General features: G+C 37.8%; 4 protein-coding genes across 5 annotated transcripts; 2 read left to right on the top strand and 2 right to left on the bottom strand.

Annotated features, from left to right (window-relative positions):
• The first annotated feature begins 9,559 nt into the window (after positions 1-9,559).
• Positions 9,560-10,990, top strand: admb (adrenomedullin b). Its single transcript, XM_062420810.1, has 3 exons — positions 9,560-9,671; positions 10,313-10,447; positions 10,708-10,990. Exons 1-3 carry the CDS (start codon positions 9,568-9,570, stop codon positions 10,988-10,990), a joined length of 522 nt encoding a protein of 173 aa, XP_062276794.1. The 5' UTR covers positions 9,560-9,567.
• A 4,657-nt stretch (positions 10,991-15,647) lies between these two features.
• Positions 15,648-35,409, top strand: ampd3b (adenosine monophosphate deaminase 3b). The gene is made up of 16 exons (XM_062420357.1): positions 15,648-15,803; positions 20,157-20,230; positions 24,501-24,723; positions 24,866-25,046; positions 25,344-25,509; positions 27,663-27,882; positions 27,969-28,098; positions 28,249-28,443; positions 28,826-28,957; positions 29,767-29,930; positions 30,740-30,866; positions 31,743-31,906; positions 32,264-32,384; positions 32,916-33,089; positions 33,658-33,768; positions 34,598-35,409. Exons 2-16 carry the CDS (start codon positions 20,173-20,175, stop codon positions 34,772-34,774), a joined length of 2,343 nt encoding a protein of 780 aa, XP_062276341.1. The 5' UTR covers positions 15,648-15,803; positions 20,157-20,172; the 3' UTR covers positions 34,775-35,409.
• Positions 35,410-39,272: 3,863 nt separating this feature from the next.
• On the bottom strand, positions 39,273-47,096 carry rnf141 (ring finger protein 141). Of its 2 annotated transcripts, none has more exons than XM_062420370.1 (6): positions 47,017-47,096; positions 45,311-45,511; positions 44,084-44,192; positions 41,847-42,028; positions 40,566-40,673; positions 39,273-39,607 (listed from the first exon to the last, which is right to left on the bottom strand). In XM_062420370.1, the coding sequence occupies exons 2-6, from the start codon at positions 45,445-45,447 to the stop codon at positions 39,457-39,459; spliced, it is 687 nt and encodes a 228-aa protein (XP_062276354.1). In that variant the 5' UTR covers positions 45,448-45,511; positions 47,017-47,096; the 3' UTR covers positions 39,273-39,456. The 2 variants fall into 2 exon arrangements, with proteins under 2 accessions (XP_062276354.1, XP_062276353.1); XM_062420369.1 differs by having other exon boundaries at positions 47,034-47,053.
• Positions 47,097-52,504: 5,408 nt separating this feature from the next.
• LOC133982301 (alpha-1,3-mannosyl-glycoprotein 4-beta-N-acetylglucosaminyltransferase C-like) lies at positions 52,505-54,225 on the bottom strand. The gene is made up of 3 exons (XM_062421281.1): positions 54,088-54,225; positions 53,805-53,952; positions 52,505-53,673 (listed from the first exon to the last, which is right to left on the bottom strand). The coding sequence occupies exons 1-3, from the start codon at positions 54,214-54,216 to the stop codon at positions 52,505-52,507; spliced, it is 1,446 nt and encodes a 481-aa protein (XP_062277265.1). The 5' UTR covers positions 54,217-54,225.
• Positions 54,226-60,948: the final 6,723 nt, after the last annotated feature.

The following is a 60,948-nucleotide window of genomic DNA, read 5'->3' as shown; positions in this document are numbered from 1 at the left end:
GTCAGCCAAAAACAAACATCAAGCTTCAGCAACTTCTTTATTTCTCATATCCTCATGTCCTTTTATTCTTCATTAGCCACTACAGAGCTGCAGTGACGGGGGGAAAAGGATACAGCTGTGGTTCTTACAACATGCTATCCGCCCACGTCAGAAATCAGATGTGTTTATATCATCATTCTGAACGGCTTCACTCAAAAGCGACAGTCACAGAGAGGGGAGGGGGACGGGGAGACACGCTATCCTTCCACTATGGAGATAACAGAGCATATTTTAATAATACTGTTGTACTCAGTCAGTATTATGGGTCTCTCGTTTGTCATTTTGACGCCAGCTGTATGCTGGCTAGCTAAGTGGTGTGCTGCCAAAATGTACCAGATGGAAGTTGTGCTGTCGAATTATTGTTCCGCACGTTGTGGTAAAAGGATTATTCAACTATTTTGACAGTAATTGTTTGGGTCACGGCTCATACTGAACTGAGGAAAGTCACATACCGTACTAAACATCCTGTGCCGAGCGGTTCGGGACAGATACACATACACCAGCCTGTGTCATCCAATCTCAAGCTGCAATTTACACTGTGGTCAGTCAGCACAATATTTTGAGTCCGATTAGCAAATCTTACAGTCATGAATTCTTGTCTACACGTTGACCTCAACCAATCATAGCTTGCGGTCTTCCATGACTTGCATGATGTATAAAAGGTTATCAGGAAGGAGACGCCATTGACTGACTTTAATGAAGCTTAGTAAAACCTCAATCAAGGAAGACTTCTCTCTCGAAATCAGATTTTGCCACAACCTCTGTGAGACAATCATTTCTTACTGTCAAACCTCTAAAATAGTTCTTCTGTCTGCTGTAGTCAGCTGTCATTTCAGTATCAGATAGATAACCCTCCTCCTCCCCATTCAGCTCCAGTTTTCATCGGTTTCAGCTCCCAGGGGTCCTTCCACTGTGAGCTCATCAGAGTCATGCTCCACATTATACCACCCAGATCTTCAGCCATTGCCATCACCCCTTCTCCACCACCGCCATCTATTCCTGTACAATTCATAGCATGAACTCCACCTTAAGAGACTCCTCAAATATTTCTTTAACTGTCTCGACTCGCTTCAGCATGTTTATAGTTGTACGTTCTTCTGCATTATAGAAGTTTCCAAAACAGGCGGAAGAAGGGCGAAAAAAATCTGACATGCTACTCTTTTTCTAGAAAGATGAGATATGTGGGACAGGGTAATATAAGAGCTTTTAATAATTTGCAGCAACTAACGTTTCATAAAATGATTATTACCGTGTGCTTCAGACCTCTTTCCAGATCTTACGTCAGTTGTCCGGTCTGTTGAGGCACGGGCTTGAGCTTGAGTTAGCTGATGTGCCAAGGCCTACACCTTTATTATCCTGTTTTTGCTGGGATGTTGTGAGAAGTTTCACAAACTACACTGGGGAAGTTTAAAAACCCCAAGAAGGTAGATGAAGCCAGCAAATGTTCCCATGTCTGATGGCTTTATTCTCACCCATTGGTTGTCTTCCACCATGACATGCCAAAAAGGATAATCGCCCCCCCATGTTTCTTCCCAGTGACTCCAGTCTGTCAGGTCAAGCCATTATTGGGCTGAAATTGTGCAGTCTGAACTCACCATAACCCTTACTTAAGATACAAGGTAACACCATCACCCTGGGGAAGGTTTGAAAGTCCAAAGTTAGATGAAGCCAGCAATGTTTCCATGACTGATGTCTTTATTGACACCCAAAGCAAAATCCTGCTCTATCTTACATGCAATTGGTTTTCTCGCCACTTCGTACACTGGAAACACAGAATAATATAATAAACAAGACTAGACATAATGCAAGTTCCCATTAGAAAACTAGAAATACCACCTTACGATTGTATGCCTATGCCAACCAGTCAAGTTGCAGTTTACAACCATGTTTCTAAATCTTAATCATCCAGACTTATGTCTGTAGTAATCCAATCCAATCCACTTCATTTATATAGCACGATTTTAACAAACACAAGGTTTCCAAAGTGGAAAGATAAAACACAATAAATAGATAACACAATAGAAGCAGAATAACAAGATGAAGTAGACAATAGAACGATGAAAGCAATAAAATAAAATAAAGAATAAAATAAAATATAATAAAATGCACTTCCCGCACAAGATAAAAATATGCAAGTATACACATAAAATCCACACTCTACATGGGGTCAAAAGCCAAAAAAAAGAGGTGGGTTTTAAGAAGAGTTTTAAAATGAGACAGACTTTGAAGGAATGTAATAAAAAGGTATTAAGTGTATTTTCCTTGCGTGTGTCTGCATGCTTGGCCCATAAAGCCAATTCTGCTAGATCACAAAGTTGTAGCCATGACAGTAGACGATGCTTCAGATATGGATGCTGCTGCAAAGAAGCTACGTACTCTAAAACATGGATGCTTCACACACACACATCTTCAACCTGGCAGCACAGACGATCTAAACAATCACCACGGTTTCAAGATTGGAACTCAAGATCCGCTTCACCAATTCAGTGTCCGACCAAATGCGAACTATGATCACAATCTCTCCTTCCCTCCAATAGTTTAAATACAACTATTTAAAAAAAGAAAAAGAGAAATTACACAAATGTCTATACGTGTCATAATTAGTGTACGAATTCTTGAGTCACGGCCCAAAGCATCTTTATTTTAGTCACAGTAACCTTTGACTAACAAATTCAGTCATCCAATCAGTTCATCCATGAGTCCAAGTGGACGTTTACCAGATGTAATGAAATACTCTCCAGGTGTTCCTGAGATATCGCGTTCATGAGGTTACATGGACCTTGACCTTTGACCACCAAGATCTAATCAGTTCATCCTCAAATCCAAGTGAACGTTTGTGCCAAATCTGACGAAATTTCCTCGAGGTGCTCCTGAGATATCGGGTTCATGAGAACGGGACGGACGGACAAATGTAAAGACAGACGGATGACACAAAGACATAATGCCTCCGTCCACATCTGTCACCGGCGTGGAGACGTAAAAAAACACAAAGACACATGTTCAACTGGGTCATAGATGGAATCACGAAGACCCTGATGTCTGTGCCAAACTGAAATCTTTCTCCGACCTCTTACTCACAACGTTGCTGGCAGAAAAACTGGAATCTCCACACATCCATCACTTGACACAACATGCAGTTTATACTCTGACTAAAGGTTCTGCCCTGCCTCATCCAGCTCTGATGGACTAGTCTCTCAGGGCAGCTGTTGAGACATTGCATTCTGAGTTTATGTGCTGCAATTCCCATGGCAAACTTCTCAGGACTCACAGGTGTAAATCTGAAACTCGCAGTCATGAGACAGTCTCTCCCCGGGCAGGAACGGCAATATTTAGACGAGATCTTGAGAAAATCTTAAAATTAAATGTCAACTCTGTGCCTTGGGTATAAAAGATCCCTCAATATATCACTGACCAATACTACATACAGACTCCATAACATAGCCTGTGCCAGTAAGCCTAATGGAAACATCTTTGGCAAATTTGAAAAATGTCAGTATGTCATTTTGCTCTCCATTATTTCATGATTTATACAGTACCAGTCAAAGGTTTCTTACCATTCACTCGAATGAGAAACTGTCCAACCTTTGACTGGTGCTGTATTTTATGAAGAAGCTCCAGACTTAAAACTAATAATACATAGCAAAAAGGATAGTGAATTTTATTAGTTATTTTAGCTTTATTTATTTATATGGTGGTGGGGTAAATTTGCTAAAGTCCAAATGAAGCTGCTGTGGTAATCCAAACTGGTTAAAAATGTGTGTTACATTTGAACTACAATATAATATATATATCAATGTATTTTCTTTGTGTCATCTTTATGTATATTAATATATATATTATTCTCCTGCAGCTGTCAATTAGCTCTTAATGTGAACACACACATTTTTGGAAGTTGTTGGTTTACCAAACTGAAAAATGATCAGCATGATATCAATCAGCACAACAATTTTAATTGTCTAATGCCAGCACATGTGCTATAAGTGCTATATGCAATCTGATACTAACAGAAACTGAAGCTTGATATTGTGGCTGTGAACTAATGTTACAAAAATGTTTAATTTCTTATATTAATAATACAATAAAAGTATATAAACTAATCCTAATCCTGTTTTTTATGTTGTGGTATTGGTTTTGAGCTGAATGTTCAACTGTATGTGCTTATGTTTATGGTGTGTACCACTGGAGACTCTTTATTTCATTGTACATTGTGCAATGATGCTAGAAGAACTGAAATTGAAATATGGAGTATAGATGATGCAGATTAAAATAGAGATAAAGTCAAGCCTATTAAATAGTTCAGGTTGTTCCATCATTTCTCTCAAACCATTAACTTTCAGGAATATGTGGAACCTCATCCTTCCCTTGGGCAAATTGATGTTTTCCACCTGTAAATGGTAGATATCTGATCCTGTATTTTTCCGCTTAAAAAAAAAACTGACAGGGATTTTCCATTGTTTGGACAAGAACTAAGATGACTGTTTGCGCCTCACGTTTAGACTAAATAATTTCATTTACAGAGAGTATTATCTTTCAGACCCATGAGGGGCGAAGTGGTATTACATACCAGAGGAGCAGACTTAATAACATTGTTGCAATTCCTGCCTTTCTATCTCAGTAGTAATACAAGCACAGAATGAAATGCGGTGCTATAAATAGACACGAGCATCTAATAATATCTCATAATGGGTGCCGGCCAATGTTGAGCTCACATTGTGCTCTACTGACCCCTGACTGTGGAAATCAATCACAGCTTCATCCGTACCCTAACCAAACACCATATTGTTTTCATTTCTGTAATATGAAAAAGCTATTCCTGCAGCGACGACTCGAGACAACAAAAGATCTCGGCCAACTGATATGGATAGAAAAACAAAACAAAACAACTTTTATCAAACCCTTTTAAAATAGATTCTGATCACAACTATATCGAGTTTTGGAATAATAGAAACTCTGCAGCACGAGAGGCGCCGTCAGGATACAGGACAACTGGTTTAAGAACTGGAGGAGATCAAGTTAAAACATAGATCACTGATTTATCTTTTGGGCCTGGAAAAGTGCTCTTTTGTTGCCATGACAACATTGTACGCATCTATTTAAGGCTATCCATCCATGACGTCCCATGACTCATGTGCTTCTACAGATACACCAGATGTTTATGTGCTGTTGGGTTTTGTGAAGACACATCAAAACAATCATTGATAGGAACGTAGCTTATGGAAAGAATGACGATGATGATACTGGTGCTAGTTGTGGTTTAACATCCAAAAACTGCAACTTATTTTTTCTTTATTGTGCATTTGAGCCCTGACAATAAACCGTAAATATATTGCAGCAGAAACAGCTATGAGCTAAGTTGCATCTGTAGTCCCTGGGCAGGGGGTCACCAATGGCAAAATATATATCATAATAAAATTAACAATACATAAAATTACATCACCTAATTCCAATTTTTATCTGTCGACTGAGTGTGTACAGGACTGTCAACCAAGCTTTCAAAGATGATTTAAAGGCTTTAAAGGTACTGCAGCCTTTAATATAACATAAGTTGGAGGAGAAAAAAAAATTAACAAAAGGTGAAAGGACTAACATCACTTTTAATCAGTCAGTTGAGTTTATCAGAATGGTTTGTTGATTTGTCCGAATCATAAATTGTATCTTAAGAAAACTTCTGCAACCAGACAGTAAGAGCTAAGATCAAAGAAAAGAAAAAAAGCATTTAAACTCTTTTAGATGTATATTTTCTACATTAAAAATATAAAATAATAAAGAAATGTAAAAATGGCACTGAAGAGAGCTGAAACTCACTCATTCAACAGTAGAGATGCTGCCATAACTATGAGTTTTAGTCTCTCATTACTGACGATAACATTATCAATAAAAAATATGAAAGCATTAATAACTGAATGTAACTCGTGTGGGAGCATCTCTATTAAATGGACTTGTCAGGACTTGCAGTGGAAATTCATACTCACCTTTTCCAGAGGTAACGCAAGACTCTACTGAAAGGTGTGATTGCTTTGTGAGTTTTAAGACAGACAATCCAAGTTCACACTTCACTGTAAAAAAAAACAAAAAAAACCCTGACCGGTCCATGAAGAAAGTTGTGTAAATGATTTGATTTCCTCGATAAAAACCCATTAGCCTCCAGTCCAATACAAATAGTACACAGCCAAGAACAACTACAGTGGACATTCATTTTTTAAGGCAAAACAAAGTTGCGTTTTTAGGTTTAGTCCACCTGCTGGAGTAAAGTAAACAAACCAAAAATTGAACTTAACTATATTAGATATGTTGCCATGGAAACAACATTTTTCCAGTTTAGCCAACAAACACAATGGCTGTGTGTTTGCGAAATCACTCACTTATTCACTACTCCCTTTATAATAAGTGAGCAGCAAATCAAGATTTTAGACACTAACTTATCATCATAATTTTGTGTCGTCACCATCAGCTGTAGAGTTGCATGATGGTAGTTTTAACATCTTCAAAATGTGGAAGATAGTATTGTCGGATTGTGAGCAGAAAGTTATGTACATGCCGTGGACGCTACTTTTTTTGTTACATTTCGGAATATTTCAGGGTGTTATAATAGCATGCTCAGTATTTGGACACTTGAATAAAAATGGCAATGTAGGGTAAATGTAAGTGCGCTATATAGGAAACAGGAAGTGGTTTCCGACACAGCCAATAACAAACACTCGTGGTGGTCAGGCGACACAGGAGCGAATGTGCTTTGTCCAAAATCACTTGCTACTATATAGTGCACTCTATCTACTGTCCACCATTTTATTTGAGTGTCTGAATTCTGAATATGTAATTTATCCACTATATAGTGCTCGCAAAAATACTGCGATGACACAAAAAAAGTAGTGTCCATGGCTTGTACACTACTTTTTGCCAACAACCTCACAATGTGAGACAGATTGCTGTTGTATGACTCGAAAGCTGTTAGTAAGTGCCTGAAATCTCCATTTACTTCTCACTACTTAGTAAAGTATTGAATAGGCTTGTGTAGTATCAAGGTATAATGGTACACCAGGTTATTTAGAAATCCTGAAGGTATGATTTTCAACAGTACAGACTCTCCTCTTTCTGTTGAGCTGATACAGAGATGGTGTATTGAGGCGATGTATTGTAGTGTAAAGAGAAAGATGGCGGCTGAGAGTAGTCGGGACAATGTTACAAGTAGTAAAAAAAGGAAAATGCCTCTTCCCCCGTTTGTGAGTATTTTGGGTTCAGTCCTGAATGCCACATATAACCAAGCCTGTCACGATAACTACTTTTATTGGACGATATATTGTGTCAGAAATAATCGCGATAAACACTTATTATCGAAGGCCACTTATTTTCTATCTATTAATTATTCGGCCCTCAAGTATTTAAACCTAGCAAGTAAACTAATTATGTATTTGATATACAGCACTGTAGGCTAAATAATGTCATACATGCTACAATGACTTCTATCACTAACAGCTCAGCTTTTAAACAAATACTGTCATATACTGTATACCTCGGTGAAATGTCAGGAAGGTATGTAAAAATAAATACTGCCCAAGCCTTGTAATGAGGTAGTAATTCTGGATACAGTGTTGATGTTTTTAAAGGAAGAGTTCACTAAAATTTCAAGTTCAAGTTCCAAAAAAGGCTTTAAAAAAAGAAAAGTAGTAACTCCAAAGAACTCATAGAGCATCATTTTTTTAAGTGTTCTTGATCCAAAACAATACATTCATGAAGTGGAGCAATCAAAATGTGACCTTTATAGTGTCATCTTCAAAAAATATATAATTAAAATATTACAACAGAAAGAGAAGCACAACTACAGCCCAACTTCAACCCACCTATTTGCTTTTTGGCCCGAGGAAACATTCAGTTTACTTAATGATGCACGACTTTTGATTTAATGTTAGGAAGCATAATGTAGTCAGAATTTTATGAACAGTCAGAAACACATCATTTTCAATTAGGTGTCATCACACAACACATCATAAAGCATTTAAAAAAAAAAAAAAAGATGTAAAAAGGTCAACTGACACACCACCTCGCTACAGACGTTTCCACTTTACTTCCCGGACCGTGCACGCTCGCTCGCTGCAAAGCCCCACTTCCACATTCCTACAGTCAAATTTTAGGCATTCACACCTTGAAGTAGCTAACTTTGATTATCAATACATTTCCAAAAACAACTTTGCCTTTTGAACCATCTTCATCTGCAGCTAATGTGGAAAGCTTTAGTGCACGTTCACCTTCACACATGCACAACACGCTGCCCTCATTAAGGATTCTTGGATGACTACTGGAGTGTGTAAGTGCTTCTCAGTGATTGAACTGGTCATCTGGAGGTACACCAGCTCAGTATTAAGTACATGTTCCTTCCTTAAAATTTCCACGGTGCATGCAGTTACTATAGCAACGCAGCGCTGATTTGAATATACTCAGCATTTTGTAGCCATTCATAGCCAAAGATGGCTAACTCGGACTGCAACAGAGCTATCCAAAAACACATCTACATGAGAATTATTGCAGCTATTAGCGACAATTACACCGAACATAACTGCCTTAAAGCATGCATGGCCAATAAACTTAATCTTACACCCCCCCCCTGAACAAAACAAACTGACTAAACAAAGAGAAAAAAAAAGACTTAGTGCACCATTTGCACAGTCAGAAATAAAACCTCAGAGTAAAAAAACACAAGCACAAAAACACAATTTAGGTCAATTTTCAACTTGTGTTGCATTAAATCAGAATTAAGATCCACACAAACAAAAAAAGCATCAGTCATACTGCTTTTTTGGGAAATTGCTGCATCTTTTTTATTCTCTCTCTGCATGTTTTTGGTTTGACTGTCTACATGTGGGGTGGACGGGGTTGACATGAACTGTCCCACAGTCCCTCCCACTGGGTCTGGTATTCAGGTACAGCTCCCTCCCTCCTTCTATAAAGCCTCTCATGTTAGCAGTGTAAACTTCAGACTTCAACTCATGGTAAACTCTTTACAACCTGAAGGAAAAAAACAAACAAAACAAAAAAAACCCTACCAAACTCTGCTAAACTGTACACAACAAACTTGGATGTGCACCATAAATTCTCCTCATTACATTGCAAGCTAGAGCCTGAGGTAAGTGACTATTTCCATCCTTTTTAATTCAAGTTCAGACATTTTTTAAAGGTTACTTAACAATTTTCCAAGTTTAAAAGAATGTAAATTGATGTTTATGAGTTCCTGTTTGGGGTAAATTTGGGGTAAAAGCTTGAAGGACAAGGGATTGAGTCTGTGTGTTTTTCTAACCTATGATGTTGGGTTAGGGTTTATGTTGGATGGATTTTCAATAAATTAACTTTACAAATCCATCAATACTGATTTGTAATTGACTGATCAACAAATGCCACTCTGTTATGACGCTAAAAAAAGGTTTTAAATATGTTTAATACCAATTCAATCATGAGTCATGTCATGGCACAAGTCCAGTATTTTCACCTCCTCAGTTACAATCACTGTTTGTTTAACATTAACAGCTCCCAGCCAAAATGAAATTAGCCCTGCACACTGTCATCTGCTGCTGTGTTTTCACCACCGTCCTGCCACTGGTAAAAAGTGCCACAGGCGACTTCAACACCAGCCTGAAAAAAAGGTGAGCTGCCTGATAAACAAGCACTTGAGAACATTGTGTTCACTCTTAAAATAAAAGTCTATTTTTCTGTCTTTCTGTACACAAGTATTCAAAATATTAAATGTCTATTATAAAATGTATGAATCAATAAATTAAGTTAATTATTGAATTCACATAATGGATTTTTTAACAACAATATTTGAGAGCTTAAAAAATCTTGTAACTTTATAATCAACTAATTGTTTTTGTTGTTGTTCTTAATAAGAATCCAATAAATTTGGTTACTACAGAATTGTGGCCAAGATATGCTCTGAGCGGAAAGCTTTACGCTTGAAAGATGAAATTTTCAGTGTTCTCTGGTGCGCAAAGTGTAACAGAGACACTATTTCTAAATCACCTCACCTCTGTGTTGAAATAAGTAATTTCTTGTTACTATATTCGTGATAAACCTTTATTACCCAAAATATCGGCCTGGCAGATTTATCGGTCGGGCAGTTGCTTGCTTGTAAAGAATCAAATGCTCTCTGCAGCTTTTCATGATAATGCCAACTAAGCTAAGCTGGCCTCAAATGAAACCATGTCATTTTTTGAATTTGTAATGCTGTGTTATTCTCGGAGCATTAGTCAGTTCCTCTCATCACAGTTTCTGTTCTCTGTGGCAGGTTCAGAGTATGGCTGCACAGTCGTGTGAGGAGAGACCTGCGCAGCAGCTTGGACACAGCCAGTGACGAGTACTCTGACATCCACATCAAGCCACAGCAGGACGGAGATGCAGAACCTGTCTCAGTCTCATCAAGGTAAAAAGAGAGGCTGCGTTTATTATGCATTGTGAAAAGGTTTTCTATTAAAAAGTATTCAAAATTCCATTTTAAGGCAGGAAAGTCAAGATTTTGAATGATCTGCTGTCTTGTACTGAAACATCTACATGAATCTAGATTCACCTTGATGATAAATTGGATGTAAACCCTGTTGAAATAATAGATATGAGTGAAAAGATCACATTTAACAACCTTGGAAAGCATCAGCAATCTAAAAATAGAGCATCTTCTTCTTCCAGCTTGGGGTTGAATATCAGACCCAGGAGATCTACATCACCCAAATCCGGCTGCGTCCTATTCACATGCTCATACCACGACCTGATGTACCGACTGCACCAGATCAACAACCAGCAAAAAGAGCCCAACGCCCCTCCGAAAAAGATCAGCTCGAAGGGCTACGGGCGCCGACGCCGCTCGCTGGTGGACGTCGCCCGACTCGCCCTCCTGACGGGAAGACAGAGACGCAGCACCAAAGCTGGTCAGCGAGTCTACAGACGCAAACGCACAGGCACAGTGGCCTAAGACAGGCAATGGAAAGGCAGAGGAGAATCCTTGTTTGGGTGATTTGAACACAGCAGATGAAGATAAGTCCCCCCCTCAGAGGTTGTTTTCCACTGACTTACTGCTAGATATGCCGAAAACAACGGCTGCTATATCTGTACAGCCCATCAGAGGAAACTTTGCTCAGGTCACTCTGGGAGATTCCACTAATAGATACTCTGTGTGTGTGTGTGTGTGTGTGTGTGTGTGTGTGTGTGTGTGTGTGTGTGTGTGTGTGTGTGTGTGTGTGTGTGTGTGTGTGTGTGTGTGTGTGTGTGTGCATGCTTAGTTGCAGTTTTCAGTGTGTCTGAACAAGTGTGTGATTAATGGTTGAATTCAAGTAAGACCTGTGGGACTTGACAGGAATGTCTGTCTATTCTGCAGCTTCCAAAGTGAACTTGGCTGCTGAGACTGAAGACCATTCCTGAGGATCTTCTCTGAAATGCCCGTGAACTGAGGAAGAACTTTTTTTTTTCCCTCTCCTCAAGAAAACTGACAGTACTGGACCCCAAACTGTCACATGCAGGAGTCTCACCCCCCCCAAAAAAGGAACTGAATAGGATGAACTGCTCATGAAGAGTGCAATTTAGAAAGTATCTACTAAGCATATTCATACTTAAAAATGTAATTATCAGCTTGTATATAAGGAAATATAAAGCTACCTTATATTTAATCATATAATACAACTATATTTTTATACAGCCAATATACATATTAAAGTGCCTTTTTGTTATTTTTAACTTCAATGAAGTATCAGATGTATCTGTGTAAATAATCAAATTGTCCTGTATCCATTATGTGCATTAATGATCTTATCACTGAGTTATGTGTTATATAAACTGCCTTATTGTGCTGATTATATGTTATTGGAAGTTAATCATATTAGAGATATTTTAAGGTCATTTGTTTGGATGTTGAAACTCACACATGAAAATGTAAAAAAAAAAGAAAGGGTGGGGGGTGGTGGGGGTCAGTTAGTTTTTGGCTGGACTTTAAATGTCATGAAAAGTGACTAAGAGCTTTTTTTTCACTCTCTTTTTTTCTCCCCTGCTATGAAGGAGAAGAGCTGATGAAAGAGTTGTGCTGCCATCTAGCTTTACAGTAGGCCACATGTTAACAGATGTAGGCCAAGCTCTTTTGAAATCAACACGGCCTCAACAAAGCACTTAGTATGTTAAATGTTTCATCTTCAAAGTTTTGACATTTATCTGCCTCTTTATTTGAATGTAATAAATCCTAATTTACCCACAAATCATCGGAAATGACTTGAAATGGTATTAGGTAACATCATTTGTGTCTTGTTGTGGTGGAACGCAGCAGGAATTGTAATAGTTTTCAGCTGGTGGTGAAGTCCTTGTTTCAGAATTAAATAAATTAACTTAAAGCAACTTTGATGTCATTTTGGTGACCTAATACTAGTGATATTCTGTTTGTGCTTGTGTGCAGCAGTGTTAGTGTGTATTGTTATGTTGTACGTGCAGTAAAACACGAGTTTTTAAAAGTCCAAAAAGCTGTGCATACCAATCTAAAAATAAAAACGTCATCAGCTGAAATATCTCAAACACAAATTAGATTCAATTTGATTTGGGTCGACGTGTTCCTAAAAACTGTGTAATCACAGCGTATCAGCGAAATTAATTACAGCTTTGGCAAAAACAAAATCCAAGTTTTGATGAATGGACAGCAGCGTGTTCCTCAGCAGAACACTCTAACGAGGTTTAAAGAGAAATATTAATCACTATGGAATTTGACCTTCAGTGATAGTGCAGCAGAGTGACCACACTGTTCTGAAATTACGCACAATTTCATCATAAATCTGGTTATTTTCACTGAAACATCAAAACATCCCCTTTGGAAAACAGTAGATTATATCAATGGTTTACATGCATGTGACTTTGCAAATGTTTGTTTGCTAAGAAACTCAAAATAATTTGTTACTTCAATCATGAAAGTCTTATTTTAATATCTGTTTTATATGCTATGCACTGTGCAGCAGGGACAATCATGACATAATGAAATACATTTGACAACCCTGAAGCCCATCACTGTAGGCACTGACTGCAATATCTCAGCTTTCAGGAATGAATGTGAAGAAAAAAAACGAGAAAACTACTTCATCACTTGGCATGAAATTTGGTGCAGCCATTCATGACTCCAAGACCATCAGAACCATCTGGGACAACTTATACAATTAAACCTACATGTACACATATAATCCACAGGGTTCTCCATACATACATTCATTTATATGTGGTTGCTCGCTCCAATAAAACTTTGCCCGCCACAAATTGATTTTCCTATTTTTGGAGCCGTGTACCTCACTCTCACACACTCTCTCTATCTGTCTCTGATATCTACTCCAAAACAGATGCAGACGCACCTGCACCGACTCGTCCTCCCCCCCTCTGAGCTCTCTCTGCAGTAACATCACGTCATCATCTACACTCGAGAGGTGCGGACGTGCCATCTCCACTCAAATATGTAAACATTTAAATATTGATTGTGCATCTACGTCACTTTGTAAAGCTTCGACCGTAGACTGTAAATACAAGGGAGTTCATGGTGCATTCAAGTGCACCCTGTAAACTCAGAAATCTAAAATCAAATGGTCATGAAGGTTGTTTAGAAGATTCCAAAAAGTTTCAGTTTCCTTTACTAGATGATTTTTTGATAAGATGCTAAAATCGTAACAATATCTAATATCTAATTCTACATAGGCACATTAAAAAACATTTTATGCCTTGATTGATTGAAGAGCAATATTTCATATTACGTGGATGCATGCTACATCTATTATCATTAATCTGGTTGCATGAGACGTTGTACTGTATGTTTTTATGCACCAACCAGTATATTGATATACAGTAGAGGCTGACAGTGAAAATTAAGGCACGATTGTGTAACAGTACGTCAGAAACCCTCTTAACCCTTATCCACCCACAAACCCACCCAATTCAGGTCAGAACCAGACAGGGACTTTGTATTTCTTAAAGTTTTCTAAAAGTATATTTCTCGTGGAAAGCAGCAGAAAATACCTTTACTTGGCAACAAGGACACCAATACTTTCTATAAATGCAAATACAAATTGGCAGCAATGGAATATAATATTCATAATTATGTTTTCATTAGTGTAAAATCACCTGAAAATAACAATCGTTGTGTTTACGTTAGCTTAAAATGAGCCCTTTATATATGGAGCCGGTCCTCTTCCACGGAGCCCGCCATCTTTCTACAGTAGCCCAGAACAGACAAACCAAACACTGGCTCTAGAGAGGGCCTTTCACATTTGTCATGGGTTTTGTGGCCAAAGTAGGTTGTGGAAGACGAGGGGGAGCAGTATTCAGTTGGCTGCAATATGCAACCTCACTGTTAGATGCTACTAAATCCTACACACAAGTCTTTTAAATCAAGTCTCTTAAAATACTCTATAATATAATCACTATCCTGTAAATTCTTTATAAAGAACCATAACCATGAAAAGGTTGAGGGCTCAGTAGAGGAGAATTCAGACTCTGATCAGGGGCCATGACAGGGTCTTACACTGTTGGCAGATTTTCCTTCACTGTCCAGATGGTGGTGTCATAAGCCTTCCTCCACAACTCTGACAGCACTCACAATAAAAAGGTTCACAAATCAATCACATCAACAGTAATTTTGCCATAACATGCATTTCAATTTCTTTTAATGATGAACTGTACTAAATAAGAACGGTAGCATTAACATTTGTACTGCAAGTAAATACAAATTTAAAAAAGGTAAGAGGGCTGCAATCAACAAATATTTGCATTACATTAATCTGCAGATTATTGTCTCAATGAATCGCTTGGACAATAAAGATAACAGTGAAAAACACCCATCATAAATTCCTCGTATCTAAAGTGACATCTTCAAATGTCTTGTTTTTTGTGACCAACTCAAAAATCCCAAAGATGTTCAGTTTAGTATCATTTAAGGTGAAGAAAAGAGGCAAATTCTAATCATTGTAGCTCTACTGTATAGTTTTGATTAGATAACTATGTAATATAGTAGCTCTGGAAAAAAAGTTATTATTGTAAAAGTTGTTCATGATAAAAAGAAATACACCCTAAAGTGCTCCGACAGAGACGTAACATGGTGGCATCTGGTCTATTAGGTCTTTTAACATTAGATGACCTAAACACCCATCCAGGGTCAGTCAGACCTGGACCAGGGTCACAGCAGAACAGGTCAAGACAAACTTTAATTTTCTTCCTTTTTATTTTAAAGGACTTCCTTATACTCTCATTTTCATGTGTGGAAAAACCCTGTTGATATTTATAAAAAAAAGATTTGCCTAGCCTAAAGTTATGGTAGGCAAATAAATGTTTCTATAAATAGGATTAGATTTAGATGATTTTTTCTGTCCTCTGTAAAGTGACAATGAGATGCGGCGAACGCAACGACCATACATACTGTACATCCCGAATCAACACAGAGGGAGGGGTCTATAAATACTTTTCCTGCTGTTCAGAACTCACACAAGTACTAGTGCAAAGACAAGCTTCCTCCAGCACTTCCTCTAAACACACTCACCACCAGTGATACAGATCACTTCCTGAAACTCCCTTTTTTGGGGACTGGGCGCTGCAGCTTCATGTGTTTAAACTGTGCAGCACTGTTACACTTGTCTCCACACACTGGCAGTGAAAGGGTAAAAACAGGGCTGCGTGTCTGCTGAAGAGGCTGCTCTGACAACACTTGTCTTTTGTCGTGTGACGCCTAACAAGGTTGTCTGCAGGGTCGTGCACAGTTTTCACACCTCTTGGTACTGCAAACAGTAAGTACCCTGCTCTTTTCAATTCTTTGGCTTTTCTATGAGCGTTTTCTATGTGGCGTCTTATCGTTTTCATCACATTGCATTCTTTCTAGTTCAGATGCCCGACTTTATATGGTAGTATGTGTTCACAAGGGAACCGTTGCTTTATGTGGCCTCAGTTGTCATTACAGTTAAAATAATGTACAGTTAATATGCAAATGTTTGGGGAGTGAGAGATAATTTACTAGGTCTATGTTCATGTTTTCCACACTAGCACGTATCTTGACATATTGGAGACTAACATAATAAGTTGTGACGAGCAGCAGAAAGTTTTTACTCTTTATTTGAGCTTGCCTGGTCTACTCTGCCCTTGTTTCTGTAGGTGTGTTCTTGCACTCATAGTTCAAAGACGAGCCAGGTCGTGTACTCTAGAGACTATAAATATCATGCAGGTATGAGTGTCTGTGGTATGTGAGTGTCTCTGTCAGTATGACCTCTTGGAAAAAATAAAAAAGGTAAAAAAAAGAAAGACTATAAATAGGATTATGGGACAGCATCAATTTGACATTTCATATTTATTTGTTCATATTTATGACATGAAAGGGGAACTCACTGTTTTTCATCTGACTATTTAGAGTTTCCCCTTCCGGTGTGCTGCCATGTATAAAGGGGTTGCAGATGATATGAGCATACACTGATTACATTACTTGATTTTTTTTTTCAACAGAAATAAAAACCCATTTAGTTCATTTTCATCTATCAGCGCCCGCATTCATCAAATTAAAAATAAAAGTAAAAAACTAAACATGTCATCAGTACTTAGTTGCACGAAGAATGCAACAATTATAAAAATATAACCATCTGCAGAGTCGATCACAGAGTCGATCACAGAGTCGATCGCATAGTAGCGGAGTGAGAAATCTGTCCTCCCTCCTGCTCTCTGCTGTTAACACACGTAGCTGTTAGCGATCAGCTGCTCTCGTGTCTGCCGGGTTTTGGTGCTTGTTTTCAGCAGAAACTCTCCCGCTTCCTGCCTGCTTAGCTTGCAGTCAGGTTGTTTCTTTAGCTGCAGCTTTACCATCACACAAACACTCTCTTTCGACCAAACACACTTGCTTGCTAAACATTCCTTAAAAAGGAGCTACGCTACACTTTTTTTTCAATTCCCCGATGCTTATCTGTCTGCAGGCCACCAAGCTTGCAATACACTGGCGGTAACCCTGTTGTTTACTAGTGAAAACTTGTATAAAGCCCTTTTGTGACGAAATCTGATAAACTGCCTCGGGCGATGTCACTTGTTTGTGACCTTTTGTTGCAGGGAAATTACTCGTCTGCCTTTCTGCCTGGGGCCTTTGTTGTTTTGCAAGATAAGGAGAAACTCATCTTTCTTGTGGGAAATAATAGTCATTCTGCATGCCTAAACAGATTGAGTTATTCAATAGAGTAAATGAGTTACTGACACCTATAAAAGGTCTATGAAGGTCCTGAACTAAACTGCCTGAACTGAAGTGTGATTGTGTCCTTGGAGTACAATTCATTCTTTTTTAATTAAATGTTTACCTGTATCTTTGTGGTAATGAAACACTGAATGAAGAAGACTGATCTTGAGTCGATTGCAGTTGTTTTTGTTTAGACCGACTCTGCAGAGCAACAAAAGCACTTAAGTCAAGCAGATAATAAGCGTCTACCCGGTAAGAAGCACAGTCCAACCACAGACACGGAGCATCCAGTCGTGTTTATAAACTATTTATATGTTGTTCTCAAAAACAGCTGCTTTTAGGAAAAATCCAGTATTTCTGTGGTCTCAATGGCTAAAACTTGCATGTCCATGAACACTTTCAAGATTCTTCCCTCACAATCACTAGAAGATGTTGAATAAATAAAATAATAAAGGCATTTTTAATGAAGATTACTTGTATAGTTATAAGTTTAATCAGAAATCCTGCTAAGTACAGCACAGTATCCTTATCCGATGCCACTTCCCGCTGTGAAACATAATGAGAACAAATGGCTATATGCACAACAACATTGTTTACTCAGCCATTATGTAGGTTACCATATAAGTAGTGTTATATAATGACATTCCTTTATCTGAGTCAGACTTTCTGTGCAGGCATTTCCTCAGAGATGCAACAAGCCCAGTCACGCTTTTAAAAACCAAAGCAGTGGCTGGAGATTGGCTGAGTAACTTTCTGTAGATACTGATTTGAATGATTGCTGTAATTGAAGCTAATCTAAAGTATCTATAATGCTACTGTAGTACTGTCATTAAAACTAGTCTAAATTATCTCTACTGCTTGTATCTGTGTCAAAGGGTATTCATGATTATATGTCTGTTGCATGCTGAATAATAGGAAGATCTTAATATACACAAACCTGATGTAGTGATCTGAGCTCACTGACACGTCATTTCAATTCAGAGCCTCCTAACATTCAAAAGAACAATGTTGCAATGTTTGTGCTGTGTGTACATCGGCCTTCAACTAGCAAAAACAGGAAATTCCAAAACCAACATGGCAGCCAATGTGAAACTCTTTCAACCGGCTACCAGTCTGTTTTTTTTTTTTCTTCTTTCTGCACCATTAAGTTCTCCATCAGTCAGTCCTACACCATGTCCACATCACCATAAAGACCTGAGAGGTGAACCCTTACAGACTTTGACTGTCAGTAAAGGTGCAAGTGCTCTAAATGCCGTGTGAGGGATGGGACACTGCTTTGTGAAATCAAGCGTTACGTGGGCAGATATATTTCTGAAATGACACATGTAGGTGAACAAAACTGAGCATTTGTTGATTACTTCCTGCATATAATCATAGCTTAACAAACAAACAAACATAACCACATCTTCATAGAATAAAGAACAAGAGCTTCCTGCTATAAACCGGTTCTCTCCAGGCCGGCTCCTCAAATCTTTTTAACCATTTCAGACTTTTCCTGATATTCCACTTTGGGTTTTTTTTAACATGAGAATGCAGTGAATTTTTGCAAGATTTCGAGGTGTTTTTCCATTCACCCAACTCGTTAGCCAGCCCATCAATCCCTTACATATCAACTGCCTGCAAGCAATTGCTCTTTTTACTCCATTGAATTAAAGTGCATTTTGCAGCACAGCTAATAAATCTATGATATCTCTATTTTAGACTCTCCAGCTCTGCATCCACTCAAATGTCAACACTGTAGAGATTGTTTTGATAAAAATCTATTAAACTAACATCTTGAGTACAGCTTTATTTGGATCAGCAACTATATTGATAATCGATTAATCGTTCAAGCCATTTTATAAACAAAGATGTCAAGAATTCTCTAGATACATCTTCTCCAATATGAGGATTTGCTGTTTTAGTCTCATATCCTTAGATTTTGGAGTATTGGTTCAAGATAACATTAACAATGATTTAGCATTTTTCACTGTTTTCAGATGTTTTATAGAGCAAACGTGTAATTGCTTCATTGAGAAAATGGTTGGCAGATTAATTGATCATAAAAATGATTAGCTACAGCTTCGAAACTTTATTTTTTTCCTTGAAAGACATAAAAAGATTTGGCCAAGAATTTTTGGATTAAAAAAAGATAAATAACTTGGTAACATGAACACTTTCTCAATTTGTGAAAATACTCTATTCAGTATTTAAAAAATGCCCTTCTGTTTATGATTTTGGATTCACTGAGAACAGCATATGTGTTTGTGTTAGTGTGTATGTGTGTGTGTACGTGTGTACGTGTGTGTCGTGAGGAGACCTGTTGTGCATGTCGATCATTACAAACACATGTTGCGTGGGGAAGCACTCAGAAGGCTCAGAATAATACCAGTTAAGTTAGGATTTGGGGAATTTAACGCTGCTGCAACACCAAACATTTCTCTCTTCCCACCTGCAAGGCATAAATATCTGTTATTTTAAGAATGCTTTGTGGCATCCTGCTTCTCACAACCTCATAAACAAACAAACACACAAACATGACCTAAATAAGGAGATGAGGATGCAGATCTCAGGCCCTGACTATAATATATAGTCACGGGCCTATAGATGGTTCCTTTTCCTATAGATGGTTTTCATGACAAACTAAAATATGAAGTTTGGGGTTCTGAATTCAACACTTGACTCATTATTCCAGCTAAGAGAGTGTTTATGTTCATATCTGCATATATATATATATATATCAGAGTTGTGACAGAAACCTTCTATGATTAACTATACAAGGTGACAAAGAGCAGAGAACAGAGGTTAATCCTGAAGTGGAGCAAGACTTTTGAAATGTCGGTTCAAAAGAGCACTACATAACTTTGGGAGGGGTCACATATTTACTCGCTTAACTTCAGCCGTGTGGACTCAACTATAATTACTCCGGTTTTAATCTAATCTTTGTTTCTTCCAGGTAAATACCGATCAAAATGAAGAGAAGGGACACGCCTCTTTTTAAGCAGCAGTCTACACCTTGCCTTGGGAAAGGTGAGTAAATATTCGAATGCCGTATGAATTTAATATGCAAAGGTGGATAAACATTATAATCTCGCTGAGGAATCCTGATGTACTACATTTAAGTTATTGTGCCACAGCTCAACAGGCACCTGTCAAGAGTGTGGATAAATAAATTATCAGCTCCATTTAACATTCTTGTTCCACTGGTTTAGTACACTGCAACATAAAATCTGCTGCTGACAAATATAAGGAACTAGCAGGTTTTGAATATGTACCTTGTTCAGACCAGAAAATACTCAGAAATAGATGGCATGCACACAAAAAGAGGAAGAGTAAGTATTGAATATTAAAACCTTTTACTCTCTCTGTGACATGCTAAAGTCGCATTTTGCAGGGCACACATTTAATATCTTAAGCTATTGGTACAAAACTGTAAAGCATGTTGATTTCTTGAACACTAACTGCACAAAATATATGATGATAATGAAAGATCAGTGCATAGAATCTACAGTGTGCAACTACTATCTAGTGTTGAATAAGGACCACGGCTCAAAGTAGCAGCAGTCTAATGCTGTTAAAATATGCAACAAGGTGGTTGATTTGCTTCATTCACCAGCCAATAAAACAATGGTAATCTATTGAGTGGCTGCTAAACATTCACTAGCTATTTGGCTGTTGCGGGTTGGAAAAAAGTTATTTTTGAACCCTAATGAGGACACACACAGGTGAAAAACGTCTTTACTGATCCAAGTCCTTAAAGGCAGTGATACAAGTGCAACAGACCTGTAACAAAAGGCTGTTCAGAGCATGCACCCATTAGCTTTGTGAGCAGATGACAGCGCACCACCCACACGAACCGGTTCAACTAGTTTTCTTGAGGATTTCAGCATGAAGTGATGAAACAGCCAATTTTCTTCCCTTTTCTCAGTGACAAGACAGTCTCTCCTAATGAGAGAGCATATGCACTTTTGCTCTTAATTTGCACAAAACACCTTTCTCTTTCTCTCTTTGAAAACTGACATATTTAGACTTTCCCTTCCATCCCTCTGCACTACAGTCAGTAATACTTTCCCTTTTTCAGAGTCTTTGCCATCTTCACACCATCATAAATTAACCCCATAAGTAACACATTTAAACATATACTGTACTTGGCTTCTTAATCTCTTTCTCGATTAAAAGGATTTGAATTTCTTATTGAAGTAATTAGTCTACTACAGAAAGCTGACAGTAAGCCATATAAACACATTCACTGTGGCTCTGTGAACCTTGTTTGAGAACATGGTTGCTTAACCATGAGGGACGTTGGTGTATTTTGAGAATAATCTTAAAAGAGAATGATTATTTGCTTTTGGTTCATAACGGAAAAAATGACAAATCCAAACTAACCAACAGTTTACATTCAGTGAGTGACTCTGAATGCACCAGAGGTTGAAACTAAACTTAACCCAACGTCATCTGGGGAACATTTAAAAGAGTTTTCTAATGCACTTTCCCAGGGATTTAATATTATCTTAACATTATAAGAGAAACACAGTGTTTAAGTCCCTCATTTTTGCCATATTTCACTGATGGCTGCTCACATGTAAGCAACCAGTTGTGACATACCAGCATGGATTAGCAGCTCCTGTGCCATCACACTCTCAGCACCCTAAAATAGAGGCAGAAAGGGACACTGTAGACAGCAGCAACCAGCAGCTGCATTATACATACAGACACCAGACACATAAACAGAGGAGCAGAGCCTGACGAACACAGTCGGGAGTGAAAACCCGGAGAGACGCATCACAGATACGACAAAGATACGACACACACACACATATACACACACCAGACCAGAGGACAGTCTTGACAGTGTGAATAGGTTTCAGCAACACTTAAAAGTATTTCTCTGAGACTCAACATCCACCTGAAAATAGAGGAACCAAAGCTAAGTGCTAGGGAGTCTAGAGGAGACCGAAGCAGACACATGAAAGCTGAAATACTTGGCTCAACAGGCAGAGACTGAGACAGCCAAACATGGCCCAAATCACAGCAGAAGGTAAGAGACAGTCAGAGTTTCCTCTACTGAGCATGAATCTGACATGCAATGTGATGGCAAACAATCATTTATTATGAAGTTCATTCATTGTCTGCAGTGTGAGGCACTACGTTGGTGACATTTGACCATAAGACCAAAGGAGACCATGCTTTCACTGTTTTACTGATTTACCCGATGCTTGATTTCTTATTGTGTTTCATGTATGTTATTCTCTTAATATTGCATTGTGTGAAGCACCTTGTAACTTAGGTTTTGAAAGGTGCTATAGAAATAAAGTTTATTACTATTATTATTATTATTGTTTGATGGAAATTCACTTTTTGATACCAAGATAAGTCTTAACATATGTAGACCAGTTTGTATCCAAAAACGGAGTGAAATATATCGTTAAAAGTGATAATTGTGACATTTTGATGATGTTGAACTTTGTATTTGACATGTTAACTACCATACGACTATATCAATCGAAATTTTATTGCATGGATGTTGAAAAGCATACCCAAACTATTTTTTTGTGTAGCTCATGTTTCTATAGCCGCCAGGATGGGGGGGAGGGGGGGCAGGGAAGATGTAGGTCAAGGTCACCGAAGACTGCTCAGCTGTTGCAGTCGAGAGAGCGTGCACGTGTGGAAAGCTTCCGAAACAGGCAGAGAGCCGCGCCAGTGTGAGAGCAAATGCTAACTGTGTCATCTGTGAATGCCGCCAGACGTCCTCAGATAGATACGGTTGCTTGTAAGCACTCAGTTTGATGGTGAGTCAGCAGTAGAGCAGCTTGTTATCCGATACGGCTGTACAGAAGATCCTGTTCTATGCTTGTTGTTTCAAATACCTGCACATGGACTGATTCGAGCACTGGCCGAGTGACCTAGACCGGCTGCAGCAGTTATCAGAATAGCCACACATCTCCACCGCTGATGGGATGTTGGATAGCAACAGTAGTTTCACACCAGAGGGTGGGCAAAACTATTTCAAAAACAACTCTGCTGTTCGTCAGAAGTCAGATAAAAATATACATTCAGAGTCTCGGGTTTAAAAATAGCATCGCAGTTCATGCCATGGGTTTGAAACATGTTTTTCTTCCCACCGAAAAGTCTTGAGAACTAGAATGATGGCATGCTAGAGACTGGTTTTAATGACAAAGGGGTCAGACGTCCCCATTCCAACTGCAGTAATAGCTGGGAATTATAATCCTCTGAAAACATATCTGGAGATTCTTGGAGAAAATGTGCTTACTTTAACTTTAATGAACATATCCTTTGTTGCTCTATTTACAGTTTCAGCTAAGATGTTATGTTTTAAATTATATTATAGATATCAAAAAACAATAAAACTCAATAAAATAGACTTATTTAACTATTGTTGCAATATGTTTTGCACCCAACTGAACACCACAACACACAAACAGAACAACACAGTTCATGTTACGGTCTTAGTGCTTTTCCCAGAGGTGTGTGGTCCAGGAAAGGGTAATCATTACCCTGCTTCTGCCCCCGAGGGGTTAAGAGGTCACGTCACCAGTCTAGAACACATCAAGGTGATAAACTGTGTTTACTGTAACTTGCCTCATACGTTGGCAGAACACGTCGCCACTATGAAACAGGAGCCGGCTGCCCAAGACATGTTTACTGGTTTGAGTTAAGAGGATGAGCTCATCCCTCACCTAAATCTTCCTCGCCTCTAACTTGTGGTCACAGGTCTCATGTTTATCACGCTGGTATTTGTATTTGCTGCCACTAAGATCATGTTTTTGTTGTTTAAAGTATTGCCATATTTATCATATTTCTGAGACATGCTAGAAGGTTCCTCGGATGATAAATTGGCGTTATAACGTCAACACTGGCGTCTCACTTTCTAGTTAACCAGGAAAACCTTCTTCAGTAACGACTGCTGACAGCTATGGGAAATTAATTTCTCAGTAATCGCAATACAACCACAATATGACAATGCTGCAAGCTTCTTTTATTTGATATTGTAATGTAACTTGTTTTTATAGTTCTCAATGAATAATTACCCACTAAATATCAAACTATGGTTACAGAACGAGGATGAAAATAAACCATTTTACCACAAAATAATACACAGGAAACAAAAAAACCCACAATGAAGCATTTACTGTAGCCATTACCTCAAACCAACTTAAAAATGATCCTTTTAACTTATGAATAAATGTGAGCTCATGTGAAAACGCAGCCTTCTTTGGCTATATTAAAAAAAAAGCACACACTTGTACTAATTTTATTGTATTTTTTTAAACTCCCTTAGACATGCCGCGGCTTTTCCCAAAAATGTCGATGGCAGAGGTGGATGAGAAGGTGCGGCTGCTAGCAGAGAAGGTTTACGCCTGCGCCCTGAAGGAGGAAGACAACAAGGATGCTCTGGCTCTGTTCACCGTGCCTGAGGACTGTCCCATCGGCCTGCACGAGGACAGGGAGCGGGCGCTGAAGAAGGAGCTGGCTGAGCAGCAGTCTGAGGAGACCACTAAACGGTATCAAGATATCTGATCAAATGATTCTCTATAAAGCATTTGTACCATAAATCTCCAGACTACAATAATACACAGTTGGTTGCAGTTTTAGTTTTTAAGTGGAGTAATGCCTGTCCTCTCTCCTCTGCTGTGTGTCAACTAGGAAGAAGACTTTCAGGTTGAAGCGTTCGCAGTCGGTGTCTTTACAGATACCCACCTGTTCTACTGACTGGGCCGTGCCTGTGATTACCCCGCTGTTCAGTCCGACCGCACCTGAACCGTCACTACCTGAGTCTTTTCCAGAGTTTCAGAGAGTTACCATCAGTGGAGACTACTGTGCAGGGGTAAAGGAGGATTTAACACTCTCCCTCGCATATCCACGTAACACAGACTTTATCTTGTGGCTGCCTCACATGCCTCCCCATCATAAAAACTAGTGCTATCATTAAAGCTTATACACAAACAGCTTCCAGCAATCTGACATGAGGGAACAAATCTTAGAAGCTGCTTGTGTCTCAGTGAGGCTTTAATAGCCAAAACACTTTCATTGAGATACTTTCTCAATACTTTAAACCAATATATACACACATAAATATATATATTGTTTTTTAAGTGTTAAAATCTTTTCATGACATTTCCAGATTACAGTTGAGGATTATGAGCAGGCAGCCCATAGTCTCCTGAAAGCTCTGTTCATCAGAGAGAAGTACTCCAAACTGGCCTACCACCGCTTCCCCAGGACAGCCGCCCGCTTTCTCAGAAGCGCCGAAAATGATAAGTGGAGAGAGGAGGATGAGGTCTTGCCAGGTAAAAGCATTCAGACTATAATTTTTCCTCACTGGAAAAACTCAAAAAGTCATTAAGTGTGTTTCATACTTTAATTGTTTTTTGTAGCCTATACACTTTACAAGTAGGGGCACATTTAGCTGATTCTCCAGCTCAACTAATCAAACCTGATTCATACTTGCCACGTCTGCATGTCTGAGAGGCTCTAAAAGATATCTCATGTGGAAGCCAACTGTGCATGAGAAAGAAAAACAAAAACAGAGGCTGTGCAAGGTGAAACTGTACGTCACTATCTACGTATTATAGAAACAAAACTCTGTTTAACTCAGCTAAACACAACAAACAAAAGAAGCTCATCTAGTTTTATAATGTTCCCCCGGACTATAACATCTATACAAGTGTGTGCATTTGTTGTCTCCAAGCAAGCATGCAGCCGTTCATGTCCGTATCACAGTCTGAAAAAACCTTTATTTAAAAGTTACTTCAAGGAATGTTTGATTTATGGACAAAAGTGGTAGTGTTTCCAAGAATGAAGACTGACAAGCGCCACAGCTCCTGCAATAAAGACCTTGGTCTGGCTAGCACGTGTATTTGTTTTGGAAGTGAGTGAGGTGTTTGCAGGATGCATAGCGATGACGTAATGTTTCTCTTTGTAACGATGTAAGATTTATTCTTTTAATATGACGATGGTGAAACAAAGTAAACTGTCGTACATCTAGGTTAAAGGCACCTTCCTGCAGGATTGTGGGAGAGGTGCCATGAAACACAAATTAATGTTTAATTTATTAGATTCATTCTTTTGTTCTTGCCAGTGCCGCTCCCTCTCTCCATTCCCTCTCAAGCTCACCTGACCATCACCTCCCCTTCTCTTTCTGTCTTTCTAAAATCAGTCAGGAACCTGTCAATGAGTCAAATATTACTGTTAACGTTATCAAGTTGAGAGAAATGTCCTCCCCTCGTCCAAGTAATGACTGTTTCATAATCCGTTCAAATGTCCTTGTAGTAACTTTAAGTAAGGAACAAAAAAATAAAAGGATTGGTTGAATCTGTGTCAAGTGAGGGCAAAAACATTTCCTTTCTTTGTCAGACACACGGCTGTGGTCAACTCAGACAGAGCAAGTCACACACTGATAAAACACCTGTTATATACCACAGCCAGATACCAAGAAATATAACCACTGAAACAAGTACTGTCATTTGAAATGTGTTGTTAGACATTGCTTCGTGACAACAGCTCAACAGGTAGAAAAGAGGAACGCAATAAATTAAAATGTACAAATGTGCACAAGGTAATGTGTGAGGTAGTATCTCAAAATGGAAATGTGCAAAGTAGATAAAGAGTCATTTAACAGTAAATTAACCGTAGTGTGCACAGGTGACCTGAATAAATAGTCTACTGTGGGTCAACAGTAAAATAACAGTACTTTAATTAGAGCACTGATGTAGATGTAGTGGCAGTAGATTGTGAAAGTTGAACATTTTTTAATACTTTTTTTTTTTTTTTAAACTACATAAATATAATTGTATGAGCATGTAGGGTTTAAAGAAATACTGGTAGTAAACTATACAAAGAACACAATATTTAGAGCTGTGGTTTATACTCTGAACTGCCAGCACTGCTTTAGACAGAGAATAAAGATAACAACTTTATTTCTCTGCTTGATGAACTTGAACTTAGTTGTAAAATCTTTAACTACAGAAACCATCGTTTATTTAGACTAACCAGATAACTGGATAGTCTGCATGTGCAACAGGACAACTATTCAACGACCTAAAGTTTAGCATGACATCATATAACTATGACATTAGATAACTAATGGGTGTGGGCTGCAGGTGCAACAAAGAGCATTATGTCTACACACAACCACAACCATCAGAAGAGAAACAAAGGCGTATTTAGCCTCGAGTCAAGTTGCTCTTTAAATATTTATGATTGTCTTGCTGCTGTTTTTGTCCATACAACTTTAATAACTTTTTAACTGTGCTATCAACAGTATTTTAAATGGCTGAGTAGCAAAATTAAACACAGCAGACAACACGAAACATGTTGTTCGCTCCTAGTAAAGTCACAGTTAAGTCAGTTCAGCGATGGTTCATTTTGATTCTTACCTAAAATGTTCCTTCGACACCTGATTGATTTGTCACTGACCCTAATCTACTCCCATCATCTGTAGACGTCTGGCCTGTCCCTCATGAGGGGGAGGACCCATACTCCATGGAGGGTATTCCCGAGGACCTGAACTACGAGATGAAGATGAAGGACGGCATAGTCCACGTTTACGACAATGCTGAGGCCCTGAAACAAGAGCAGCCCCACAGCCTCCCTTATCCAGACCTAGAGACCTTTGCCATAGACCTGAGTCACGTCCTCGCCATGATAGCTGATGGCCCGACGTAAGGAACACGAAATGTTCTAATGGGCCATCTAGTAGTGAAAATGAAATATTCTTCTGATGATCTTGTGTTGTGTTGCTTCACAGGAAAACCTACTGTCACAGGAGGTTGAATTTCTTGGCCTCTAAATTCTACCTTCACGAAATGATGAATGAAATGGCGGAGCTAAAGGAGCTGAAATGCGTTCCACACAGAGACTTCTACAACGTCAGAAAGGTCGGTCGGTGGTTTGTCATCTGGGCTTAAGCGTTTTCTTTACAGCATCAGAAGTTATTAAAAAGTCTCATCAGTTTATGGATGTACTGCAACTTGTACAATGAAGTTATCCACATATGACGCATGCTTTGCTTTGTGTCAAAACAATAGGTGGACACACATATACACGCTGCTGCTTGCATGAACCAGAAGCATCTGCTGAAATTTATTAAGACCACATACCAGACGGAGGAAGACCGTGTGGTGCTGGAGAAGGGCTGCCAGAAGGTTACGCTCAAGCAAGTCTTCAACAACCTCAACATGGACCCTTATGACCTCACAGTGGACTCGTTGGACGTGCACGCTGTAAGAACAAATTGAAAAAAAAAAAAAGTCTTTGATTAAGATTAAATCCACATTTTTTTGCCACACGGTTTCACCGTTTATAATGCATCCAAAAAAACAACAAACATGACCATGACGCAAATGTATCAGGTAATCACATGATGATCGTGTGCTTGCATGGATTTGTCATCAACATCTAAAAGCACATTTCACCAACCTGTATTTGTTGACATAAGGATGCAATTATGGGTGCTCATGCATTTCATATGGTGTTACACAACAACTTCCATGCAAAGTCCTGTTAATGTGTAATCTGAAAATAATCAATACAGTCACTTTGTTGGAATGAGAATGCGATCATCAGTACATAAGATTCACCCTCTCTCACGAATGGTTCTTCTAGGGAAGACAAACATTTCATCGGTTTGACAAGTTCAACTCCAAATACAACCCCGTGGGGGCCAGCGAGCTGCGGGAGATTTACTTGAAATCAGACAACTTCATCAAAGGAGAGTACTTCGCACGTATCATCAAGGTAATAAAATGCTAATATCATTTAAAAGTACACAGGTGTTTTCATTTATGTGGTCTAATTGGACCTCTGCTCTGGCTGAAGCTGTGCGGAGCTATGCGGACATTTCACAGGGGCACCAAAGTCCATGAACCCAATCAACCAAACGATGATGACGTTAACTACTTTATCCCAATAAAACTAATTGGAAGGCCTGTGTGATGTCACAGAAAGAGTCTGCATACTCTCAAAGTCCTTAGAGGAGATCTAATTAGGTTATTTTTCATTTGTTTAACCTAATTAGAATTAATTTGACATTTTCAACACTAATTCTTTAGGGCAAAAGATTAAAAAAACAAAACATAAGATAATCATTTATTAGTGCCAGCAGCAAAGTGGATAGCAAAAATAGAAAGAGCATCAAAAACAAGAAAACGAGCAATATGAACAAGAGGAAATACAAAAATAGTAACTTTATATTGAGAGGAATAACATGACGTCAAAGGTGCATGAGTACATCTAAATCTTTTTGCACGTCATATATTTAAAGTAAAATGTGTCTTTCTATATGAAACTTGTAATAAAATTGTGGCAATGCATCAAAGGTTTGAATAATAATAATAAGTGCGTGCTGCTGTATTATTAAATAACATTACTACAGTGCATAAAGTTGTTTTTATATGAGTAATGTTTCTTGCACTTGCTCTGTTGGCCTTTTAAACAGATGAAAGAATTATGTGTTATCTGTTCAGTGAGCTAACGCCAACAATTCGCTTCTGCCTCTGCTATCAATAAACATCACTGGCTTCCTGTGGTTTTGGCGTCTGTTTCAGGAAGTGGCGACGGAGCTGGAGGAGAGCAAGTACCAACACGCCGAACCACGTCTGTCAATTTACGGACGCTCTGCCAGCGAGTGGGATGGCCTCGCAAACTGGTTCATCCAGCATAAGGTCCACTCACCCAACCTGAGATGGATGATCCAAGTTCCCAGAATATAGTAAGTGCGGAGAGAAAGCAGAAGCCAACTATGAGACAGTGGGAACATTCCTCACCATAAGACAAACACTGAGATCATTAAGACAAGACAAATGGACTGACTTTTATTGTTTCCTATTTTTAACACAGAGATTAAGATAAAGTATTTCTTAAGTGCTTTTTGATTTATTTAGGGAGTAAAATTGTTCAATAAACCTCACATTTATGGTTTATTATTATATTTTGTTAATCTCTGAATTTTTACGCTTTTATCCTACCTCTGGCGTTTGCTCAATGCAGATTCGTGACAGTTATGATGGTGTTTCTTCACTTCCTGTTTTTATTGTATGTATGTAACATTACTACGTAGGAAAAGTGCCAACAAAGTCTGATTGATTGAATTAAAAAACAGTAATTACAACCATATCTGTGACCAGTTTTGCAATTTTCTTAACTCATAGATAAGGAAATCCAACTTTGGCTCTAAAATAATAAACTTAAGACAATTCATGTTTTGTTTTTTTATGGCTGGACAGCAGCGAGCCAGCCTCATTATCGCAAAACTCTCTCTCTGACTGACTGACTGACTGACTGAGTGATGAAGTTACATCATTGAGGCCGACAAATGGTGTAACTTTAGTCTGCTTAATGTCGCCACTTCCCATAACCGTCATTTCAAGTTAAAAGCCCTCTAGTGTTTCATACTGGGGTCCGGCCATATACTAGGTTTTGACCTACTCTTATTATGGATATCTAAGTTAGGCTAATGAAATGTGTTTTTGTGTTGTTTGCACGAGAGGATAAACTGATATGAGTCCCTTTGTCTTGCAGTGACATTTTCATGGCAAAGAAACTCGTACCCAACTTCGCCAAGATGCTGGAGAACATCTTCCTCCCTCTCTTCGAGGCTACAGTCAACCCGCAAAAGCACAAAACGCTACATGTGTTCTTAAAATACGTAAGTAGCAGCCTTATCGCCCATATTCAGAACCAGTTGTATTGTCGCTTCCATAATACAAACTCGGTACACATGGGGGTGAAATGTCGTTCTTGATAGATCAGGGTGTTCAGCTTTAACCTTTACATACTGTTCATATTCTAATCTACACCCTCGCAGTATGTCTAAGAATCCCCTTAAAAAGTGTCTATAACACATTTTGAACCACAGATCTGTTTAGAAAGCATCAATAGTTGATCTGACTGATCAATAAATGTGATTAAACCTTGATTAATGTTTCAGAGAGCAGAGAGAGTGTAGTTTTTAGGTGTTGCACCACTTGTTTTTGGAGAAAAAACACCTACTATCACATAATATCATGTCATATTTTACCTAAGACATGAAAATATAACATAGCAATAATGATTTTAATGTATTTTATTGAAAGTGAAAATGAGCAGAACTTTATGGAGCTGTGGGGTTTATTCTATAACCATTAGAGCCATCAGTCTTCACTGCTACATCATAACAAGAAATCCTCATAACTACTATCTTATTAAAACTGTTCACTATTCATTTAACATAAAGCCATGTCAATACAGGTCAAATTTGACCCAGAACAGTATGTAAGGGTAAAGGTAAAGTGTTACATTTATATGTGCAATGTGGGGTAGCTTATGTGCTGGTCTATTAAAATAACACAAGTAGTGCTTGTGTACAAAGCTGTGTGTACAAAGTTATATTTAGTGACACATTTCAACACTTTGGAAACAGAATGAGCAGATAAACAGCAAAGTCAAAATCAAACATCTTGTTGCACTAGTGAGTAGACATGCACGGTTATATAATAATATTTGTTTTGTAAACTGGGCTGAGCTGATCTTTGTTGTTGTGCAGGTGACGGGATTTGACAGCGTGGATGATGAGTCCAAACACAGCAACCACATGTTCTCTTACAAAAGCCCCAAACCGGAGGAGTGGATCACAGATGATAATCCTCCCTACACCTACTACCTGTTCTACATGTATGCTAACATTATGGTGCTCAACAACCTGCGCAAGTAAGTACTGCACGTCTGTGCACGCAACCACCCTGCAAAAGGTTGCAACACTAATCCAATAACACCTCAGAATCATGTTATTTGCTGAGTATGTTAATGCTGAAATGAAAACATGCATGACTTTAGTAAGCAAAGTTCAATCCGTCCTCAGTTTATTCTTGTTCAAGCAAACAAAGAGCGAGGAATGAGAGGGGGAGTTCATCACAGGCCTTTCAAAAAATGTAAACATGTTCAAACAGATTCCTTCAGGAAAACTCAGAGTTTCCAAAAAAAAAAGAAAAGCAGATATGTGCCTCATGAAATACTACATATTTGACTTACTTGTAACACACAGTGTCATTGTTTGTCCCTCCTCAGGGAGCGAGGACTCAACACCTTCCAGTTTCGTCCCCACTGCGGCGAGGCGGGCTCCATCACCCACCTGGTCTCCGCCTTCCTCACGGCAGACAACATCTCCCACGGCCTCAACCTCAAGAAGGTGAAGTGATATGAGGGTTTGATAAGCAATGTTTTGTTCCAACATCAGAGCGATCATCATGTAATCGTCATGTTTACGAACTGACAGAGATAGTATGATATAGTACTTAAACTGAGAAACCTGCTTTGCTTTGGCATTTTAACACTGAATGCCGTCACTATGTCTTTACTTAATTATCACAAGAGCCTCTCAAAATATCTTCATCTTGAAGTGCTTTTCATCTTCACACAGCAAAGGCCACATTTATTCTATTTGGAGCTCGGAAATAATCACAATGAATATAAACATGCTTAAACGTATTTAAATGATGACTTCTCTTCATCTCATGATCTACATGTGTCACTCTCGAGTCAAAGTTCTTGTTGCTGGTGATATAAATCATTTAATTTGATCACTTTCTGTGTGCTTTTTATGAAAAATGTTCATATTATTCCTTTAAACTCGGGTCATATCTCATCTAGCTTCCCTTTACACTAAGTTATGCCATTACTCATATTATTACTTATATCTACATCATCTTCTCCTCCTCAGAGTCCAGTGTTGCAGTACCTGTACTACCTGGCCCAGGTCCCCATCGCCATGTCTCCGCTCAGCAACAACAGCTTGTTCCTGCAGTACTCTAAGAACCCCCTCAGAGAGTTTCTTCAGAAAGGCCTGTGTGTGTCGCTGTCCACCGACGACCCCATGCAGTTCCACTACACCAAGGTAGGAACCACAGGAACCAGGATGGATGTTGCTTCTAATCACCAGTTTAGAGCTGAAATGGGTGCATTGATCAACAGAAAATTAATCAGCAACTATTTTGACAATTATATGAACATTTTCTGGTTGCAGTGTCTCATATGTGGCAATTTGCTGGTTTTCTTTGTCATATATGGCAATGAATTGAATATTTGAAGGCTTTGGATTATTAGTCTGACAAAACAAGCAAATTAAAAGACATCACTGTAGCCTTTAAGTGATTGTTAATGCAATTTTTAACATTTGATATACTAAACGATTAAGCAGACAAGAACTTGGAGACAGACGTTTTGGGGCCACTGAAATTTTACACCTGGGCAGCAATTATTTTAAAAGTTGAATAAGCTGTGCGACTTGTTACTAAACTTTTGTCAAGTTGTGCTACTTTATATAATTTTTACAGTGTAGTCCAGAGACATTTTCAAATAGTCAGTACAATACACAGTGGTGTGAGAATAACCAGACCTTTATACCAAATATAACTTCTTTAATATAACAAACTAATCACACATGTTTTGTTCAAACCATTCAGGAAGCTCTGATGGAGGAGTACGCCATCGCAGCCCAGCTGTGGAAGCTGAGCACCTGTGATGTGTGTGAGATAGCAAGAAACAGCGTGCTGCAGAGCGGCCTCTCACATCAGGTAAAGCCAAACCCTTTTTTTACTGTATTATTTTTTTTTAGTTTTAAGACTGTCTGGAAGACTTCACAAAAAGGTGAAGAAAGAGGGGAAAGGCGGAGAAACCTGCATTGTTATAATCTTTCTGACATATTCTCCGCTCTATATCTATCTAGGTGTGTGAATTTGAAAAAATAAATCCTGCAAGACAGAAAATAACCTCAAAAGAAACAAAAAACCCTCTGTTGCTTCATCTGACACATGATTTATGACATGAAGTGGCAACATTTAGGGACCTGCCCTTGACACACGCCCTAAAACTGCGTCCCTTAGTGAGCCAGTGCGTGAATCACTATGGCAACCATCCAGCTACTGGCAGCTGTTCTCATGCTTTTGTAGGAGCGAACAATATGGGTGAACTCTTTCATGGTGGCATTAATAGTACTGTAAATAAATAAATCATTTCAAATCTGTTAAATAAAATAACCAAATTGTATTTGTATGGTTAATTGAGCCAGCCTGATTCATCACATTAATGCCAAAAATCTTATAAAAATCCAATATTTCCATTTTCCATTTATATTGTCTCATGGTGCATATCATATTACTAAGCTCATATTACTTTTGCAAGTGTCTCACTGTAAAGGAAAACTATTCGGTCTGGCATTAAGCTGACTAACTGATACCAATAATAGAAAGGTCAGCCATTCAAACCCATTATAGTATCAGCCATGTCCCATATCGAGGTCACTGAAACACAACCTGATCTGGGTATAAAGAAAAGAGTCTGATATATATGCCTACAAAAATGTGCAATATCTGTTCTGAATGTGTTTAACTCTGTCATCCGCAGGAGAAGAAACACTTCATCGGCCCCAATTACCTGGAAGACGGACCGGACGGCAACGACATCCGGCGGACAAACGTGGCACAGATCCGCATGGCCTACCGCCACGAGACGCTGTGCAACGAGCTCAGTTTTCTGGTGGACGCCATCAAAGCTGACGCTGACTCTACCATCCCTGAGTGATTCAGCACACTAGGAGGAACTGAGGAGAAAAAAAGTGATTGTTAGATGGCATGTGTTAGTTTTTGTTGTTGTTTTTTTACATGATTTTGACCTACATTTAATGCTGTACTGGCTGTCTTTGGCCATCACTGTGTGCCTCGTTTTTATTTGGAATAGAGGTTAGATGTTTTCCATTGACAGGTGTGAAGTGTACTTGATGATTCACACATAAGTAAGAGAGGACATGATAAGCCACAAATCCTAATTTAGACGCATTTAGAAGCAGAAAAGAAAACTGTTTACACTGATATAAACCTCTCTTATAGCTGTAAAGTCACCACTGCTTTGTATTTTCTTTGTCACATAACATATATGCATGTTTCAAATGACTTACAGGTCAGATGTGCCTTTTACAAAGTCTGAATGAAGTCAATTGAATGAGAGCCAAAGAAATATTTGGGAGACAGGTGCAAGCAAGTGTGTGACACAAACTTCCAGTTCCAGCTGGTTTTCTGAGATCTAAAGTTTTATAGACACGTGTGGAAACGTCCAAATGTTAAACTACCTGATTAAAATGAATGTCTTTTTAAAAAAAATGTTTTTTATTTCTTCATCTAGTTTTTTTTTTTTCACATGTAAATAAAGACTACAGACCAGTCAAAGATGTTTTTTTGCTGTATTACTTATGGTTTCTTACTTTGCTTTTTGTAATTATGTGCCATAAAAATAAAAAATGGACTATAGTTCAATGTAGTTTTTGAGCTAACAGCTGACTTTACCATAGTGAACTAAGGCCCGCGAGCTTAAAAGTCATGAATATGTCATTAAAGTTTATATTTAGTCCTGTAAAAAAAAATAAAAAAAATAATTGCCTTACCAGATATATCCAGACTTTAGGAGACCAACTTTCCAACCATGTACTCTGGTCATTTTTTCATAATCAAATATGAGATGACCTGGTTAACTGGGACCTTCAAAGATGCAGAAAAAGGCCGTTTTCACCATAGAAAGTCCAACATTTTTGTTTGTTATTCATGAGTTAAGTTGGTTACAAGTTTGTCAGCCAAATAATTTAGCTGTCATTAACTTGTCAGTAATCAATAAGCTTCATTTAATGTATAAATTCATGTATTTACTGATAAACGTATTAGGGCCATATATGTTAAAATAAATAAATACTGAGCTGGGGAAGGGTGGGGGTAATATTTCTAGAAAGAAAACTCTAAAATTAAAGCCCTTTCCTCCTGAGCACAGTCAAAAACTCTTTCTCACCATCAGCACACACCTGGCTTGATTGGCATGACCTTTTAATCTGTGCCCAGCTGGCCTTTTACCGTGCTCCCCCTAGTGGTTGGGAGGAGCACTACCATTCAATGAAATCAAATATATGGCTCCTTCAGATCCTTATTGTCAGTGCAAGTATACAAAGAAACGCAGTTTGAGCAGTCCAATGCAGCATGCAAAATAAAATAAGATATAATAAGATATATGCACATAACACTGATACACATACGCACAAGCCAAGCACATCTCACCCATATACACAACACACACACATTCATTATGCTGACCAATTAGAAGATTCCCTTCAAATGTCCTTTCAATGTAAATGATTACGGGGCCTTAAATCCACAGTCATTTTGTGCAAAAATGCATTTAAACGTTTATCTGAAGCTTATATGACACTTCAGGAGTGTGAGTTAGTAATATCATGTGGATATCTGCCACATGGCATCAAATTCCCTCTTTGTGTTTCCTCGGACAGTGTTTCTTTATTGAGCTGTGGTGGAAGTATAGTAACAAAAAGAGGGACTTTGGCACTAAAAAGACTAACGTTGAAAAATATCTACTTGATTTGACTCATTTGGACGACTGAAGCTTCATATTAGCTTCAGATCAACTTTTTTTTTTTTTTGCACAGGACTGTGGATTTTGTCCTCCATAACTTACATTATACATACATCTTCTAATGGCCAGTATAAACAGGAGGAATGATTACAGCAAGAAAAACATGCATCAGTGTTCATTTGGTTACCTGACTGTTATTGAATGAATGTGATCTCATCCTTTTACTAGATCAGTCATTTATAATTAATACAATCTTTTCAACACTCATCCTAATCATCAGTGTGCTGAACTCTTCATCTGTCTCACTGCATTCATGAATAGCTTCAAATGTCTTGAATTGATGTCTAAAGTAAATTCAATAGAGCTGTGATTAACCTTAAGGATGAGAATTATGATTATAAAATATTAAGGCAAATATATTATGTTGACTTGTTGTAAAAATGCAAATTCCACAGTACTGGTCTGAAATGATGTATGAAATAAAGATGTAAAAATAACAATAAAAAGACAAATACAAATACATAACTTTAATGCTCCATCATTGCATTAACATTTTCATGCTTAAGAGTTTAATTGCACGTTTAAATAAGTTGGATAAATGCTTTTTATATGACCAGTTCTTTCCTTTGAAGAAATTCAAGAGATGACAGACACCGTGAGGTAACCCACATTTCTTTCAATACAACAAAACACAAAGTCATAAAGTGCAAAAAGTGAGTATTTCTTTATTAAGGATAATGCAGTAAGAATGCTTCAATTTTAATTCACCTCGTTCTATTCAATAGTACAAATAAACTACCTTCAAAAATACTGTGAGATTCATGTTAGCAGAATTTAAGTGTAATGCTACCACCTTAAGGCAGCAGCATCTCATTACACAGTTATGTTTCATTGGGGAATGTTTGAAATGTTCATACAATGTGTGTATGTAGGACCAGAAGCCTGATATTAATCCATTATGAAAGGAGTCTTTTTCTCATTTTTTAATTATCAGATTTTACAACATTTTAATGACTTCTGAATGGACTCACGCTGCAAAGAGGAAAAAAACTGTCTGATTGAATTCCTGTTTAATTCGCTGAAGAAAGTCTCCTGCTGCTGCACATATTTTGGTGTGCGTGAGCTGAGCTGCAGGAGAGGGATTACAGTGTCAGATAATAAACAGAGATAAAAAATCATCTGCAGCTGTTGTGCACAAACACAGAGAAAGCTACAGTGGTGTTTCAAAGTGCGATTCGTCAGCATTGAAAACCAAAATCGCTTTTGGTTAAATAAAATCTACTTTTTTTATGATGTATTAAATGAACAGAATTCACATACTATTTAGTTAATGACTGCCGTGTACGATGGAAAGCTTATATTACATTACAGTTGAATAATTGTGGAGTGACTGTCTCAAACTTAGAAAAATAGGTTAAATATCTTAAATTTAACTGCAAAACTAATACACTTAATGTCACAAAAAAGCTGAATTTGCATCTCATGTCACCACCACAACTTTAAATAATGAATTAGATTTCAGTAAAATAGAAATTTACCACTTTAATGAAAATTAAAGGTAATATATATTTTCACATTTCATGTGGATCAAGTCCCCATAAATCACAAACACATTCACTTAAACTAAATGTGCTGCCTGTGATTTGTAGCATCTGGAAACCATGCCAGAGAGAAATAACTACTTTTTTGGTGGGTTAAAATTATACACTGCTTAATCCTTGAAGGGGTCAGTTGTAACTAAAAAGCTGCCTATCTTAAAGAAATCATTAATTTTAAGCATGACGAAGCAGAAGAGAGACAAGACTGGCTGTTTTGGAGAGTGTGTAAACTACAGTACTTATACAGCAAATCAGATTTGAAATAATCTTAATAAAATTATGGAGTAAAAAAAATACATAACTAAAAAGATGAGAGCAGCATAGATGTAAAATAGTAGTTACTTCAGACAGGTGAAGAAGACACTGCAACAAGCCAAGTCATTTAAATCATATAAAACCAGTTAGTTCTCTACACCCAAAAGACTATTAGTCACTATGTCAGTTTATGAACTGGATCAGACCATCAGTGTATAACAGGTTCACATAATGCAGCTCATATGGCATGTGGGATATAAACATGCAAGGTTACATTACACTGACTACAGGACAGCTTTAGTGGTGGAAAAATAGTTTGGCTTCACAGTTTCTGCTAGAAACAAAAAGAAGGGGCATGTTTGGTTTGCACTTCTATTTTAGGAATAGTATGAGTCACACTTATCACCTCGCTATTCGCCTCCTTTGTTGCAGCATCTGTCCCATTCATATTAACATGAAAGGCAACTTCAGCTTGGCTCCTATTACTTATTCTATTATCCCCTCTATTATTTAATTCTTCCTTAATGCCAGCCCAGGTCTTTTTCCCCAGTTATTGGTTAAATCAACCCAAAAATGACAGTAAGAATTGTACTTTTGGTTATTTTTTGTGTGTGTAAAACGGATAATGTGTGTTGCATAACATATTACAAATACTGAATTTCCACTTAGACGAGATATTATCACACACAGTTCCCATAAAGCACCACATCTACAATACATGGGTTTCAGAGAGAGAGAGAGAGAGAGAGAGAGAGAGAGAGAGAGAGAGAGAGAGAGAGAGAGAGAGAGAGAGAGAGAGAGAGAGAGAGAGAGCATTTTCTTATCCTGTACACCTGTATCCTACATGTACACAAGGAGCAGGAAACCACACCGGTTTCTTCTTGCTTTGTTAGCTTTAAAAGAAAAAAAATTCTCCTCAGTGAAAGTGACATTTCTGTGTTGTAACATGTAAAGTCTACTTGGGTTGATTTCTCTTGCTGTTTTTGTGTGCATGTGTGTGTGTTAAGGCCTGTGTGGATGGCCCGCCTCATCAGCCAGGTTGAGGATGTAGCCGGCTATGTCGTCCTCTGTGGGGAAATCGGACATTACCCACGATTCATTGGCAGCAGTCACTTGCAGACGACATATCGGACAGTTTCGGCTCTGCCCGCTCCTGCAGAAAAACAGATGGCATTGTGTTTATGTTTGTTCATATCACGGATGACTAAAACTTAAAAGTCCCTTCCAGGCAAGTTGTGAGCTATATAAAACAAATACTCTGCTTGGGAAAATAATATGTGGCCAATATGTTGTTTTTTTCTCCACAAGAAAGTCAAATTACGTCATTAAAATCTGTCTCCTGCTTCACTTTAAAGTCCAATCTCAGTTTATGTGCACTGGAGGCTTCATGTTTTCACATCACATTTTTATAAGTTGTATACTGGACCAGGATTAGCTTCCAAACTACAGACGGAGGGACATATTAAAGGAAAAAACTTGAAAGAATGAGTGGAGAAACGTAACAAATGCAAATGTTTCCACACAGGTGCACTGTGTGATAAAATTAAGCAATTAGCATCAAATCATGCTCTGTGTCATGTATTTAAATGGTGAAAAAGCCCAGTTTTGGCCAGTTGAACACCTATGGGAGCTTTTGGAAAGATGTGTCATAAAGCGCTCTCCATCACCATCATCAAAACACCAAATGAGGAAATATCTTTTGGAAGAATGGTGTTAATCTCTCCATAAGATTTCAGAGACTTGCAGAATCAATACTAAGGTGCACCGAAGCTGTTCTGTTAACACTTTAATGAGACACTTTTTATGTTGGTTTTTCCTTTCCTTTGTCACCTGTCTGTATTTGTCAAGTCAGAAATCCCGCTCACCCTTTCTACTCAGATTTAAGGCGAGCACACAGAAACTTTCCCCTGTGAGCAGATGGATGTGAAAAGAGCTTTCTAGTGTCAAACTCAGCACATATGTCACTCTGCACAGTGAAGCTCAAACATCTAAGTGAAGTAACAGTAAGCAAAAAAAAGTATTTTTTAAATGGAGAGTGGAGGAGGATGTTAAATTTGAAACAACACCAGATGAATTCTTGAAAGGAGTTCAAGCTTGCTCCTCCGTCTCACCACTTATCAATGCACTTCTGACAGAAACTGTGTGCGCAGGGCAGTATGAGGTCGGCCTTTCCGTCCATGCAGATGCAGCACTCCTCTTCATCAGTCAGCTGCTTCACTCTGTGTGAAAACACAAACAGGAGAGAGGAATAGATTCACTTGTTCTATAAAAAGAGGGAAATTACCACGTTTTTTGAAATGGTGGAATGAGATGCTGGATGTTAGAGGAATCTTGGAGGCTTGCCGGCTGAGGATTTGCCTGAGAGAAATATATTACAATGTTATAAAAATGCATGAGCTTTTCCTCCTGGATGGCAGTCATTTTACTGCAAAATAAGTTGCAAAATCTATCATTTAAGCAGCCTGTGGGACATTTCACAGCCCTCTTTCTCTCTCCCAGCAGTACAGCCACCTGGGGTGAGTAGAAAAAAAAATGTAACACTGCATTAATTGCTTATTTACTATTCCAGCAGAAACTGAGCGACATTAGCATTCATGTTTGTGTCCAACTGATCAATTTAAGTCCCGTATTCACTCTCCTTTCAGCTCAATTCTGGTCTCTACCAGTTTGTGAGGGAAATATGTGACTCCTTAGCTGATAAATTCTCCACGTTCACCAATTTTATCTGTCTGTCATTTGGTGCTGGGTGGATAGCTAGCAGCAGGTTTATCACACTTTATTTTGCTGAAAACAGCCACTGCAGGCAGGAAACCAAATTAATGAGCTAAGAAAGCCTTAAAAAAATCAGTTATTTATTTAATTATGGAATAATTTATGTCAAGTTTGAACAGACTGGTCGCGGTATTTCTTAATAGGACGCCTTCAGTAAGGTAAATCCCACCACCAGGATAGTTAAATTCATAATCCAATGTAATTTTTTATCTATTCCCACTTTTTTCCTACATTGAAATGTTTTTTACTCATCAAACTGTTTTTATTTATTCTCTTTTCTAACGTAATTATTTTATGATTTGTGTATTTTGCTGCCTTGTGAAGCACTTTGTAACTTGGATTTTGGAAGTGCTCTATAAATAAAGTTTATTATTATTATTATTATATATAATGTTAGAAATAGAGGTTTCACACCCTTAAAATGTCTTTTTTGTGTTTTTTAATGTACTTCATAATGCATTCTACATGTTATGTGCACACAATGGATATTTGGTGTGAAAACTGTAAATGAAATAGTTGATTAAAAACCGTCCTTACATGTGAAAAAGATCATCTTATGTAAATACTCTACTAGTAAAGGAGTCTTTGCCTGTTTGAGGGGCTCCTTGGTGTGCACTGACCTGCCCATCCACATGCTGGCCTGACAGGAGTCGGTGGCGGGGAGCTGGGCAGACGGGGCCCCGGTGGCGCCCTCTGAAGACAATACCTCAGCAGCCTGGCTGGTGATGTCACGATACAGCTGGATGAACTGGTACAGGTTCATGATACGTGTCGCTTCCACGTTACCGTTCTCCTTGTTGATCTGTCGGGAAGGAAGCACAGATACGTGACTCATATGTCGCACTGATATAGTAGATAGTATAGTAGTAGTATGTAGTGGTGATGGAGGTCGTGTGGCTCAGGCCTTATCAGATTCTTCATATATGCTATTAATCCATCTACTATTTAATCATCCTGCTTTTCCAGGCTGTATTTCTGTAATTTCACTATCTGGTTTATTCTGTACACACAGCATCTCTAGATCGTAGTGTTTTCATAGTGATTGTGTGTGTTTTAGCACTCAGTTAAGGTGCCATCTATTCATCTATTTATTTATTTTAGTATTGCACATTTCTTAACTTTTGTTGCATAATTTCTAGAGATGCTGAACTGTGTCGTGTCTGTCCGTCCTGGAGGAGGAATCCCTCCTCTGTTGCTCTTCTAGAGATTTCCTCCATTTTTCTCCCCATAAAAGGTTTTTTTAGTTGTTGTTGTTGGTGAGGTTTTTTCTTATCCGAATCAAGGGTCTAAGAACAGAGGATGTTTTTGTGTATTGCTATACAGACTGTAAAGCCTCCTGTGACTTTTATGATTTGTGATATTGGGCTATACAAATAAAACTGGCTTGACTATGTGTACATGCAGGCACAATCCTACACTGTGCCAGAGTAGCTAGATTCAACCAGCGTTGGCTTTTGGCAGCCACTACAGCTGTTCATTTAATTCAAGCTGCTGATAGTGGCTATTTATTCAAGCTTTTAAAAATGTTATGTTTTTTTTAACTCGTCTGTAAAAAGGAAAATGACCATTGTGGGACAGTAAACCGTAATTAGGGTCTCTCAACCATTTTGTGGAAGCTAATAATGGTTCAAATAAAGCATAAAGAACAAATAAAGGTCTCTCCATGAAAAATAAATGCATTTTAAATAGGGATGAAAACCATTTAACAAAACCCACAGTGCAGTTCATCTCTCTTCTCTTCTGTTTTTTCAGATACAGCTGGAATATTCATTATGTGTCCAAAGTTAACGTCCTGTTTTGTTATTTCATAATAAAAAGAATGTCGTAAATACACGTTGTCAACACGAAATGAAACGCAGAACAAACTCAACAATATTTTCCAGTTGAAATTAAAGTACAGAATGACTCAACCGTGATGGACTATGGGTGGAATATTGAGGTATGTAATATTTCTACCTGCAATAACTCCTGAAGAAAAATACTGACTCACAATTCCCTCGTGCAGATTGGGAGCATGACTTTTGGTAGCCATGTACACTCACATTCCTACAACTTTCCTACTGAATTTCTTTGTATACAAAATATATTTTACAGATTTTAAAATAGGCATAAAATAGGCAAGAAATCAACCTTTCCATGCAATAGAGAAAATAAAGTAGAGAAAAAAGTAAAATGTCTTCACTGAAACTCGAATACTGTGAACAAAAATCAGAAGCCAAGCTAAAAAAAATACTGAACATCTGAACTTCTTCTTCCTCTGTTTGCCTCAGCCAGCTGACAACACTTCTCTGTCAATGATGGGATTATAGACAGAGTAAAGATAGAAGATAAACAAGAAAACAGGAACAAGCTGTCGCTGCAGACACAGGAAACAGAAAAAAACCTGCTCATTAAAACTAAGATTTAGACCAATCTTTAATGAGCGACACAATTATCACAAACTTAGTCAGGCATAGATGTGATGTGTGTCCTGGTGGGGTCATGGATGAGTCCTTCAAATAATCTCTGCTTACAATGTTTACCAAATGCCTGCAGCACAAAAGCATCAGTGCTGAATTCTCGCAGGAAGGTTTATGTGTGCTGCAATATAAAAGAAACAAACATCTGCAGAATACAAGCTTATCTCTAATTCTGACTCACTGTAACAACAATAAATTAGTGCACATATACTTCAGAATGTCCTTCACACACTTTCGCCCACACCCAAACACAAAAAACTATGTACAGAAGCAGGCTCTCAGCCCACATCTGTCCCCCTCTCTCTGTCTCCCTGACAGGAATTCACAGGTGTGGGCAGATGCTCGTGTTGGCATGCGTGTGTGTTTGTGTGTATGTGTAAAAGTTTCTGTGGTCTCACCTTGGTACAGACGATCCTGACAGCCACCTTCCACAAGGCCGTGGCATCGGATCCTGGCTGCACCTCAAACAGCAGGTGCTTCTGCTGTCCAGCAGCTAGCTTGGCCGTCCTGAAAGAAACGACACGTTCAACTCTACAAATCACTCTGCACCGTTTTGACTGCTGTCTGCTGAAGTGCTAAACAATGCAGCTCATACAAACAGCAACAAAAGCTGATATTTTTAAGGACATTTCTAGCTATGTTGAACTTCCACCCTAATACAGTGTGTATGTGTACTAGTCTGATGATTTTGGTGATTACTGAAACATTTATTCAGTTTATTTCATGCAATCTGCGGTGTAGGAGCCGATTGATTGACACATGGGTGTGGTTTCCTCTTATTTTACCTGTTCAATTTGGTGGCAGTGAGTGTTTTAGGCAAAGGGGGTTAGTAGGACTCTGATATTTTCTCTTGACTGGTTTCGTCGTCATCGTCACAATATTCTCACATCGTCTGACATCAGGTATTGTTTAATCATTTTTGTGCAACAGCTGCTTGTCAGTCTTTTATGTTTTTACATTATTAAAACTGCATCTGGACTTCAGAATAGATTTGTGTGGACATGTCACAGATAAGAGTGTAATAAGTCTCAGCTGCCTTTTTTTTTGGAGAGTAGTCGCTACATGCAATTTAGGTGATGTCATCTCACTCTGAATGTTGGGCTGTGAACTGAGCTTCATAGAGTCATTACAGATACATAAATGATTGGGTCCAGATTGATGATATCAACACACATATGCTCTACTGTCTGTTTATCTAGTTTCATATTGAGATTAACTCACTTCCACCACATTATCCTGCTTCCCTGTTTTTCTAAGAGCTAATGTGCAAGTTAAAATTAAATCAACAGAAGCAGGGTCCTAACACCCGGGGAATAAGATGGGCCAAATGCTAGGCTGTGAAAAAAGTGCAGCTCTGCAGAGTTTAATTCTCAGTCGGAAACACAGAACAAGCCAAAAAATAAATCCACAGCACTAATTAAATCTTTATGAAGCCACTCACGTCAAAGTTATTTACTTAAAAGTGTTTTGTTCCTTTCCAGCAAATGGGGAACCTAATAAACTAAACTAGTTCATTAAGTTACTACTTTAAAGCAATTGTAAAACAGATGTAGGTATGTGCATGACTGAACATCTGTTATCCCTGATAGACATGTATTTGTCCCATTGCTCAGCATGTGACTTACACATCGTTAAGTTCGGAGACTCTTGCCAGAAACTCCTCGTAGGTCAGATAGCCGCTGTCTCGTACAAGTCCGGCGTGTTTCATCAACTTCTCAGGCAGACGGGTCATCACCGCCTGACCTGAGACCTGCTGGCCCATCGCGGCAGCAGCACTTAGAAAACAGCACAGGCAGAAGATCGCACCTCATTCAGTTCTGCAGAGCCTGGAGGGCAAATAAACATGGAGAGGCCAGTTTTAACAGTTTAATGGGAAAGTTTATTGCTGACAATGATCAGTCATTTATTAATACATTCTCTGCAGCACACTAAAACTTGACAGACAAATGATGTTGCCTAGAAACTTGATGATACACTATTAAACTATGTGGACACCTGTGTATGATTTTCATTTCAAATTAGTTTGCAGCTATAACAGCCTCCACTCTTCTGAGAGTACTTCACACTCGACTTTTTAGAACCTGACTGACGAGATTTGAGGTTGAGTCACTGTTCAGGCCGATACACAGAAACCACGAAAACCGAATAGGCCAAAACACCAAAGTGGATGTTACAAGCACTTTTCATTCACTATTTTTCAAGTGTGTCTTAAAACAACAGTCAGGTGTCCATATGTATGAACACTGAAAGAGTTTATCCTCACTTTAATCTGTTTATACCGACTATTAAAGGATCCCCTTCAAATGCACAAAGTGAAAGTGAAAGACATCTACCTAATTTAGCTCCTTTGTACGGCTGAAGCTTCATATTAGCTTCAGATTAACTTTTAAATACATTTTGGCACAGAAGGAGGATTGTAAATGTTGGCCCCCATCACTTACACTATAAATGCAGTATAAAGGGATCTTCTAATGGCCAAATATTTGCTGAAATATCCGATCATTTGAACATTCATTAAAATGAAACCATGTGAGAAGTTTAGAGGGTGGAGCTGTTAACAAGGGAAACCTGAAATGTGACCCAGACTACACACTGCTTTTTGTAATACGTGGAACTGATTTCATCTTTAACAATATGATGTATAAAAAGATTGTTATATTCTCCATTGTGTCAAATCTTCATCTGGAAAGAAACTAAAGCTCTCAAATAAATGTAGTGGAGTATAAAAGTTTAATATTTCCCTCTGAGATGTAGTGCAGTGGAAGTATATAAATGAGCATAAGATGGAAAAATACTCAAATAAAATTCAAATACTATAACTACAGTACTCTAGTAAATACACTTTAATTACCACTGAGGGTGCACACACACGTCCTGTCACGTCAGCTAACCGCAGTGTCACTTCCTGTAAGCTGCTAACTTAATATCTGAATCAGCATTTCTATTAAAAAATGTGATAAATATGCTGATTTAATAAAAGCAGTAATTAGAGCTCAGCAGTATTAGTTAGCTTAGCATGTAGTCACGTTGAGATAACTGGACTGTATTAACACTGCACTGAATTCAACCATCAGTCTTGCTTTAGAAACACACAGCGCCTCGTTTAAACATCACGATTTTAGACATATATTAGCAATACAACTTCAATATTAACTTATTAGCATCATATTAGCAGCAGTGTTTACTTTACATCACAGCACCATCTGCTAACGAGGAGCTAACTGAGCTAACCTTTATAATACAATAAAATAAAGCCCAAAACTCTGTAAAGATAATAAAGATAAAGATGGTCCTCTGTTGTGATTATAATGAGAGAAAGAAGTGTCTTTACCAAGGCTGTCAACATACTGTACAAGCAGGCAGCAGCTGGAGTCCAAACTTCACCGCTGTTAGCTTCTGTTTGTGTTGACACAACACGGTCGCCGGCTGATGACGTAAGGGACGTAAGCACGCAGACGTCACTTCAACTCAATAATAATAATAACAATACTAATAATAATAGTAGTAGTAGTAATAATAATAATGATAATAATGATAATAATAGTAGTAGTAATAGTAGTAGTAGTAGTAGTAGTAGTAATAATACTAATACTAATAATAATAATAGTAGTAGTAGTAATAATAATAATAATAACAACAACAACAACAATAATAATAATAATAATAATAATAATAATAATAATAATAATAATAATAATAATAAGTATTGTTAATCGGAAGATTAATTCGATTGACAAAAACATAACTTTATAAAGGACAATTTTAATGATAACAGTCAACTACTGACCTATGAGGCTTTCCCAGGGTTGGGAAGGTTACTTTAGAAATAATGTAATAGGTTACAGATTACTAATTACCTTATTTAAAGTATATTAAGTAATGTAACTATATCAATTACTTAACCAAAGTAATCTTGATTACATTTCTAATATTCTAACCAATGTTTTCAGCTGTTAGAGTAAGTGTACCCATTAATTACCAAAATCTAAGTTCAGGTGTTTTTCATGGATACTGACATGATTTATAAGGGAGATCTTTCCTTATGAAGTAAGATTTATCTCTCATTTGAAAATGTATTCATTAGTTCATGTAGATTTTGGAATATAAAATAAAGATGTTTTAGGAAAAAGGTCAAAAGTCTGGCATGGGCTTAATTGGTACTGTGACACCATTTAAGACCATGTGTGCTCCAAATAAGCCCACATCATGATTTATTTACAAAATATATAAAAAAAAATATTGATTTCAAAGAATTAAAAACAGCAATATATGTATTCAGTAACATGTTAAATATTAAATAATGAGGAAAAGCTGAATCTTAAAGGTCTGACTTCAGATGTAACCCCCTTTGTAATCATAAACATTTTCATAAGTAACTGTAATTTAATTACACATTTTTTTCTCAGTAACTGTAACGGATTACAGTTACATTTATTTTGAAATTAAAATACATAACACCATTACATGTAAATAGCTACTCCCCAACATTAAATACATTATATTACATTACAAACATTGCCATATATCGAAATATGATTAATGTGATTATATTTGGGTAAAGTCCCACACAGCATACATAAATCAACTTTTGCTTTACAAGTTTTTTTTTTTTTTCCCAGATTATGGTTCATTCAGAGCAGTGGGCCTAAAAAGGGGTCAACACTGTATGAACTCTGTGTAGCACAGTTTTGATCCTGTTTGAGTTTACATTGCTTTTACTTTATTAGATTTTTGATATTTCCTGTATTTTGGATACCAAAACAGTATTTTTAATCTGACTTCTGTAGTATTTCTATCTCCTCTTACTTTGTATAGAGAAGCTGACTTGTATTACCTTCTGATTTTGATTGATGTGATTCTTCAGAAGTGCATTCAACAATCTCATAATTAAGACTTACTACCTGATAGTATCGAGAAAATATTTAGAAAGAATTATAAGATACTAAGTCATAATTATGAGCTACTAAGTCAAGTTTAGGAAGAATTATCCTTTTTAATACATCAAATAATAATGGAAAGAGATATTTGAATGATTCAAGCAGACAGTGAATCAATGAACTTTAAAACACAGGACTACAGAAACACATTTGTTATACATGATAGGATGGATGTGACTTCAACTTATTGAAATGATTGTACAGTCGGCTCTGTTGTCAAGACAAGCAACCAGCCATGACTTTTACAGTATCTAAACTAAAGATATTTCTCATTTGATACTCAGTCATTTAACAATCACATAGCCCTACACCTTAAAATACAAACTGAACAATGTCAAAGTACATACATACACAATTAGAGAAGTTCAATATCTTTTAATTACTAAGACTATTAAACACTGTCTGAATGATACCTATCGATTCTAAAGCAGTCTAACATTGAATCTCTGTGATAAAATACATCATGGACATGAAAGTACTATACAGATTTTTTAGATAATTGCCCATTTTAGATCTTGTTTTGTATTTTATTGCATTTCTTACCAGTTTTTCATCTCATTGTCATCATGAGGTGAGCACTTTTTTTTAAAACATGTGCAATATTTCTTTGTTGTTAGTCTTTGTGTATGTCTAAGTAGTTTTTCTCTATTGATTTTGTACATCTTTTACCTTGTTATGGATTTATTCTCCAGATGCTGTTGTTCAGATGTTGTGTGTTGTTTGTCATGACTGACAAAAGCAGCTCTGTGTGCTTTCATGGTTCAACACAAATATCCCTTCAGGGACAATAAAGATTATCTTGTCATTTCTCTTGTAAAATTGATATCACACTATGTTCCATCAAACAGACTCACACCATTTAAGGACATGAACACAAATCAATGCAAAAATAATGGTTTTCTGGTGATTGTTTTCCTCGATGCTTTGCCCCCTCGATGATTGCAGAACATATACTGTAGTTCTCTTAAACTGCAGGAGTGAGAATGATGGGAGATTGATTCAGATTACGCTTGACTGCAGGAGGTTGGGGAGACAGCAGGAGGTAGAGACAAAAGGAGGTAGAGAATATAATGAGTGGAGAAATAGGAAGAGAGGGGAAAATTGCTGGAAGGACTGGAAAGCAGGAGAGCAGAACGGGCCACCTGGGGAAAGCTATAAGAAGGGCGATACAGCGATATAAGAGTCAGGAAGACGACATCAGAGTGTGAAAGGAGAGGAAACGTGTGTGAACTGAGATGTGCAGGAAGGTGACTGCAGAGAATAAGGTGTAGGATGGGTTTCTTTATATATATAAAACCAGAAAAGCACCAGATCAACAGCTCCAAATCCTCAGTTCACAATTAAGAATTAAATGTCACAGAAGCTGAATGTTGGAGGAAAAGTGTATTTTGTCAGAGAAAAAAAACAACTAATTTTGGGTTTGGCTCTTTCTGTAGCCAAACCATCTGCTACATACTGGCACCTGAAGGGCAATCAAACAAAGAGGAGTCTGCAGGCACAGACGGTACCTGTAACACTCTGAAGAGAAGAGAGACATAATGAGTGAGATCCTGCAAATGTCACTGTTTGCTCTCGTCAGTTTGGAGAGAGACAGAGAGGAAGATTTTTCATTAAAAGAGACTTTAGTGAATTTCAGAGTTGATTGAATCTAAGCAAAGTTAAACAGCATTGACTAAGCTTTGAACCTCTGCCATAGAATGTAATAACGGTAAAAAAAAAATTACTTTAAAAGATTTAAAAGAATGGTAAATGTAAGTTTATTTCACCAAAGTTACAGTTAATTAAGTTGAGTTGAATCTAATTTGTGTAATTAAATGTAACTTGTAGAAATATAAAAAAATATTTCTCTCCTAATGGATTAAAATATAAGTTACAACAAGTTAATAAAACCAAATTAGTGATAGAGACATAGTGATGTCAATGGTCTTTAATGTTACCAAAGTTGTCAAAGTTAAGGTACATTTAGTTCAGTTGAATCTAATTTGTGTAATTAAATGCAATAACCTGCAGAAATAACAATATGTCTCTCTTAAGATATAAACACGTAATGGAATAAGTTATAACAAGTTAAAAACATCAAATTACATCAACTAGGGATTCAAAAAGCAGTGATTCAAAAGTATGTCAAATTGACGAGATTTATTCATATTATCTATAATCTCCTTTATACCTGGTGCAGTGAGGTTTTTTAATGAATATTGTTGTTGACTGCTGAGTGTTGTGGATTGTTTGATTGATGTTGATGTGGTGCTTTGCACTTTTTAGAAAGTTTTAGAAGTATTTTGAGAATTATTTAGTGGATATACTGTATATAACAGTAAGATATTTTTGCTTATTTTGATTGTAATTTCTCCCTCCCAAAAAATATGATTAACTGAGTTATATTAGGTAAATTTCACATACAAATATAAATTAGTTTTTTTATGATCTTATTATAAATATGCATTTAAATCAATTGCCTGTTAAAAAAAAGGTATGAATTGTTCTGTATATATTTCTTAGTTTTTTTAAATGTATTTGTTAACAATAACATTAACGATGGCTGACTTGCATTGTGCTTCAGTTTTATCTTTAGTCATCTTTAATGTTATTAGTGACACCTGTGAGTTTTTCTACTGCTGTGAAAAGAGTTTCATGGTTACCATTGCAAGTGCTTTACAGACCTTATATGAATAAATATTTGTCAGGTATTTTTACATAGTGATTTTTATAAATTAAAACAATTTATGTGAGGTTTTGTTACACTTTTAGTCCAATAATTGAGATGAGTTTAATGAGTAACTGTTAGAGACTCCCTCTGTGTCAACGTTACCATCAGATGGCAGCAAAGGGCATCAAATAAAATTAAATAAAACTTTTTCTGAGCCCACAGATGATTAATACCCAGCTGATTGGTGAAGGGCTGCAAGTTCCTTTCATAGAGTAAAGATCTTAGCGAGAAGCTGATTTCTGACGCAGGTTAATTTAGCTCTGTAACTCTTAAAGGAATCAAATAATAATTGCAAAGAATTGGCATTAGATTGTGGATTTGCAACTGAGATAGATCTCATTACACAGTTGGATGATTCTTCAAGAAATGCATGACTCATTATTACAGGATATTAGATTTGATTCTTTTCATTTTTCTTTTCTTTCTTTCTCTCTCTCTTGTTTAGAAATGTTCTCACCCTTTTTAATAAGGAAATGAAACTCTTATATCCTTACACTCATTATCAGCTTTTCTATGACAGCTCTACTTCCGCTGCTACTTACAAGTCCTGAAAACATCACCTATTAAATCCTTTCCATCCTTGATTTTCTTTTACCTTCACATAGAAATATTCAAAATTTCAACTTACAGTGCTGTGGAGAACCCACCCTCATTCATTTTCAGGCTTAAAAACACTGTAACAAAAGGCTTTTCAGAAAGGTTGGCCATTTCATTTCACTCACATTATTCAATTTTGATCACTGAAAAAAAAAGGGGTGGTTCAAGAGGTACCGAAACCAGGCTACAAAAATGTATGTGTGATCTAATAAAACAGCACTTTTACAAGATTTGAGCCTGTTGTGTTGAAGCTTAGATTTTGTAGTATTACACTTTTGGAGCTACGACAAAAGAAAACAAGATACCAGACAAGTAGGAAGAAATTTTATATACACAGATTTTTAGTTTAGGAAAAATGAACATAAGTATAAAGGCTCCATACTGTACAGATCTGTCATTTTAATACATAAAGGGGGAAAAAATCACATTGAAAACATACATTAGATCTCTGAACCCAAGAAAATATGGATTGTTTTGTTTGCATCTCCCCAGCAGTAGTCCAAAAGGAGCTCATAGCAAACACATCCAAAATGAATGCTGTACATACATGATGATACATTTAAAAAGATCCTCTGTTACTTCTTTAATTGACTCACTGGCTGTGTGGTCCATAAACTGATAGTTCTTATAATGAGCCACTCTTTCTGATTGGCAGTGATGACAATTCGCACGCACTCGATGTCAAAGCCGATCTTGTGGTCCACATTGGTAACCTCAATGTTTCCCCCTTTAAATTCTCCCAGTGTTATGTATGATGTACACTGCCTTCCCTGTTTAGTTTCCACAGACTTCTGTCCGACTTCCAGGGCTCCGTGGTGAAGAATGTCGTTCTGCCGATCATCAGTACCTGTAACAATTTTAATTTTGCTGATTTTTGTTGATTTGTTAAAGATTATGACAAAGAAATCTCCAGTGCAAGGAGGTTTCCCCCAGAAATACTCATCAACAATACTACTATAAGCCTTGGTGGCGTCATAGTTTTCAAAGACGTTAATGTTTGTGTAAAGGTTGGCAGGAGGGTTGTCAGGAATGTCTATGGAGTCCTCCTCGAAGTCGTCGTCCTTCAGCTTGTTCTCTGCTCCTTTATAAGAGGAGTAGTAGCCCATGTGCTGGAACAGTGAGGGCTTGAAGCGGATCACGTCCTTCTGGGCCAGTAGACCCCTGAAGTGGATGAGGAGCCAGTCGCAAGGCATTTCCTGGTAGAACATGAGGAGGAAATGAGCCAGACGTGGCAGGTCTCTGGAGTGGTACAGCTTCCCAATGTAGCCCAGCTTGGAGAACTCCAGCATCACCCAGTAGGAACCTTCTCTGGAGGTGATCACCTTCTTCAGCGCTGTCAGGAAGTTCCTGGAGCAGCGGACGTCGTCTTCTAGCATCATGTAGAAATGAGAGAGGTTTGTGCAGAAGTTGAGGAGGAAAGCGTAGTCTACGTTCTGCTTAGAGCGGAAACGGACTCTGTCCTCCGGGTCGTTGTAGTTCCTTTTCAAACCATCCAGAGATGGATAGTATTCCTCCGGAGCCTGGATCACCAGGAGGCGTCCAGCTATTATGTGGTGGGCAAACTTCCTGGTGATTTCTTGCACCAGGTTCTCACACCAGACCAGGTCAAAGTCTGCCAGATGGACTACAACCACAATCTCTTTCAGTTCCTCATAACTGGACTGATCAAAGATGGATTTGATTGTCTCCAGAAGGTAGGTCCCCTTTTTCCTCTTGACAGATGAAAGCCCAATGGTAAGATACTCTGTGAAAACAAATCACGTAAGTCTCCTCAGGGTGGAACATGCTAAAATATTTCTTGTTGCAAGCAGTAAAATATAATTCAGACCTAAAAAACTAACATCAAACTAGTATCTTCCTGGTAGAAATACCTACTTTTGCGTGGTAAAGGAATTCCCGCAAGGTAGCGATATGTCACATTTACGGCCCCAGAGAAGTTGGACAGATCTCTGAAAGTGTGGATGTATCTCTCAGAGTTTGCAGGATGCATCAGTGTCTCTCCCAACTGTCTTTTTTCAGCCTCCTAAAATATTAAAAACAAAAACACCTGTGAGAACATGTTCAGCAGTATTTTAAAGTAAAATATGAAGTGTTGTACTTGACAAAGGCTGGATGCTCTGATACTGAAATATCAAATTATCTTAGGCGAGAAACTCACTAGCACATATCCGTCATCCATGTAAAGGTTGAAAAACAGCAGGAAGGTGATGAGGAAACCGAGGAATGGAAACATGGAGCGTTTCCTGAAACACCTCATCTTGTCCACGGACTTCCACATTAGCCTCATGATCACGTCTCTCACTGCAAGAAATCAGAGATAAAGGAAGTTGGTCATTAAAAGCAAATAAAAAATGATGAGATCTTGCCCATATGGCAAACTTTTTAAAATTCCAATCCCTTGTAGACATTTGGGTTACGACAGTGATAATAAGGATTAGAGATAGATGTCTGTGAATAGAATAAGTGAAAGGACAGCCTCAACTCTCTGAAACAAAAAGTCCTGAAAGATGCCATGTATGAATCATAATGTTGCAGCAATTTGTCGATTAATCAATGACTTTGATTAATTTGATAATCTATTTTTCATTTAAGCCACTGATCAAGCAAAAGTCCTGAAGATTCAAATATGAAAATTTGCTTCTTTACTCTTATTTTTATTGTTGTATTCAAGTATCTTTTTGGCCTTGGTGCGTTGATCTGACAAAACAAACATTAACAAGTTTTTACTGACTAAATAATTCCTTATTTAATCAAAAAAGTATTTAAATTAATCTTTAAAGCTACAAAATAAAACATTTTTGGCCACTTGGGGGCAGCAAAAGCCAGTACATCAGTACATCAACATATTATTACCTTATAATGATGTGCTTGCATAGAAGTCATTATGCATTTAGTAGTCACAGTGACATTATCATTTATTTGTAATTATTTTTCTAGCCACCTGACAAATGTAAGTCCACCATACACTCCTTTTAGCTCTGTTTTAGTCTCCACTGACCCCTGGGAGACATATCTGTCTCTTTAGCTGCTTCACTATGCTCAGCAGCAGGTATCTAAATTTGCCTGTCTGCCATTTGGTGCTGAGAAAGTAGTGTCCAGTGTTTTTTTTAAATAGATTTTCATGCTAAAAACAGCTGCCTGCTGTGCCTGAAAACAATGGTGACATGAATGCTAAGTGTGAACCAAAACAGTAAAGTTGTCGGCCATAAAACCAAAACAATAAAAGATGCCAAAATGTTTAAAAGCGCTGCAGTCAATTGATAATTCTTTGTGGGTTCATCACTGCATGTGACTCCTTTCACAGTACACAGAGTCATTCAATCCATTGTTATTATAAAAATATTGATTGGTGCAGCTTTAACTGAAATAATAGTTAAAGCCATAACGTATCAGCCACAATGTGCTGGATGTAAATTTATCTTTCATTGGATAATGATGAGCTACTGAGTATGACAGATGTGGCCGACGGCACCGACATACAGATACAGAAGGCTGCTCATTTTCAGGTTTATCATTGGATTAAGGAAAATGATTGCCTAAATGGATCATTTATTTAGTTAATCTACCCACTCAGGGGGGAAAAAGTCAGTCATCTGTTCATATTGTGCACAGTAGTTGAAAGCTTGACACATGAGGCAGATGATGTTTTAAAACTCAATAAACACCAGTGGAATCTCATGATAGAAAACAAATGATCTCAGCCCTGTTTACTCCTGATGTTGACTGTTTTAAATAAAAAGAATTACCCTGCTCACTATCTGTCCTATTTGGCACCTCATCTAAAACCCCCCCCCCCAAAAATAAAACTCATCCCATGGCACCCTCCCTAATTCTGATAAGACAAAAACGCAGCTTTCGATGTGAGAAACCGTGAGCTCCCCAGTGACAGGGACAATTTCGGCATAGGCTTGTGTGCCGCCGGGCCCAATAACTCAATAAACAACTTATTATTCATTGTGTTATTCATTGCTCGAGTTCCATTTTAGGAGAAAACCATCTGCCATCTGCTAGAGAAGTAAGCCATTTTGTGTCTCTGTCACCAAAAAAAAAAAAAAAAAAACACTACACGGTGGCACCTGAGAGACACAGCGGCAAGAGTAAGTGGAAACACAATGGCAGCTGTGAATCAATATTGTGGAAGTCCTGACAAAAAAAAGCTCTTCCAAATACACACATCCACACACACACACACACACACACACACACACACACACACACACACACACACACACACACACACACACACACACACACACACACACACACACACACACACACACACACCATTATTTGAAAAAGCAGCCTGCAAAATCAGATATTGAGACGATGAAAGAATCTCTAACAAGGAGAAATAATGGCCACATGCTTGTTCTGCGAGAGAAAATACTGCAAAGAAATTAGATTTTTGTTTGCTTTCTCTGACTGAATCTAAACAACAAACAAGCCGCACATAGGTCACGTACATTTATATGGAAATGAAGTTACGTCTATGAATAAATAAGCGCCATTTGTTGGGTCTGTTTGCTTTAGTTGGAAATGTGCCTCTGCCAAGTTGTTTTTTTCTCCCCCCCCCCCCCCCCCCCCTCAGCAAATTATCAGTGTGTGCCCGGCAAGCTCATTTCTACAACTGAAGTAATTTCAGATTAGAGCCAGTAAAATAATAACAGGTAAAGGTGAATGCCAATGAGTTTCGGTGTTAAATTAAAAATGTTATATGTTTCTATAGGTGTGTTATTTTTCTTTGCTATAGTGCACATTAGTACACAGCCTCTCCAAAACTGAAATGAGAAAGCTTTTGTTTTTATAAATGTTACCTCCACAGAAAAAAGGGAATCATAAAAATTCTTCAATATTAGTGTGGCCTACAGGTAACCCTTTCGGATGGAAAGTTAAGTAAGCAAAGTCAAGCTGAATAGGATGATTCAGTCAATTTCTGCTTTCATTAATATTTCCAGGATTTACAATAGCTTGAGGACAATGTGAAGGATAAACTTTCTAAACTTCCCTAACGGGGACGTAGTAGTGATGCTCTTAAATTGGCTGCCGGCAGCTTACATCTGATTTTAATGTGATGTTTTCTGGTCAGTGTAAAGAAGGAAAAAAGCTACACTGTCACATTTCTTTGCATTCTGATTTGGAGATAACTAAAATAAACATTCAAATTGTAATTAATCGAGTGTGTTAGTTAGTTTCCTAAGTCTAAACATATTATATTATTGGTTACTTTTAACCACCCCAATCTTATCCTAATCTTAAGCCTTGAAAACCCTTGAAAGTAGAGGGGAAAAAACAGGAAAGTGACATGATAAATATGTCATCATATGAAACCATTTGGAAAAAAACAATGATATGATGCACAGTGTAAGGATCCCATTATTATTTTAAGGGCCAGAGTTAATAATTTGCAATAGTTTGCATAATTGCAACATCCATTGTTTGATTCTGGTGGTAGACCTTTATTTCATATCACACTACTGTCTTTGTCCTTGTTTCCTGTCTCTCTGCACCTTCCACTATTGAATAAATGCACAAAAAAAGCACATAAAATATCAGTGCAGCCTTGACTGAGGTATCCTGACATTTAAACACCAAACACAGGATGCCATTCATTGTGAATAAAAGCTTAAAAAAAACATGCCAGCAGTGCCCACCAAGGTGCAACTTCACAGCTTCATGCAGAGGACTGAAAACCTGATAACGACATGCTCGTTTTGTTTTAAGTGTTTTCTGTTTCATTCAACTACATAACAGTAAAGTACGAGCAGTTTCTTGATCTTTTATTATATCATTTCAATAAACCACTGGAAATAGATTTTAAAAAACAACACATTGCTCTGGCAATTAACTACCCTGTCATGTGCTAGTATCAAGAAGTAACTTTAGAAGTGTCTTAAGTTGCAATACCACCGTCGGCCACTAGATGCTGGCTCCCATTGACTCGCATTCAAAAAGTGTAAGCATCTCTCTAGAAATAAAATGTCAATCATGTTTTTTTCAATGAGTCATTATGGTTTCAATCTCTTAAATTCAGGCCTCCTAATAAATGTACTGGTGGTCATTTTGGAAATTATTGGTAAGATCTGAAGACTTGTAACACCTTTGATGTCTGCCATGTGGGTGTTGATTGACAGTTGGCTCACCGGCTGCTCTCTCTGGGACTTGGAGCATTGTCACAATATCTCAGTAAATGTAATGTTACTTGATTATACCTTGTTAGCATAATTTAGCCCAAGTGTCCACTGGTTGATGTTCCATGTAAAGTAGTGTTTGCTTCACTTCGAGGTAGTGGGGTGTTTTCCAGAGCATGATAGGCAAGATCCTGAACTCGTGGTCCTGCCTGGGCTTCAAACCAGCTGCAGTGCAAACCAATGGGTGATATTAAACCTAACTACGTCTATCTTTAATGGCTAGTGTAGTAATATGATAAACCAAAGTTGTAATGATGTTAGTTACATGGCAGCTTGGTTGATCCAGTATTAGTATTGAGGATGATAAGATGTAACAAAGACAGACACCGCAGCTGAAATGTGGTCAAAGCAAAGAAGACAGGCTCAAGTCCGTTACAAATGTCTTTTGCTGGTGTGATTCTTGTCCCTGTCAGTTTGTATTGGTAATGGATCCTAAAATGAAGATTAACAGCCCTCTGAGCATGCCACATCCGAACAGTAATTTGGAAAATGGAAAGCCTGCAGCCTGAACACAAGTTTGAAGAGACAAGCTTGTGACTGGAGGGTTTCACAGTCAATAAGTGGACCCGCTGTGAAAGTCTGATTGTGGAAAATGAACGAGTAATGCTTTAAATTCAACGACTTCTATCAAGGTGCCCTTCAGCAAGGCACTTAATCCCCATTTGCTTCAGTAGCAGGGGCAAAGTCATCACCAGTGGAAGATTGTGGTTGTACTGGAAGGGTCCCTGGTGGGAATGTGTGTAACTGTATGAAATGCTGAAGCAGGGTCTGCCTGCTCAGCAAAACCCTTCCCTGAATAAATTAAGAAGTAAAAAAGATAGATGGGATATTTTTCGTTGCAGAGACAAAGCGCTGCAAGGCTCCACTGCGATGCATCTGCACGACAGCTCGCTCACATTATCGAACACAGATGATTTGAGGTAGTTAATCCATTTACTTTACTTTGACAATGTGGTGAGTGTATTTTATTTATGTGCTATTTCTGCTGCCGGCTCTGTGAAGAAATCCATCAGAAACAGCATTTAGTTACCGCTCCTACACACCTTAAGTACATTTCAGTCACATACAAACTGCAATCTGACTACAAGAGGACATCTTCAAATGCCAATAGAGGAGGGAATGCATCTCTAAACCCACTGAAGATGAATCATGCTCCACTGGGAGGAGGTTGTGAACACATGTAACCGCATACAGTATGTATTTCAGTGTGAAGAGCGTCCCTAACTGCATTAAAGTGTGGTATTTTCAGCTTTGTAGCATTCATTTACAACCCTGTCTCCTGGAAATTAAGTTTAGATACTAGTAATTTACAACAGCAAATTCAATTTGCCCAGATTATGTTTTTTTAAATCAACATAATGAGGAAACATTGTTAGTTGACATATCCGGCAAGTCACAAATTGAACTGTATTTCAATTGTTTTCCTCCACTTGTGCAATGTAATATCTGCTCTCAGCAAATACAGTGAGATAAAACTAATTAATGGTCATGGTGGAGTAAAGGGAATCTCCTGAGCTTCACAGGTGGAGGTCAGCGCTCTCAGGACAGGACAAAATATGAAAAACAGTTTCAATAGGCCACTTCTCAAGGAGTGCACCCAAGGATGATAGCGCACACAATTAAAAGCGAATCATTTTGGTTGACTACAGAAAAAGCACAAGTCTAGACATATTTACTCTATCAGCATTTAAGCAAAACTGAAACCTTTCCCTGAACTTGAACAAAATTACCTAGCCTGAACTCCTTCCTGTGACTCCTGTATGATACAAAACTGCAGCACTTCCGTCAATTAAAATAAAATGAAATTTAATAAAATAAATGCTGCAAGTGAAGGTAGGTGAGAGGACAGCTGTGGGCTGGAAAACCAAAACAATGAGCTGAAAAGGGTAAACTGAGTCGGGTTATAACTCCCTCTGGATTCGTCATGATGAGTCATTTAATCCATTGTTAATATAAATATACTGATTAATGCAGTTTGGACCCTATTCAAGCTATGAATGATGAAACCTCCCAAACTGACTTTCGAGAATAACCACTACGCTTAAAGCTGGTCCAATATTGAACAACGTCATCACTATTATACTGAGAGGTTTATAACAGTACATATGAGTGACTCATTGGGCTAAATGGTGACAAATAATAGACATTTATCATGTCTTTTTTTTAACCCTTAAATACTGTTTTGACATTTGACAGCTGTAAAAACATCCCAAATGTCTTTTACCCTGAAATTTGATGATACTTTTTTTTTAACTGTCCACTTTGCTGCTGCAATATTGTAAATTTCCCCATCTTGGAACTAATTAAGGAACATCTTATCTTATCTGAAGCAATCAGATCACTGGAAATAAAGAGTCATCATTCCTACAGGACAAGTAATAAAGAGTAATAAATATTTTAATATGTTAGTGGAAATATTTTATTGTTCCGAGCTTTCTGTTTCCATGCTGGCTTTAAAACAGAGCTTCTAATAAACGGAGTGATCCTTTACGACACTAAAGATATAATGATAATTTTAGCTGCATATTAATTGTGCAAAGCTGATTTTTATCCCTGCAGTGACCGCTGACAGTGTGGGTGACATGAAGACACTCTGACTCCATCAGTGCAGCTCAGAATAATGAGACAACTGTGTGATGGTAACTGTAAATAAAGATGAAAGATTGTCTTTTATTAGAAAAACAATCCACACACTGTTAATTGGCTCCAGTGATTATACATTTTTTCCACTCTTTGCTTCAGTAGCAGAAACAGTCTGACATTACTTTTAAGTTTCTTTATGTGACATAGTCTGATGGTTTCTTCATGATCCAAATAAATAGCAAAAAATA

This window comes from Scomber scombrus, chromosome 6 (assembly GCF_963691925.1).
Source record: "Scomber scombrus chromosome 6, fScoSco1.1, whole genome shotgun sequence".
In the NCBI taxonomy this organism is placed as follows: Eukaryota; Metazoa; Chordata; class Actinopteri; order Scombriformes; family Scombridae; genus Scomber; species Scomber scombrus.
Note: the sequence above shows the minus strand (reverse complement) of the source record. Positions and strands in the feature narration are given on the sequence as shown.

What these genes read in the sequence shown, in the direction of transcription:
- admb (XM_062420810.1), top strand. Translation starts at nt 9,568, where the DNA reads ATGAAATTAGCCCTGCACACTGTCATCTGCTGCTGTGTTTTCACCACC. An exon ending in AACACCAGCCTGAAAAAAAG is followed by an intron (nt 9,672 to 10,312) that starts GTGAGCTGCCTG and finishes TCTCTGTGGCAG; the next exon opens with GTTCAGAGTATGGCTGCACA. An exon ending in CCTGTCTCAGTCTCATCAAG is followed by an intron (nt 10,448 to 10,707) that starts GTAAAAAGAGAG and finishes TTCTTCTTCCAG; the next exon opens with CTTGGGGTTGAATATCAGAC.
- ampd3b (XM_062420357.1), top strand. Translation starts at nt 20,173, where the DNA reads ATGAAGAGAAGGGACACGCCTCTTTTTAAGCAGCAGTCTACACCTTGC. An exon ending in ATCCAAGTTCCCAGAATATA is followed by an intron (nt 29,931 to 30,739) that starts GTAAGTGCGGAG and finishes TTTGTCTTGCAG; the next exon opens with TGACATTTTCATGGCAAAGA. An exon ending in TACATGTGTTCTTAAAATAC is followed by an intron (nt 30,867 to 31,742) that starts GTAAGTAGCAGC and finishes GTTGTTGTGCAG; the next exon opens with GTGACGGGATTTGACAGCGT.
- rnf141 (XM_062420370.1), bottom strand. Translation starts at nt 45,447, where the DNA reads ATGGGCCAGCAGGTCTCAGGTCAGGCGGTGATGACCCGTCTGCCTGAG. An exon ending in TCAGGATCGTCTGTACCAAG is followed by an intron (nt 42,029 to 44,083) that starts GTGAGACCACAG and finishes CCTTCCCGACAG; the next exon opens with ATCAACAAGGAGAACGGTAA. An exon ending in GCCAGCATGTGGATGGGCAG is followed by an intron (nt 40,674 to 41,846) that starts GTCAGTGCACAC and finishes GTTTTCACACAG; the next exon opens with AGTGAAGCAGCTGACTGATG.
- LOC133982301 (XM_062421281.1), bottom strand. Translation starts at nt 54,216, where the DNA reads ATGAGGCTAATGTGGAAGTCCGTGGACAAGATGAGGTGTTTCAGGAAA. An exon ending in TGGATGACGGATATGTGCTA is followed by an intron (nt 53,953 to 54,087) that starts GTGAGTTTCTCG and finishes TTAATATTTTAG; the next exon opens with GAGGCTGAAAAAAGACAGTT. An exon ending in AATTCCTTTACCACGCAAAA is followed by an intron (nt 53,674 to 53,804) that starts GTAGGTATTTCT and finishes TTGTTTTCACAG; the next exon opens with AGTATCTTACCATTGGGCTT.